Here is a 72,089-nt window from a genome sequence, read left to right as displayed (position 1 = left end):
CCATTCTAACTGTAGTGAGGTGGTATCTCAATGTTGTTTTGTTTTGCATTTCTTTTATGGCTAGGGATGTTGAGCATTTCTTCAAGTGTCTATTGGCCATGCTTCTTTCTTCTTCAGAGAAATTTCTCTTTAAATCTTTATCACACTTATTTATTGGGCAGTTGTCTCTTTGAGGATTTGTTGTTGGGGAATTTAATTTTTCGAGTTCCAAGTATGTTTTAGATATGAGACCCTTGTCAGTTGTATGGCTAGTGAAGATCTTCTCCCAATCAGTGGGCTTTCTATTGATCTTGCTAGCTATGTTCTTGGCCATGCAGAAGCTCTGCAACTTCATGCAATCCCATTTGTCCAACCTTTCTTTGATTTGTTGTGTTTCCGGGTCTCTATTCAGAAAATTTCGGCCTGAGCCAAGGAGACCTAGGGTTTCTCCTATTCCATCCTGTTGTGTTTTCAGAGTGTCTGCTTTGACTTCGAGGACTTTGATCCATTTGGAGTTGATTCTTGTGCAGGGTGATATATAAGGATCTAGCTTTAGTTTTCTACAAGTAGTTAACCAATTTTGCCAGCACCATTTACTACAGAGGCTGTCTTTCTTCCATTCTATTGTTTTAGCTCCCTTATCGAAGATTAGATGGCTATAGGTTTGTAGGTTTCTTTCTGGGTTTTCAATTCTATTCCATTGGTCCTGAGGTCTGTTCTTATGCCAATACCAAGCTGTTTTGATTACTATGGCTTTATAGTAGAGTTTGAAATTTGGTATTGATATTCCTCCAGCAGTGTTCTTTCTGTTGAGGAGCGTTTTTGCTATTCGGGGACTTTTATTGTTCCATATGAATGTTTGGATTGCCTCTTCTAGTTCCTTGAAGAATAAGGTTGGAATTTTGATAGGTATCGCGTTGAATTTGTAGATAGCCTTGGCAAGTATTGCCATTTTCATGATGTTAATCTTTCCAATCCAGGAGCATGGGAGGTTTTGCCATTTTCTAAGTTCTGTGTTGATTTCCTTCTTCAAGATTTTAAAGTTTTCATCATAGAGGTCCTTCACTTCTTTGGTTAAGTTAATTCCTAGGTATTTTATTTTTTTGTGGGGCTATTACAAATGGGGTTGCTTTCCTAATTTCAGTCACACTTTTCTCATTGTTGGCCTACAGAAAAGCCATTGATTTTGGGGGGTTAATTTTATACCCTGCTACTTTGCCAAAGTTTTGAATTATCTTGAAAAATTTGGGAGTGGAGTTATGGGATTCTTTAAATACAAGATCATGTCATTTGCAAAGAGTGAGAGTTTTATTTCTTCTTTCCCTATTTGGATCCCCTTTATGTCTGCATCTTGTCTTATTGCTGTAGCTAGGCATTCTAATACTAGATTGAAGAGAAGTGGAGAGAGTGGATATCCTTGTCTTGTTCCTGAGTTAAGAGGAAATGGCTTTAGTTTTTCACCATTAAGTATAATGCTGGCTGTAGGTTTGTCATATACAAGGCTTTTAAATTTCTTTGATCTTGACATTTAAGATTCACTTTAAAAAGAAATTCAACAGGTGACAGTGTTTTCTCCTTACTTTTCCAAAGAAATGATTATTTCATCATTATAGTGTATAGCACAATATAACCAGAAAGCATTTGTTAAGAAAAAATATTCCCATTCTTTGTTTTGCTTGTCTGTATTTAAAGCTGCATACTACATCCTACCCACCCTATTGTTTGCCTTCTCATATGAAACATTTCAGTAAATGTGTCCGCCAGCAAAGTTTTACAAAATAGCATTCTTTCATTCATTGTGCTTTCCAAAATATATCTCACAAATGCCAACAACAAAACACAACTTAAAACATCTGTGGATTTTTCTATTTATGGTGCAAAGTAATCACTTTCCATAGTCCTTAGAACCAGCACTTCACAGACATTAAGTGCTCTTTCATTTCCATGCTTTAGAACAGCAGCATGTAACAATGGTGTACATGTTAATTTGTTCACCAAATCTGGTTTGTTTATCGCAAGGACTGTCTTCATGGAAGTGGTAATAGATGAGTTGTGCAATTACGTAATGTAAAAGGGCTCTGAGTTGGGGATAAAGAGTACCCATTTAAGTGACTAAATATTTAAATTAAATCCTATAATGTATACTCCTTCAATTTTCTGGCTAAAATGTTCTACATTCTAGGATTTTTAAAGCAATATTTTATGTTGTTTCCTTGGTGACAACGAAATTAGAAGACTTAAAAATTTCCTATACCATGGCCATCTGAAATGAGATGGATGTACTTAGGTTAACATAAAGAAATATTGGGACAGCATTAATGTTTGAACCTTGGATGGGATTTGATTGGGAATTGTGAAAGACTTTCATAGTATGAGAAGAAAAACAAAAGACCATACTAATACTTTTATCTGCCACATTGTTTTATTAGTTTATTCAAACACACACCTAGAAACACACAGATACACATTATGAAGACCCAGTCAGTCTGCAAGAAAGTATTTTAATGGGAATTCCATAAAATATTTAGTCTGCTGAAATCTGATTAAAATTTATAGAAATTTCTAATGGCTTCCACCCCTGGACAAGTTATTATCATTGGTGAAGATGTTGCCATTTGATTTTAGAATGCCCCCGAAAGAGCTATGTGTTAAAGAAAAATGACATTCCAATTCCTCCCAGACTGTGGAGCATACCTGAATAGTTCTTCTGGAGATTAAGTTCTTCAGAGTGAAACCCATGAGAAAAAGACTCTCATCTTCTTTCTTCTTTTATCTTTTAATCATTCTAGGTAAAAAACATTTCTCTTTGACATACTCCTCTCCTTGACATTGTCTTGGCACTGGCCCGCAAAGCAATAAAACCAGCTGAACATACACTGAAACATTCAGTCTTGTAAATCTGAGTAAGCCTTTCTGCTTAATAAATGGAAAATATCACTTATTATGGTAGGTTATAAAGCTCACCCAACGTTCTAGTCTTTCTAACAATGTAGAGTATATTAAAATGTGCTTCATTAAAAATATCTAACTCCATTTTGTATATTGTGTTTTTATTTCTGTTGATCCTAGCGCTTACAATCATGACCTAACTGTAAAACTGTTTGCAATAAATAATCACATTACTTTTATGATTCTATAATTTAACTTGTTTTCCTACAAATTTATAGAATAGTGTAGCTCTGGAAAAATCAATAAATATTGCATTTTGATATAGGATTACCTATCACTGCAAGTGTTGTCAAAATTTATCTACACTGAAATGATTGCCATTGATATCTTTCTCAAGATTACAAATGTTTATACTTTCAGCTGACCTTTTACAAACTCATACCCCAAACATAATTTTTAGTTTGTTCATGCAATCATAGGAACATAAATATATGACACAAAATGTTAATTAACTTTATCTGCTGTCATTAATGGAGTATAGCTAATAGAATCAAGTATATACCCTCAGGGAAATAAAATACTTCCTTCTAAATCCAGACTTGCAGGCAGACAGAGAGAAACCCACACCCACACACATGCACACATACTCACACACACACACACACACACACATACTTACCACTCTGACTCAGGTTAGATTCCAGATATTGGGTATCAGACAATGATCTTTTAATCAAACTTTCTTGTCCAGACAAAATACATTCATAATTCCACACATACAAAAACACCAGATCATTCAAAATCGTGAGAATATTTAACAGAACCACCCCGCTCTGGGCCATCTACTCCCTGATTTCATTCATTCATGTCAATGCATTTTTCATTAAAAATCTTTTTGTATCTCTCTGATTAGCAGATAATATGTTATCATATAAGAGAAAATGTAGGTAAAATTACATATGAAAATTGCATATGATATAATGACACTCCTGAGGATAAAATATGCCTGTTTTTCAGTTTGGTTGCCAAAATGGAAATATTAGACCTTTTGAATATTTAACTTTAAATCTGAACCTTCAAATTTCACTAGGATTTGAATTGTGTTACTTACAATATTAATGTAAAATAAAAGCATTACTAAATAGAAAGAAAATTAAAAGTTTATCACACCTTAATCCCTGAATTGACTTTATTATAAAAACAATTACATTTATATAACATGATAAACATCCTGAAACAAACTATGAGGTATGGAAACAGAAGACTCCGTTTTTTGTTTAGTGTATGTTGTTGTTATTTATAGTTTGTGATGATTCTGTCTTCTTTACCTTATGCATGATATATTCATTCTACATCTTCAGGAAGGTGGGGGTGGGCACAGAGCTTTAGGGAAAGGGTGAAAAAATGAAGCAGTGGAGTTCCTTGAATATTGATGAAAGTGAACTATTTAACACATGGGTGGGGAAAGAAGGTAGGGAATGGGAAAATATGAGGGAACTGAAGACATTTCATAAAAGGAAATGTACTCATTACCTGACTCATATAATTGTAATCCATCTATAAATCAACTTAACAACAGAGTAAATTTATTTTAAAAAGTCGAACAAAACATTTTCTTAGAATCGTATGAGTATGTTTTGTTCACTGGTTTGAGCTGGTTGAGTCTATCTCTGAAAATAGCTACATTTACATTATTGGGCGAATTTCTGAGCTACTAGTAGTTAGAAGTCAATTATGATTGTATGTTTTTCTGAGACTCTAATTCATTTATTTCTTTAATCTAATTTGTATGTTTTCTATCTACCAGTTTTTGAATTGGCTTATTCCTGTTTTTCAAGGACCTAGTGGTGAATTATTAGTGTTGATTTAAGATTGTTCTAATTTGTTGATGTATATACTCAAAGCTATAAATTTTCCTGAGTATTGCCTGTGTTCTTGTGTCCCAGAGGAGGTAATATTTTGTCTGTTCACTTCCAGTTATTTCTGTTTTTCTGTTTATGTTACTTTGAAATAGTGATTTCAATCTTGTATGAAGAGACAGTAATAATATGAAATGTATATTATTACATTGAACGAAAGAGCAGACATTTTAACCTTTTTTCAAGTAAATTAATATTAAGCAAAGCTTATTAAAATAATTACTTATTTATTTTTTAGAGGATGAGTATAGTACTATATCTTGGAGGAAAGATATTAGACTCATCACAGCTGATGCCTTATATTGAATTTACATGCTAAACTTTCTTTTTCAGAAGACTAAAGCTTCAATTCTTTCATATTAGTATTAGAAAATCATAATCTCTGCATATTGATTTGTTATCCTCTGCTATTTTCAATTCCATTCTTCCTCCATTATATATCAAGGGCTTTGAATGACTAATTCCTTAAAATACCTATATTTCCTATATTGTGATGTATATCTCAATGATATAAATATTAATTTATCTCTCAGTCTCATCTTGAGCTGCATTCATATGAAATTTATGTAGTCTCAAGCAAGAAACCTGACTATTTACTCTTTTCTATGTTTTAATCAATAAATCCATTCTAATACTTTAATTGAAATATATATAAAGTTTTTAACATGAAGAAAACCCTCCCCCATTATACTTTAAAGTGAAACCTTGGGGACTATTTTATATATAAAAATACAAAAGTAGAGGCTGGGAAGGTGGCTCAGTGGTAGAGCGCTTGCCTTTCATGCATGAGGCCCTCGAATCAATTCCTCAGCACCACATAACCAGAAAAAAAAAGCCAGAAGTGGCACTATGGCTCAAGTGCTAGAGTGCTAGCCTTGAACTGAGGAGCTGAGGGACAGCGCCCAGGCCCAGATTTCAGACCCCATGACCGGAACCCTCCAAAAAAAGATTAAAAAAATAAAAAAGTGCAATACACATGTTTATATATGAATAATCTAATGATTAAATCAACTAGACACAAGAACTACCATACCACATCAAGTCTCAATTTACTTAAAAGCACCAAAATATTAGTGTTCATGAATATCACTCATTGTTAAAAAATGACGAGTCAAAACAAAGTTTATATTATATTTGAAATTTGAAAAATGAAAATTACACTCAGATTTGCTGTCAATATCTTGTTTCCATGTATACATTTTTTTCAGCATATAGAGAAACAAAAAATAAGGGTTTGTCACATACAATGAAAAATATAAAAGTAGACTGCCTTTCTTTAAGATGATAAGTACATGCAAATCGTGTGATTTATTCAAATATACTATGAAAATTCATAAGAGGATTTATGATCAGAACTGATAGGTCAGCAAAATAACTGGAAAACTGTAAATGTTAATTGTGCTTTCAATATAGGAAGACAAGTTTTCAATTCATGAGCCTATAGAAGAAGACTTTGTATCTGTAACACAATCCACTTTTAACTGCTAAAAGCACTTGCTTAAGCTCTAATTAGAAAGGGAAAAATTAACTAACATCTTACATGATTGTTTTGACTATTAATTTGTATATTGAAGGTCAAAGGGAGGAATTGGAGATTAATATAATCTTTTTCCTCTCTTCTGATTATTACACTGCAATAGCTGTGAATTCAGGAGTCTCATGCAATGTACTCACAGCTGAATTACTAATATGCTTAAAAATATGGAACATATGATAAGGAAATAGATCAGCCAGCAAGCACAAAAACTCGTGATAAGATCAAACTTTTGAGCAGGGTTGCCACATAATTTAGGAATGCAATTCCTTCATATGAACTTCAAATTTTGTGGCTTTCCTTGTGGGTTTAAAAGGTAAGAAAGCACTGTAGAAACAAGAATTTCTGTTCAGCCAAGTTGAACATCCACATGTTGCAAATTTTCATTCCATAAAAACTCTTCGTTAGAGTACTTTCATTTAATATACTTCAGCACATCATCCTTCCCGGTTGGAGACAGGAAAAAAGATAATTTTGTTTGAATATTATCTTACATAAATTAGTGTGTACAGGGATGATTTGTTTAATTACAGATGTTTGTAATAAATGTAAATAGGGATCATGTCACAACTAAAAAATATAAACAAAATCACATAACAAGACTAGAAGTCACAGAATTTTGTGCATGAAAACATACATTAGATTAGTTGCAGAATTTCTATTTTGAGAAAAACTTTATATTAAAGTATAATGCACTTTACGAAGAGTTGAAACATTTTATTGAAAAATATATTCTTAGAGATATTTTTGCTTCATAATTTTAAGAAGAAAAATGTTCCCAAAGTAATTACTCCTTTATTGTTTTCCTGTTTCCATGTGATTAACCTCCAATTTAGAAATCCAGATATATGATTTAATTTAACCAAAAATATTTATTGAATATAAAAATCTCTACTCTCTACATTCTTCACACTAAGATCACCAAATATGTTGAATCTTAAATAATTAGTCTCTTTTTGACCTATGTTAATACTATTTACAATGTGAGTGAAATGTTTAAAAATAGTATTTATTTTAGCTTAGTTGCTCTGAAAAGACAATAAATGATACTATCAAAGCCTAAAAATTATTAGATTTAAAATTTAGAATTCAGGAAATGATTTTGACCACTCTGGTTACTGGAGCCTTCACTACAACCTCATGAGACAATTTATATTGGTGAAGTAAAAATCTAAGGTAAGATATTTATGAATAAAAAATCATGTCATTCTGAATATGTCGAGCTACATATAAAACAGAAAATTTAGCTTTTAAATATCTGAATATGCTAGTACATTTAATTGCAGGGCAAGTACTTCTTCTGAAAGGAGATAAAATTGCATTTATTCTGAAATGTAAACCTAAGTATTCATTTGAATAAAAGACAATGTTTAAAATATCACTCAGTCAAGAGAAGGTGTACTGTTAGATGTTTTTCATGCCAATTATGTTCTCTAAACTTACTACAAATATTAGATTAGTAAACCTAATTCATTCCTTTGTAGGGATACAGAAATTCAGTTTCCTAAAACGCATGACTATAACTATTTCTCAAACAATTACTAAGTAACTGTTTTATATTTTTTGTCATGGAATCTTATTTGATATATTTTTATTCATTAAGTTAAATAATTGGCCAATAATAATATAAATTATGCATGAACAAAGTTTATCTAACGTAAGTATTTCACAAGACATGTCATGGCTCTCTTAAAGAACACTAGAAGGCAGTGTAATTTTTATTAATTTTTAGTTATTTTGTTAATGGATATTAATTGTCAAACGTGGCAATTCCATAATATATTTAAAGTATTTGATTATACTCCCTCTATTTCCTTTTCATTACTGGTACATCCAAAGACCTTGTTTTTCACATAAAATTACATCTTTATATATGCGCATATAAACTAATTTGGAAAAGTTAAGCTAAACTGCAGCTTAACTCAAGATGTACAGTGGAGAGTTCCGGGAAGATGGCGGAGGAGAAGCTGGAATCTGAACAAGCTCTCGCATAGAAAGCAGTTTTAGAGTTCCAGTGAACAGTCCTAAGCCAGAGAATCACACCAAGTGTGCCATCACAGGACAGAGAGTTAGACAAGAGAGGGGAAGCCAAGACAAGGAGACACATCTGACCGCCTGCCAGCAGCCGCGGCGGCGGCGGCAGGGTCGCAGCGGCTACCGCAGCCGCGGCCATACCTGAGCGCTCACACAGAGAGTCCGGGACGAAGGAGCCAGACGCAGGGGGCGAGAGGATTCTACTCAACACCAGCAACAACCGACAAGGAGCGGACAACTTCATCCTGCACTTTGCAGACCAGAGACGACCCAGGATCCAAGACTCGGCGTGAGTAGCCCCACTTCCTCACTCCTTCTCAGGGAGCAGAGGAGGGAAGGCCACCCCTCCCCCCCCAGCACCGGTGATCTCCATCTTGGATACCGACAAAGCTCAGAGGAGCTGCTAGCTCCAACTCAGGCCTTGGAATAAAACGAGTCATTTAACAGGTCACAAGAACTTAACGGCGAAGTGACCTGCCAGACTCAGCTCCATCCAGGGAAAAGTCACCCAGCTCAGGCACCAGCCATTGGAGTGGCTTTCCTCACTGGGTAACCAGAGCCAGAGGCTGCCCCTCCCTCTAGCAGCCACCACAATCAATTGAAAAACAGAAACCCTGAGAATGGCTCCAGGGTGGGCTCTGTGAATTTTTCACAAAATAGCCCCAGGGAAAAGCTACTGTTTGTTGAAAGGCCTCGACTTTACCAGAACCTAGCCTCATCACCCCTCTTTTGTGATTCTCAAAGCAGATCACCCTCCCATTAAACTAACCTGGGAGGGGGATCTCAAAATCTTGGGTAAAGCAGAGCATTTTTCTGCCTGTTCGAACAAACTGACTTAAGAAACCAATCAAGCCACAGGACCTCAAGCTGACCAGAGACTCCAACAAGAGGCTGGTAACAGACAAAAGGGAGATACAGGATTCTTCCCACCCCTCCCAAAAAAAAAAAAATCAAAAAAAAAAAATCAAAGAACTTTTTTTTTTCTTCTTTTCTTTTTTTTTTTTTTCTTTTTTTTTTGGTACCTTATATATATAAAATTTTTTTTTCCTTTTCTAAAACTTTTATTAATCTTTAATTTTTGCCTTTTTTGAAAAAATAATTGTTTTCCAGTAACTTTTTTTTCCTCTTATAATTTTTATTTTAGGAATACGCGAATGTACGTTTTCCTTTCTTTTCTTGTCTTCTCTCTTTTTATTTCTTTCTTTCTTAATTATCTTTTTGTTTTTTGTCTAGCTCTACTGAACTTCTGATCTTTTTTTTTCTCCCTTTCTTATCCTTTTCACCTTTTCCTTTCTTTTGTTCTTCTGTATGTGCCTTAACTCTTGTCCTGCACATCCTGATAAACCCATAGTTAACTAGTAGACCCTATCCCCCATTGTGTACACACTTAATCCACAAATTTATTACTCAATCCAAAACCTCTGAGACTTAAATTCCTTAATAGCAGTACTACCTCTTTATACCTATATAATATTTTAAGCATTTCTTAAGTTTTTCACATCTCCTCTATCTCCCTCCTGTTTTCTCATTATATTCACATTCCTCTCTAAATAGATGGTCTTTCAATCTCCATAACTATATTAATTTTTACGTTTCTAATTTTTTTTCTGGTCTCTTTTCATTTCCCTTTACCTTTCTTCTTTTTCTCTCCCTCTCTACTTGCATCCTACCCAACCTATTTCCTGCAGTGAGATTAGGACATAGTTAACTCTCCCTGTGCCTCCCCACACCAATCTATTCCTAATTTTTACCCACATCTCTCCCTAACCCTAAAAATTTCTGGTTTCCCAAATTCTTCTCTGCGGTTCGAAGCCCATTAACATATAGTTGTTTGATGTTGAATAGATGTATCTGTTGAACTAGATTGTATCTGTAGACTATTGACTGTATAAATGCAAACGTTGGTTGATGGTTGCCTTAAGATAGTGTTCTAGCACAAAACTGGTGCTATTTTCATCTCAAATGGGCAGAGTAAGCCGAAAAAACACAAGAAAAATGGCAAATCCAGGTATCTCAATTCCCAATCTTGATAATCAGGGGTCAGATCAGATAATGAACAATCCAGAGGAGAGTTCCCAAATAGCTCTACAAACACTGGTGGCAAATATGATAAATGAGAAGTTAGACAACTTACAAAGGACTCTGTATGAGCGTGATAGGGAGAGAGAGGAGGCATCCCAAAAGTTTATGCAGGAATATCATAAGCGTGAGGAAGCTACTCAAAAAATGATACAGGATTTGCGTGAACAACTTGAGAATACTCAAAGAGAAAGGGAGGAATGGCGTGAGCAGGCTGAGAACACTCAAAGAGAACTGCAGGAATCCCAGGAACGGGAGGAAAGAGAACTGCAGGAATCCCACAAACGGGAGGAAGCTAATCAAAGAGTAATTCAGGAATTGAGAGACCAGGTAGAGAACACACAAAGATCAGTAAGGGCATTCATGGAATCCATTAACAAAGAGCTGAAGGAAGTCAGGGAGACCACAAAGGGAATGCTGAATGGAACCCAACAGAAGGAATGGGAGTCCAAAGAAATCATAACCAATCAACTAAGTGATTTGAGAACAAACACTGAACACCAAATTAAGGAAGTAAAGAAATTCATACAAGACCTAAAACAGAGCTTCAACAAAAAACTTGAAGCCATCAAAGCTGACCAATTAGAAGGAAAAGAGATAAAAAACAAAGTAGAGAGTCTTGACAGCAGGTTAGACCATGCAGAAGATCGAATCTCAGGGATTGAAGACAGCCTAGATATTATAGAGAAAGAACATACAACCATCCAAGACAAGTCCAAGAAGTATGATAGATCTATTCAACACCTAGAAGACACCATCAGAAGGCCTAATCTAAGGATAATGGGTGTAGAGGAGCACCTAGAAACAGAAGTTAATGGTCTAGGAAATTTGTTTAACAGGATCCTAGCAGAGAACTTCCCAAACATACAAAAAGATAGGCCTATTCAGATACAAGAAGCTTTTAGAACCCCAAATAGACCAGACCAGAATAGGACATCCCACCGTCACATTATAATCCACACAGGATCAACTCAGACCAAGGAAAAGATCCTTAAAGCTGTCAAGGAGAAAAGGTTAATCACCTATAAAGGGAAACCAATTAGAATCACCTCAGATTTCTCAGCAGAGACAATCAAAGCAAGAAGAGCCTGGAATGATGTATGCCATGCCCTAAAAACAAACAACTATCAACCAAGAATACTGTACCCAGCTAAACTCTCCTTCATAACTGAAGGCCAAATAAAAACCTTCCATAGCAAAGAAAAATTGAAACAATACATCTCCACCAAACCAGCCCTACAAAAGATTCTTAAAGATGTCCTACACATAGAAAACCAACAAGACCGCAACAAAGGCCAAGAAACTGCACCCAAACTGAGAATCCAAGAACCATAGGAAGAACCTAGTTTTCGCAGCCCCCAAGCAGGTGGATAACATGGCAGGAACTCCCAAACACCTCTCAGTCCTATCTCTTAATGTTAACGGACTGAACTCTCCAATTAAGCGACATAGACTGTCTAGTTGGATTAAAAAACAAGACCCTTCTATCTGCTGCCTGCAGGAGTCACATCTTGCCCGTAAAAACAAACACATTTTCAATGTTAAAGGCTGGAACAAAATCTACCAAGCAAACGGCCCCCATAAACAGGCGGGAGTTGCAATCTTAATATCAGATAAAATAGACTTCAAATTAAAATTCGTGAGAAGAGATAAAGAAGGTCGCTACATACTAATTAAAGGATCTCTCCTTCAGGAGGATATTACAATTCTAAATATCTATTCGCCAAACAATGGAGCACCCAAATTTATCAAAGAAACACTACTTTCCCTCAAATCCCATATAGATCCAAAGACATTAATTGTTGGGGATTTTAACACACCACTCTCCCCACTAGATAGATCAACTCGGCAAAAACTCAACAGAGAAACCGCAGATCTAAACAGCTGCATAGATCAACTAGACTTAACAGACATCTACCGAACATTTCACCCAGCAGCATCAGAATACACGTTTTTCTCAGCAGCACATGGAACGTTTTCTAAAATAGACCACATTTTAGGCCACAAAGCAAACTTGTCTAAATTCAGAAACATTGAAGTTATACCTTGCATTCTCTCTGACCACAAGGGAATAAAATTAGAACTCAACACCAAAAGCCACCAAAGAAAGTCCAGTATCACATGGAGGCTGAACAACACACTGCTGAATCAAGAGTGGGTCATGGAAGAGATTAGAAAGGAAATTCAAATGTTCATGCTATTCAACAAAAATGAACACACAAATTACCAGCTCCTCTGGGACACAGCAAAGGCAGTACTCAGAGGCAAGTTTATAGCTCTGAGCTCCCATATCAACAAATTGGAGAAATCTGAAACTAGCAATTTAATGACACATCTAAACCTCCTTGAAAAAGAGCAGCAAGATAAACCCCAATCCAGTAGACGGAAAGAAATAATCAAAATTAAATCAGAATTAAATGAATTAGAATCCAAAAAAACTATAGAAAGAATCAACAAAACAAAGAGTTGGTTCTTTGAAAAACTTAACAAAATTGACAGACCCTTAGCAAATCTTATCAGAAAAAGAAGAGAACACACCCAAATTAATAAACTCAGAGATGAAAATGGAAACATCACCACGGAAACAACCAAGATTCAGAACATTATAAGGGAATACTTCTCAAAACTTTATGCTAATAAGTTTGAGAACTTGACAGAAATGGACCTTTTCCTAGCAAATATTGACATGCCAAAACTAAACCAAGATGAGTTAAACCAGCTTAACAGGCCCATATCAAGCATTGAAATAGAAACAGCAATAAGAGACCTCCCAGCTAAGAAAAGTCCAGGACCAGATGGTTTTACAGCGGAATTTTACAAGGCCTTCAAAGCAGAGCTCACACCAATACTCCTCCAACTCTTCAATGAAATTGAAAGAGAAAGCTCACTACCGAACACATTCTATGAAGCCATCATAACCCTCATCCCAAAACCAGGCAGGGACTCATCAAAGAAAGAGAACTATAGACCCATTTCTTTGATGAACATTGATGCAAAACTTCTCAACAAAATTTTGGCCAATCGACTTCAACAATTCATCCAAAAAATCATACACCACGATCAAACAGGATTCATTTCAGGGATGCAAAGCTGGTTCAATATACGCAAATCAATTAATATTATTCATCACATCAACAGGAGCAAGAATAAGAACCACATGGTTATCTCAATAGATGCAGAAAAAGCATTCGACAAGATCCAACACCCCTTTATGATGAAGGTTTTGGAAAAATTAGGAATCCATGGAACATTCCTCAATACGATAAAGGCTGTATATGACAAACCTACAGCCAGCATTATACTCAATGGTGAAAAACTAAAGCCATTTCCTCTTAACTCAGGAACAAAACAAGGATGCCCACTCTCTCCACTTCTCTTCAATCTAGTATTAGAATGCCTAGCTACAGCAATAAGACAAGATGCAGACATAAAGGGGATCCAAATAGGGAAAGAAGAAATAAAACTCTCCCTCTTTGCAGATGACATGATCTTGTATTTAAAGAATCCCATAGACTCCACTCCCAAATTACTCAAGCTGATTCAAAACTTTGGCAAAGTAGCAGGTTATAAAATTAACCCCCAAAAATCAATGGCTTTTCTGTATGCCAACAATGAGAAAAGTGTGGCTGAAATTAGGAAAGCAACTCCATTTGTAATAGCCCCACAAAAAATAAAATACCTAGGAATTAACTTAACTAAAGAAGTGAAGGACCTCTATGATGAAAACTTTAAAATCTTGAAAAAGGAAATCAACACAGAACTTAAAAAATGGCAAAACCTCCCATGCTCCTGGATTGGAAAGATTAACATCGTGAAAATGGCAATACTTCCCAAGGCTATCTACAAATTCAACGCAATACCTATCAAAATTCCACCCTCATTCTTCAAGGAAATAGAAGAGGCAATCCAAAAATTCATATGGAACAATAAAAGACCCCGAATAGCAAAAACGCTCCTGAATGGAAAGAACACTGCTGGAGGAATATCAATACCAAACTTCAAACTCTACTATAAAGCCATAGTAATCAAAACAGCTTGGTATTGGCATAAGAACAGACCTCAGGACCAATGGAATAGAATTGAAAACCCAGAAATGAACCCACAGACCTATAGCCATCTTATCTTCGATAAGGGAGCTAAAACAATAGAATGGAAGAAAGACAACCTCTTCAGTAAATGGTGCTGGCAAAATTGGTTAACTACATGTAGAAAACTTAAGCTAGATCCTTATATATCACCCTGCACCAGAATCAACTCCAAATGGATCAAAGACCTTGAACTCAAAGCAGACACTCTGAAAACATTACAGGATGGAATAGGAGAAACCCTAGGTCTCCTTGGCTCAGGCCGAAATTTTCTGAATAGAGACCCGGAAACACAACAAATCAAAGAAAGGTTGGACAAATGGGATAGCATAAAGTTGCAGAGCTTCTGCAGGGCAAATGACATAGCTAGCAAGATCAATAGAAAGCCCACGGATTGGGAGAAGATCTTTACTAGCCATACAACGGACAAGGGTCTCATATCTAAAATATACTTGGAACTCAAAAAATTAAACCCCCCAACAACAAATCCTCAAAGAAACAACTGCCCAATAAATAAGTGGGAGAAAGACTTAAAGAGAAACTTCTCTGAAGAAGAAAGAAGGATGGCCAATAGACACATGAAGAAATGTTCAACATCCCTAGCCATAAAAGAAATGCAAATCAAAACAACATTGAGATATCACCTCACTCCAGTGAGAACGGCAAAAATCAAGAACTCTAACAACAACAGATGCTGGAGGGGATGTGGACAGAAAGGAACCTTAATTCATTGTTGGTGGGAATGTAAACTTGTTCAACCACTTTGGAAAGCAGTATGGAGGTTCCTCAAAAGACTCCACATAGAGCTCCCCTATGACCCAGCAATCCCACTTTTGGGCATTTACCCTAATGTTTACAAACAAGACCACACTAAAGCTACCAGCACAACTATGTTTATTGCAGCATTATTTACCATAGCTAAGATATGGAACCAACCCAGATGCCCCTCAGTAGATGAATGGATCAAGAAAATGTGGTATATATACACAATGGAATTCTATGCCTCCATCAGAAAGAATGACATTGCCCCATTTGTTAGGAAATGGAAAAACTTGGAAAAAATTATATTAAGTGAAGTAAGCCAGGCCCAAAGAAACGTAGGTCCCATGGTTTCCCTTATTTGTAATATCTAGTATATGTATGAGTCAAGCGGAAAAGGTCAGATAATGTGATGTCAGGAAAATGAACCCTTAGATGTGTATTTTAATGTTTTTTTCTTTCATGCATGTGTTTCTAACACATTTATAAGATTATCTCTCTGTTGCTTTGTATGTCCCTCCCCCACAGTATAACCCTTGCTTTCACTATATTTGATGTCAGTATAACTTGTGGAGGAGATGGGGAAAAACCAGTTGTTTAAGGATACAGGTGGACCTGTTGCAACAATGAGAAGTACAAGTTGTCATGTCCAAAACGAACTTTACAATGTTGGTGGGGGGGGGGGGGCTGGGGGGAGGGAGGAAGGAGAAGGATTGGGATTAGGGGGGGAGGGGGGAGGCTGGGAAGCGATGTGAAGGATAAACAAAGGAGGAGGCTGCAATGCTTGGTAAGAAATGTACACATTATCCTGCCCATGTAACTGTAACTCCTCTGTACAGTATGTTCACAAATAAAATTAAATTAAATTAAAAAAAAAAAAAAAAAAAAAAAAAAGATGTACAGTGGATTAATAGGATGAATAAAAATTGAATACTTTTTTAACTTTTGAATTGAGCTATCATTACTATTATGGTTTTATGGTTAGGGTTAGGATCCCAGAAAGAATTAGAATTAGGATTAGAGAAATAGAAAATTTAGGTTCAACATAGGATGAACCATTTCAACAATGATACTCACAAGACACTATGTTGAAAATGAAGTTTTCCTTAATGCTAACACTAATCCCAGCTGGAACTGAGACCTAACTTTGACCCTAATTATAGTCCAATTCTAATGTTTAAGAAAAAGACTCTAGTTTTTAATCATTCTAAAGAATACTCCAGTTTGCACTCTGGAAATGAGTACAGTTTGCCATAATTCCCAAAAAGTTCCTGATTCTAACTCTGAAGTTATCTTGTTCCCTAACATGAACCAGTTTCAGCGTTTTGTAATTCCCTTTACCCTCCCCAGATTAGACATGTATATACAAGATGCAGGGTATCAAAATCGAGTACAGTGACAACAGGGGATATTCCATAGGAGAAAGAACATACTAAGGAAACAACAACAAAAATGAATAAAATGACATTGTACATTTACAAAAGTAACAATAGAGACCGAACTTCCAAACATGCCCCTTATTACCAAGCTAGTTATTGCAATTCATGTCCTTATCATTTTTGGAACTTCACTAAAATTTTTTGTAGCCTTCCATGTGGACTTATATGTTCAATTTTTCCTAAATCTATCTACTCATAAGATACCAGTCAGAGGGGCTGGGAAGGTGGCTCAGTGGTAGAGTGCTTGCCTTGCATGCATAAGGCCCTGGGTTTGATTCCTCAGCACCACATAAGCAGAAAAAGCCGGAAGTGGAGCTGTGACTCTAGTGGTAGAGTGCTATCCTTGAGCTGAAGAGCCAAGGGACAGTGCCCAGGCCCAGAGTTCAGGCCTCACGACCAAAAAAAAAAAAAAAAAAAAAAAAAGATACCAGCCAGCTCTCTTCTGAATCCAAAAAGGCAGCCTTCTACATATTGGTTCCAAATCACTTGCATTTTTTCTTTGTACTAAGAATACTGTTTCCAGCCCAGTGCTGGTGGCTCATTTTATAATTGTAGCTACTCAGGAAGCTGAAATGAGGATCATGGTTCAAAGCCAGCCCGGGCAGAAAAAGTCCATCAGACTCTTATCTCCAATAAACCACCAGAAATAAAGAAGTGGCTTAAGTGGTAGAGATCTAGCCTTGAGCTGAATAGATGAGGGACAGCGCCCAGGCCCAGAGTTCAGGGCCCACGACCACCACCAGCAACAACAACAACAATAAAGAGAATACTTACTCAAAAGGCAAGAGCTTTAAGCAGTCTTAAAGATAGGCTCAAGTCTAACATTTTAGTCTTATGTTAGATACCAAGGGCCTTCTATTCTAATGAGCCATGAGACCTCAGAATGTTGACCAAATTTCTTAGTTTATTATTACTATAACTATTAATATATGTATGTATTTTCTATCTTTTATTTCACCACAAAATCTCTATTTATCCTTTATGACATACTTGAATACCAATGCCTTTGGAAGATATTTATTAATTGGTGTATATTAATTGTACAAAGAAATGTTATTGAAATATTTTACACACTCACATATTGATCAAGGGCTTGATTAACTCATTTTTATCTTTCTCCATTCCCATTGCCCCTGATATTTCGTCTGTTTTCTGTGAATTTTTTGTTCCATCTCCACATATCGTCAAAATGTATTAAAGTGTTGTTGACTCACCTTTATTGAAAATTATGCAATGCTGAATATAAAAGCAAAAATCTAAGTAAATGGAAATATATACTTTTTATGGATTGGAGGATACAATTGAGCAAAGATATTAATTGTCCCCACCACCCTTTTTTTGGGTCATACATGGGGCTTGAAATCTGGTCCTTTGCACTGTTCCTCAGTTCTTCAGCTCAAAGTGAGTGCTCTACCCTTTGAGGAACTGTGCCACTTCTGGTTTTCTGGTGGTTAATTGGCGATAAGGGACTCACAGACATTCATGTTGCAGATGCCTTGAATCGCAATCCTCAGATCTCAGCCTCCTATCCAGCTAGTATAATAAGCGTGAGCTAACAGTGCCAGCTTCACAGTTTTATTTATGTTTATGAAAATTTCTAAAAACACCTGACCATCACTCTTTGACTCATTGACAAAGGAAAATAAACTGGAATATATTTCTCTGTCTAATATTAAAGCTATGTTAGTGTAAAATTGTTATATTTGTAGAGGAAAGATAACACAGCTCAATGTGTCTGTAGGACACCAGATTAGAGCCACTTAATTGTTATCAAAGAATATGTAATAAGAGTGTAAAACCAAACAATTGTGGAGTGACGTTAGATAGGTTAGACAATATTGGCGAGAATTAAAAAATGAACATTGACTTAAAATAACAATTTATTCAAATATTAACTTAAAGCAGGATTTGACGGTGGCATATAAAACAAAAAGAGTGATGTAAATGTATAACAAAGGAAGATGCCTTGACAATTTTGGAGATGAAACATACATAAATTTGGCATTAAAATTGTAGGAAAGGAAAACTCGATATAGTAGAACTCAAAAATGTATAAAATAATTTAGTCTGTGAAAGCTCACATGCACGTAGTGTATAGAAGTTGGGAGCAGGGGACTCATGTATCTGAACCTAACTACTTGGTAGGCTGTGATGTGAGTATTGCTGTTTGACGGCAGCCCACAAAATAAAATCCCTGAAAATCTTATCTCTGTTTAATCAGCAAAAAAGCCAGAAATGAGGCATGACTGAAATGGTAAATTGTTAACAAATTGAAACTAATCTCAGGTACCCTGTGTTCATGTCCCAGGACCATACATACACGTATAAAGCTAATAATAATACTACTAACAGTGATGATAATGATATGATTGATGATAATGATGATGATGATGATTGTAGGGCACATGGGCGGCAAAGATGGTGCTGAGAGGGAGTTGAGTGGGCAGAGCCCAATTTGCTTTCGTTCAGTGCATAACCAGCCTGTGGAAGCTTAGGTTCATGATAGGGTGTGACCTTGACAGAGATTGGTTCCTCTTCCTCCCTTGCCATGCCACCTGCTCTTTTTTGATTTAAAAGGGCTGCTCTGTGTTAATAAACGAGTTTCTTCCTGCTTGACTTGACTCGCTGATTGGTCTGATTGTTTCCTGGGCTGAGGGAGGCTGGGTAACGGGCGAGCTGCCGCACTTACATTTCCTCAGACCCCGGCCGTCTTTTGTAGGACCGATGAAGACCCAACATATGATAATAATGATGATGATAATGATGATGCAGATAATGTTGATGACGTGTACCCATAGTCAAGAATAAAATATTTGCAAATCCTGTACCTGAAGAATGCCTCAAATTATACTCTACATAGAATTATCAAAAACTAATGTTAAAAAGAACATCAATTAGAAACTAGCAAAATACATCTTGTGAAAAATAAGCCCAAGAAAGGCATCATTAGTCATCAAATAAATGCACATTAAAACAAAAATGGCATCATAAAACATGTATGAGAATTACTGCACATAATACAATATTGCCCATACTAAATGCTATCAAGAAACAGAGAAACTGGATGCTGGCAGGAATCTCAAATGGGAAAGCCACTTCTGAAAACATTTTGACAGGTTCCTAGAATATGAAATATGCAACCACCTAGAGTATAGCACAGGAATTGAGCTCTTCAGGCTTTGTCTCATAAAAATAAACTAACATTCACCCAAAGGTCAAAACACAGAGGATTATAGCAGCATTATTTCCTCTAGTTAAAGAAATGGAAATCAATTCAAGCTTTCTTCAGGTGAATGGGAAACGAATTGTGCTACATTCTCTAATAACAGAACCAAAGGGCTAATTGAGTGAATACAATACAATATTAAGGCATAAAACAACAGGGAATAATCTACCATAGATTTGAGGGCAATCCTAAAAGCTTATTTATTGCATAATCTAGAAGTCGGAGAAAAAAAAATGTTTTGGTTTCCAGGATGAAACAGGTTTGGGATGGGACCAAGAGAAGTAGTGGGTTTAATTATAAAAGGGAAGCATGAGACAGACTTATTTTTGGTAAAGAAACGTGTCTGTAAGTATTCATATAGAGTTGATAAAATTATATTGAACTTAATGTGTGCACCAAATCATTAAAACAAATATAGTCTGCATAATACTTGTGAAATATTAATGTCCTACTTTTAGTCTCATACTATAAATATTTAAAGAAACTGAGAATACCTATTCAAGGGATTTCTTTATGTTCTTCTTATAACATCAAAAAGATCCATACTAACCTCAATTGAATTTAATGATATCTAGAAAACAGAAGTCAATATTGAATGTTTACAATTAAAAATAGTATGGGTCCAAGTTTTAATTGAACTACGCCATGCTAATTAGAAGGCAGAGATTTAGAAGACTGATATCCTGGGCCAGTTTTGATCAAAAAAAGTCGTGAGAAAGTACAAAAAAGAAAGCAAGATATAGGGTAATTTCCCTGTTATCTCTCGTTTGTGGAAGCCATAGGTAAGAGATTATTGCTCAAGGGAGGCTTGGCCAAAAAGGAATACCTCATCTGAAAAATAATCTAAAGTGGTCAGAGCCTTAGCAACTTCAAGCACCAGTAGTGCCAAAGGAAAGAAGAAAAGAAGAAATCAGGAAAGGAAAAGAAAGGAGAGAAATGGAAAATTATTTCCTCTTCATTCTTGTAGTATCATGTCATTGGATACAAGAATTGAGGTTATTTTGTTTACTGTTTTAGGATTTAGGCCTGTCTAATATGAAAGCATTTATTTCAAGTAATTATTTTATTATTACTATTTATTAACTTATTATTAGGTCTTCTTGGAGATTGAACCTATGGCTTTGTATATATTAGTCTAGTCCTACAAATGAGCTTTACCCCAGCTCTCTTGTATAGTTTTGGTAATTGTTTATGAGTTCTTCAATTGATAGCTACTCTACTTTTCATCTTATCTTTTCTCTCTCATATTTTTCTCTATATATTATAGTTTATGTGCTCAAAATTTTCCTCAATTTTATCTTATAAACTTAGAATTTTGCTTTTCAGTTTACAGAGAAGTCAATTTCCTCAGGAATGTGATAATGCCATTCTTTCCAATAGAAGCACAGATTTCCATTAATAGAACAGAATTTAAGACTCAGAAATGAATCCACTCCTATAGGCACATAATCTTTGATAAGGGAGCCAGAAACACAGGATGGAAGAAAGACAAATTCTTCAAAAACTTGCGCTGATGGAATTGTGTGTACAAAGAAACCTGAAGTTAGATCCTTATATATACTCCTGTACCATAATCGATTCCAAATAGATTGAAGACCCTAATGTAATTCCAGATACCTTAGAATTTTACAGGAAGAGTTTGAGGAAACACGAGGGCTCCTTGGGACAGGTCAAAACTTCCAAAGTAAGGTTGGATAAATGGGATTACATCTAACCGAATCAATCATTTGTCAGACTCAAAAGACATGAAGAAAAGAGAGATATTGTAGCACAGATTTATTAGGGAGCAAACCTACACATGAGAGCCTCAGCCAATGATAAACCTTTAATCCCTTTTTGAACTAGGATATTTATAGTGAGTTTAGATGAATATAAGAGTTTCCTGGTTGGGATTAGTAAGAAAACAACTAATACTAAGACAGGGATAGCATGTGAAAAGAGTTGTAGCTGGAGAAAGGGAGAGATTAACGCCATGGTGTCTAGTTCAAAGCCTTGGCTTGGTGTCAGCTTTGTAAGGTATAGGTGCACAAAGGAAAGTGGGTACAACAAGACTGGTTATTAACAAAAGCCTCACATAAGCCTGAAGCCTCAAAATAAGGACCCCAGTCTGTGTGTACCAAACAGTATCTAATATGAGGTTTTATTTAAATTAGCAAGCACAATTTTAGATTTTTACAGAGTGGGATGGTGCATAGTCAGTCACAGGCAATGTCTGTTATGTCAGGTAATCCAATCTACTCTTTCACGTGTTACCCAGTATCGAGGTTTCAACAAAAATGAGTACAATGTGATTTTACCAATGAGACTGTGACTTTTCCCTCTCCTGAATCAAAATTCTGTCAAATGATTTCTGTCTTCCAGCTCTTTATGCAATATTTCTCATGATCTTTTCTACTATTTTGTCTTCATAATTGATGTTCATAGTACTTTTTATTGTTGTCTTGTGTGTCTATGGCATTTTTAGGGCTTGAACTCTATGTTTAATTGTCTTCCTTGTACTTTTTGCTCATGGCTGAACACACTCTATCCTTTGAGCCATGTCCTCATCTTCTTCTTCTTGCTGGACAATTGGAGATAAATTTTCACATTTTTGTCTGTTTAGACTGACATTGAACCAAATTTCTTCAGGTTTTAGCCTCCTGAGTTTCTAGGATTCTACACATGACCCACTAACACCAAGCTTTGTTTTACTGTTATTTTAGTTATGTGGTAGAAGAAAGTGCAAGCATATTTGTGTTAAATGTGCAATTTTCAAATACAAGTTGAAATCAACTTGATATAATGTAACAGTTATCAACTTTAACAGTTAAATCAATGAATAGTTCACATTCCCACAGAAATATAATTGAAAACAAAAGGCATAATTGTTTTCCTAAAACAAGTAATGGAACCATGAACTTCTCTCACCATACAATTCATGTTTTCTATGAGTTTAATTAGCAGACTTCTAATACTAAAAGTAAATATATTAATTGTATACCATAAGGACCAAAGTGATTATAGTTAAGAATAGATATTTCATCACAGCCAAAAGATAACTTTTCGAGCAGTCTCACTAAAAAGAAATGTTACATACAGAAACTAATGGATATGATATAGCTTGATCATTACACAACCTGTAAATGAATGGGATTACCACTCCATACTTCATAAATGTGTAAAAAATAATTATGTAGCTAGGTGCCAGTGGTTCATGCTTGTACTCCTAGTTACTAAGGAGTCTGATGGCTGAGAATCATGGTTCAAAGCCAGCCTAGGGAGTATAGTCCATGAGACTTTTTTTTTTTTAATTTTGGTTTATCGTCGGGCTTGAACTCTGGGCCTGGGCACTGTCCCTACACTCTACAGCTCAAGGTGAGCATTCTACCACTTGAGCCACAGGACCACTTCTGGTTTTCTGGTGGTTTTATTGGAGACAAGAGTCACACAGAATTTCCTGCCCCAGCTGGCTTTGAACTGCAATCCTCAGATCTCAGCCTCCATAGCAGCTAGGATTACAGCCGTGAGCCACTGGCGCCGGCTCTTTGAGATTATCTTCAATGAGTCACCAGAAAACTGGCAGTGGCTCAAGTGGTAGAGCACTAGCATTGAGGTCAAGAGCTGAGAGACAACGTCCAGGCCCAGATTTCAAGCCCCACGACCGACAAAATTTAAAAATAAACTGTTAAAAATAAACAAATATTTTGGCATAAATGTTAAAATATAATTCTAAAAATTTTTGAATCCTCACTAGATATAATAGATATAATAATAAATGAGGAGAAGTGTTTTCTGGTTTTGGTAACCATTGAATCAATTGTGTAAGTCACACATTTTTCAATCAATTCATATTTATGTATTTATATGCCATAAGTATAATTAACTGATAAGTGATAGGCAGTGCTGTTTTAGGAATCTCCCTAGGCTTTCTAACATTAACCTTCCTACCCTAAAATCAATATGCCCTCCAATCTTGTCAGAGATTTCATTGACAGTAAAGTTACTCATCTCATTGGAGCAGAAAAGTATAAGCCATAATTATTGTTTGGAATAACTGTCACATTTACATACATTTCACTTAGCTTAAGAACCATGCCAGTAATAGCAAAATGTCTTCTGAGCTTTTCAGTCTCTTAAGAGATGAAAATCTTTAATTATGTATCTATTTTTTTTCTGCCTAACATCCTATATCTTAGGAAGATATTTTTGTGTAACACTGTATTCCTGATTGGAAGACTGGAACAAAGGCAATAATGAAAATAGCCAAGGAAAATACTTGGAAACAATTTAAAAAGCAATGGCAGACACTCCTGTTTTCATTGGTTTCAATGAGAATATACATTAAACTATGTTTTTGTTATTTAAAGTGCAATAATTAAACTTTAATTAGCAGTGAAAAAGGGAATAGAAAACTGTGTTTGAAGACAGCTTGACTTTGAAAAATTCAACAAAAGCATAATGGATTTTTCTTGTTTTTCTATATAGTTGCCAAAATAATAGAGAGCAACACCCAAAGGCAGGAAAACACCTAAGCCAAAGCAGTAAACTTTTGTCTATAAAATAGTTGTGAGTGACTCAAAATCAGGCTTGCAAGGAAGAAAAGTGTATTTGCTTTAGTGTGAAAAATAAAAAATATAAAAATCCTTTATTAATGTTTTACATATAATGACTAGGACTTCTCATTTTGGAGAAGAGAAAGGTATGAAAAAGTTCAAAATTGTTTGACTATTCCCCAACAGCATTGTTATTTATCACCTATGGCAACGGAAGTAGCCTTGGTTACTCTTAGTATCATGCTTGTTTATATTTAGAAGCATTATTTGTTGATGTGTTATAGCTGCAAAACCTTAAGTAGGAATAGAGTAATTTCCTGAGAGAGGAAAGTTGCTGTGTAAACAAACCTAAAATATCAAATACATAGCATAGTGGAAACTATTTTCCAGCTTTATCACAATCTATAGGTACAGATTTTGTTTCCCATTGTTCCAGGGGAACCATTTTTTTATCTTCTTTTACACCATCTAGTGATCCTATAAAATCCTATAACATCCTGGGATTGCTGTAACTTTACTGGATTCTCTAATTTCTGTTGGAGAGTTAGGAAAGATAGAAAATTATGTTTCTGTTACTGTTTTACCTTATTTTTTATTACTTTAGAAACTGTAACTCAAAATGACATAAATTATCTTTATAATATTAGGAGACAGATTTCATGTCCATATTCTAACCCTAGCCTTCTACATAACTTTGGTACTTAGTGATCCCCAAATGTGAAAAGAAATATAGGGAGCATCTTACTTAAATATTGTTGATAATTTCAAGACTTCCTTTATGTAAGACCCTTTGAAGTATGTACAGCATACATGTGTACAAAGCCAGTGACAACAGGAAAATATCACTAAGTTTCCCCAAAAGGATCTATGAAGTCAATAGTTATCTTCCCAAGCAGTTGAAAAAATGCTTCCAAAATGATTCAGTGCACCTACATTTGTGGAGTTATTTAAGTTATGGATTCGTTGTTAGACATATTCTTTTCTTTTAAAAATTGTCAAATATTAGCTTTATAATAAACTTCGTCTAGTATTCCTTGGTTCAAAACAAAAATATTGGTACAGTTGATGTCACATGACTTTTTTACTTTCTCAGTTCAAAGCCAACCCACACAGGAAAGTCTGTCACATTCTTATCTGTAACTAAACACCAAAAACGCCAGAAGTGGTTTTTGCTAAAGCAGTAGAGCACTAGCTTTGGGGGAAGTAGGCCAGGGAAGACATTTGTTCAGGGACATAGGTCAGCCTCTGAGTTCAAGCTCCAGAACAAGAACAAACTACACAAACCCACAAGCAAAAAAAAAAAAAAAAAAGCACATATTTCTTAGGGACCATCCTGAAAGCACTGGTTTGAGAACAGGCTCCATTGGCTGATCATACTTAGTGGATCCGGCTTTTCTGGAATACTAATTGCGCTGGAGAATTTAGGACAAGACTAAAGGAATTAATAAATAACTTCTGCAACAACAGAATCATCTCAGTAGTGAAATATCCATGCATAAGACAATTTAAAACCTCCAAGTCTTTGTTTCCTTGTAATAGAACACTTTAAAACAACGTTATTTCCTTTTATTCTATGCTGGCCTTCAAATGGCTTATTGTTTCCTTTTGTAATACTTTCAAGAAGAAGTTTCCAGACAATTTTTTTTTTTTTTGTCGGTCGTGGGGCTTGAACTCTGGGCCTGGGCTCTGTCCCTCAGCTCTTCAGCTCAGGCGAGTGCTATACCACTTGAGCTACAGCGCTACTTCCGGTTTTCTGGTGGTTTATTGGAGATAAGAGTCTCACGGTCTTTCCTGCCCGAGGTGGCTTTGAACCGCGATCCTCAGATCTCAGCCTCCTGAGTAGCGAGGATTACAGGCGTGAGCCAACAGCGCCCGGCTTCCAGATAATTTTTATATGAATAACGAACACACTCGAAAAAAGTCAGGGACAGAGTTTCCTTCAAGCCTTGGATTCTTTTTATTTTCTAACAATGAATATATATATATATATATATATATATATATATATACACAATAGTGAAAATGCTGTACAGAGGGGTTACAATTACATGGACAAGATAATGAGTACATTTTTTATCAAGCAATGTAGCCTACTCCTTGGTTTCCCCTTCCCATCCCTTCCCATTCTCACCTCTCCCCCCCCATCCAATCCTCCTCCCCTCACCAAAAAAGTTGTAAAGTTCGTTTTCAACATAACGAATTGTATATCTCATTTTTGCAATGGGTCCACCTGTATCCCTATTTAAATGATTTGTTTTTTTTTTCCCTTCCCCTCCAGAAATTATAGCTATATCAAATACAGTGAAAGCAGGGGTTATTGTTATGCCATGGGAAGGGACATACAAAGCAATAAGGAAATCATCTTATAAACGTGTTAGAAACAATCACATGAAAGAAAAATAACATTCCAATACATAACTCAGGGTTCATTTCCATAACATCAAATTATCTGACCTATTCTGTTTGACTCAGACATATACTAATTATTGCAAACAAGGAAAAACGTGGGACCTATGTTTCTTTGGGCGTGGCTTACTTCATTTAATATAATTTATTCCAAGTCTTTCCAATTCCTAACAAATGGGGCAATGTCATTATTTCTGATGGAGGCATAGGATTCCATTGTGTATATATATCACATTTTCTTGATCCATTCATCTACTGAGGGGCATCGGGGTTCGTTCCATACCTTAGCTATGGTAAATAAGACTGCAATAAACATAGTCGTGCTGGTACATCTAGTGTTGCCTTGTTTGTAAACATTTGGGTAAATGCCCAAAATTGGGATTGCTGGGTCTTAGGGGAACTCTATGTGGAGTCATTTGAGGAACCTCCATACTGCTTTCCAAAGTGGTTGAACAAGTTTACACTCCCACCAACAATGCAGTAAGGTTTCCTCTGTCCACATCCCCTCCAGCCTCTGTTGTTATTAGAGTTCTTGATTATAGCCATTCTAACTGGGGTGAGGTGATATCTCAATATTGTTTTGATTTGCATTTCTTTAATGTCTAGGGAGGTTGAGCATTTCTTCATATGTCTTTTGGAAATCCTTCTTTCTTCTTCAGAGAAGTTTCTCTTTAAGTCTTTATCCCAGTTATTTATTGGACAGTTGTTTCTTTGAAGATTTGTTTGGGGGGATTTAATTTTTTGAGTTCCAGGTATATTTTAGATATGAGACCCTTGTCCATTCTATGGCTAATGAAGATCTTCTCCCAATCTGTGGGATTTCAACTGATCTTTCTAGCTATGTCCTTTGCCATGCAGAAGCTCTGCAATTTCATGCAATCCCATTTGTCCAACCATTCTTTGATTTGCTGTGTTTCTGGGTGTCTATTAAGAAAATTTCGGCCTGTGCCAAAGAGATGTAGTGTTTCTCCTATTCCATCACGTAAAGTTTTCAGGGTGTATGCTTCCATTCCGAGGTCTCTGACCCATTTGCAGTTGATTCTAGTACAGGGTGATATATAAGGATATTGCTTAAGTTTTCTACAAGTATTTAACCAATTTTGACAGCACCATTTACTGAAGAGGGTGTCTTTCTTCTATTCTATATTTTTAGCTCCCTTATCGAAGATTAGATGACTATAGGTCTGTAGGTTCATTTCTGGGTTTTCAATTCTATAACATTGGTCCTGAGGTCTGTTCTCGTGCCAGTCCCAAACTCTTTTGATTACTATGGCTTTGTAGTTGAATTCAAATTCGGTTTTCATATTCCTCCAGCACTGTTCTTTCTGATAAGGATCGTTTCAACTATTCAGGGTCTTTTATTATTCCATATGAATTTTTGGATTGGCTTTTCTATATCCTTGAAGAATGAGGTTCGAATATTGATAGGTATGGCATTGAATTTGTAGATAGCCTTGGGAAGTATTGCCATTTTTACATATTGATCCTTCCAATCGTGGAGCATGGGAGGTTTTTCCACTTTCTAATTTCTGTTTTGATTTCCTTTTTCATATTTTTAAGTCTTCAACATAGAGGTCCTTCACTTCTTTGGTTAAGTTAATTCCTAGGTATTTTATTTTTTGTGGGGCTATACCGAATGGAGTTGCTTTCCTAATTTGAGCCAAACCCTTCTCATTGTTGGCATACAGAAAAGCCATTGATTTTGAGTTCTCTTTCCTTGATGAGTCCCTGCCTGGTTTTGGGATGAGGTTTATGATGGCTTCAAAGAATGAGTTCGGTTGTGAACTTTCTGTTATTTCATTGATGATTTGGAGGAGTATTGGTGTGAGCTCTGCTTTGAAGGCCTTGTAGAATTCCGCTGTAAAACCATCTGGTCCTGGGCTTTTCTTAGATGGGAGGTCTCTTATTGCTGTTTCTATTTCAATGCTTGATATGGGCCCCTTTAGAAGCTTTAACTTATATTGGTTTAGTTTCTGCATCTCAGTATTTGCTAGGAAAAGTTCCATTTCTGCCCAGTTCTCAAACTTATTAGCATAAAATTGTGACAAGTATTCCCTTATATTGTTCTGAATCTTGGTTGTTTCTGTGGTGATGTTTCCATTCTCATCTCTGAGTTTATTTATTTGGGTGTGTTCTCTTCTTTTTCTGTTAAGATTTGCTAAGGGTCTGTCAATTTTGTTAATTTTTTCAAAGAACCAACTTTTTGTTTTGTAATTCTTTCTATGTTTTTTTTTGGATTCTAATTCATTTAATTCTGATTTAATTTTAATTATTTCTTTCCATCTACTCTTTTGAGGTTTATCTTGCTGCTCTTTTTCAAGGAAGCTCAGATGTCTAATTAAATTGTTGGTTTCAGATCTCTCCAATTTGTTGATGTAGGAAATCAGAGCTATAAACTTGTCTCTGAGTATTGACTTTGCTGTGTCCCAGTGGAGCTGATAATTTGTGTGTTCATTTTTGTTGAATATCATGAATATTTGAATTTGTTTCTAATCTCTTCCATGACCCACTCATGATTCAGCAGTGTATTCTTCCACCTCCATGTGATAAAGGAATTTCTTTGCTGACTTTTGTTGTTGAATTCTAATTTTATTCCCTTGTGGTCTGAGAGAATGCAATGTAAAACTTCAATGTTTTTGAATTTGGACAATGGATTCTTTTCTTGTATAGTAAAAAGGAACACACAAATTAACTTTCACTTTGTCCTTTCTCTGTGTTCAATTTCTCCTTTGGGATCAGTTTCCACCTGTAGTAACACTTCCTTCTACTTACTTCCAGTAACAATCTATGGCACTGCTCCAGGTAAAATGAATGTTTTCAGGCTTCATTGAACTAACACAAAGACATCTTTGGACACGAGGTAAGGTGCCTCTCAGAGACAACTTAGTAAATACAAAATATAAAATTAAAATGGCTTATAAAAACATTATTCACGTACATATGGCCATATAAGATAATGTTAAGTCAAATGAACCCCAAGATAGGGACACAACTTGTTTTTTTTCTTTATTGCAATTGTTTTTAATGTATCTCAAATGTACTAAGTGATTTTTTCATTTCTCCTCCATGTTCTTCCCCCATGATATAACTCCTGTTTGAACTGGTTATGATGTTGGTGCCTTGCATCTTGCATGTACATTTTTCTAGTGTGGGGAGGGGAAGGGAAACAACAAAATTCTGAAACAAAGATTCAGGATGACCTATTTTAACAATGATATGAACAAGACACTATGTAGAAAATGAACTTTACAACGTGGGGAGTGGAAGGGGAATTGAGTAGATGGGGAGTGAACAGATACCACAGGAAAAACAAAAGAGAATGTAACAATAGGAAGTGTACTCATTACCTTATTTATGTAACTCTAAGCACTCTGTACACTATTTTTACTATAAAAAAAGAAACCTTTACCTAGGAGTACATTAAGTTCAAATTTCATAAGTGCTCTTAAATTAAATTTAACTGGGAGAAGATTCTCAGAAAAGTTTATTTGTCTGTGTGTGTGTTTTGCATTATTTCCCAAGTGTACACAAGTTAACAGTAGAAGAAACAATAGGAATAATAAGAGAAAGAAAAGTTCTGTGTTTAAGTATAATGGTTTAATATACTATAGAAGATTCTGCAAATAAGACAACATTGAACCAATAAAGCCAAGGCCATTATGTAGATCTATGGGAGTGACACAGAGAAATAATTAATACTAAGAGGAACATGAATGATGAGGCCACTGTCTTTCAAATTCTATCTCTAAATCATGTTTCTTATCACGCAAATTTGTAAAATGTACAATGGAAGAATAATTCTGGTTCCAAAGCAAGTTAGATATAAGAGCATGGACTTAACTGGAAAAAAAAAACCATGGTGAGAAAGTGGGAATTATACTAGCAAAGAACTGGTGGCCAAGATCTCATTTCTTTTTCTTTCTTTTATCTTTTATCTTTTTTTTTTTTGATGGTTGTGGCAGAGTTTGAACTCGGCCTGGTCAATATCTCTCCACTATTCAGCTCAAGGCTAGTGTTCTACCTCTTGGGCCACAGCGCCACTTCCAGTTTTCTGGTGGTTAATTGGAGATAAGTGCCTCAGAACCTTTCTTTCCTACTCATAATGGATTTGAACCGCAACCCTCAGATCTCAGCCACCTGAGTAGCTAGAATTATAGGCATGAGCTCAAGTGATGGAATACTAGTCATGAGCAAGATTTCTGAATAAGGTTGCCGAGGCTTTTGCATACACACATACAAACATACATATACACACAGAGGCACATACATGTACAAACCCACCTGCACAAATGAAACAACTCTCAGAATGTGGAGAAATGTTAGAAAACAATTGAAAATATATCCATAGTAAGACGAGATCAAGTGATAATTTTTAATATTAGAAAGTCCTCAAGTGAAATTTCTTCAAAGAAGTTTGAGAATATTACATACCTAGGGACCAGAGATAATAAGAAAGTCAATTAATCATTATTAAAGGGATTGGATCCATGGAAGAATGAATCAGAGACCCCTGCAAGTGCATCTGAAAATGATCATATCCTGTGTCAAATGATAGAACATCTTTGAAAATAGTACATAAACAGTTTGAGCAGTCAGTCTAATGGATAAGATCATAGGAGAAGTTCAGAATTGCTAGTCTGTACCTATATTAAATAAACCACCAAACTATGGCAGGGCAATTTGATACAAGCCTGTAATTCTAGCACTCAGACTAAGACAGGAGATTAGAGATTGGGATTACATAGTGATACCTTCCCTGGGCCAGGTAGTATAATTTTGTCTCAATGAAACAAGCCAAACAACAAGAAAGGAATACACAGTTGGAAGTTTGGGCTAATTTTGTCATTATGTTTTGAGAAGGCAAGTTTCTTATTGAAATGCAACTCATATATAATCCTCAGTTGTGTTTTAAATGCTCTCTTCATTATACAAGATTCCTCGATGGAAAATGGCTCATGATTCCCAATCACAAATTTGAAAAAGTAAGCATCATTCTGTTGGATTTCAAAGAAATAATAAAAGATTACAAAATTTTAAGCCTAGAAAACTACAAAGTTCATCTAATGTAGGACTTTATAGACCTTGCTAAGTTAGAATTTAGATTTAAAATAAATATTTTGGTTTTGTTTGTAATTTCATATTCTATAGGATACTACAAAATTCTTTTTAAGTAGAGGTTTTAATTGACAAATTCACAAATGAATCTGGCATTTTATTTGCCTAAAATATTCTTTGAAGCGAAGTATAATTAGAACTTAGTTAATTCATAATTCCAACAGTTCATGTATAAATTGATAGTGTGAATAATCTAGACAGAGTTGCCAACAAATGGATGATATTAATTTATAAATTTAGAACAAGCAATTTTTTGAGGCTTGGGTGTAACATGGTATGAAGAGAGTAATTGTGTGAGGTCTTAGGTCTTCTATCTATTCATAATAGAGGAAGAAATTTCCTTAATTACATGCCTCTGTATACAATGAGAAAAATGCTAGGGTTGGAGTTGGTTTTTATTTTTTGGTTTGTCCTCAGGGTTGAACTCTGGGCCTGCCACTCACTTTGAGCTGGTTTGTGCTCAAGGCTCATGCTCTACCTCTTCAACCTCACTGCCACTTGAGTCTGGCTTTTCCTGAGAAATTTATTGGAGATAAGAATCTAAGGAATCTTCCTGACTGCGTGGGCTTTGAACCATAATCTTCTGATCTCATTCTCCTGAATATCTATGATAGATAAAAAAGATAATAATATTTGCAAGCGTTCTGATTTCTTGAAATCAGAAAAATGTTGCAGCAAAGTTTAGTGTAGTGTACATTCCACAATAGGAAGGGCATCATATTAGCACAAGTGTAGTATTTTTTCACAACAGTGATAAGCTATTCATGATGTGAATTAAGGGAATTTTAAGGTGCACCTTACAAATTGGCAACTGTTGGGCTAGGAAGACTTTAAGGCATAAAAGCTTGGGATTGATGGTCACCGAAATAATTGCTTACTCTGATGAACAAATGTTTACTCCTGAGGAATTAATTATTACACATACTTTGTAGTTATATCCTTCACCAGAATATGGCTATTTTTTTTCTGTTGATTTCTCAATATGTAACACCCCATTAGAAACTGCAGCTATTGCAGAATTAAATAACATGCAAACAGGTACTGTTTTGAATATCTCTGATATGAAATGCTCAGAATTTGAAAATGAGTAGTTAGTATTTGTAAGAAATTTGAAAAACACATATATACTGTCCTTTGAACAGTTATTCAGTTTTAAAAGTTAGAAGTTTCCAGAGAATTAAACTGTTTTCTGTTTTACTATAAGACAATACTGAAATTATAATTTTTTGGAAAATTATAGCAGGTATATTGTGAAAATATTGTATATTTGGATAACATTCATGTTGATGAACCTCTGATAAAAAAGGTGTAATTAATTCAAATTAGATGCCAAATAGTGTTCATTTTTAAAAAGGTAATGCACATAGAATAATATTTACTATAGCAATACAGTGAAAGTATACTTTATGTAACTTATTTTTAGTTTAATTTTATTTTTAAGGTGATAAAAACAGGGGTTGCATTAATTTTAAGGTAGTGAATACCTAATATGTTGAAATTTTAACCACTACCTCGTTTTTCTCACACATTTCCTTTCTTGCTTTGTCAAATTAAGATAAATGCATGTGCAATACACACAGTATTGAAATCAAATACAGCAGGGGATAAACTATAGGGGAAAACAGAAAAGAAAAAAAGAAATCACATAGTACATGAAAAAAAAAACAACCACAAAGAAAAACCTCTATTTCCATATCTAGGTGTTCATTTTGCTCAACATGATCTTGTATGGTCCTATATACAAAGCTTTTGAGCCATTCTGCTCATCTGAAAAACCCAGAGGAGAGTTCCCAAATAGCTCTACAAACACTGATGGCAAACATGATAAATGAAAAGTTTGAAAACATATAAAGGACTCTGTATGAGCGTGATAGGGAGAGAGAGGAGGCAATCCAAAAGTTTATACAGTAATAACATAAGCGTGAGGAAGCTACTCAAAAACTGATACAGGATTTGTATGAGCAGCTCAATTGAGAATACTCAAAGAGAAAGGCAGGAATGGCGTGAGCAGGCTGAGAACACTCAAAGAGAACTACAGGAATCACACAAACGGGAGGAATTTAATCAAAGAGGATTACAGGAATTGAGAGAGCAGGAGGAGAATACAAAAAGATCACTAAAGGCATTCATGGAATCAATTAACAAAAAGCTGAAGGAAGTCAGGGAGACCACAAAGGGAATGCTGAATGGAACCCAACAGAAGGAATGGGAGTCCAAGGAAACCATAACCAATCAACTAAGGGATTTGAGAATAAACACTAAACACCAAATTAAGGAAGTAAAGAAGTTCATACAAGATCTGAAACAAAGCTTCAACAAAGAATTTGAAGCCATCAAAGCTGACCAATTAGAAGGAAAATAGATAAAACACAAAGTAGAAAATCTAGACAGCAGGTTAGACCATGCAGAAGATCGAATCTCAGGGATTGACGACAGCCTAGATATTACAGAGAAAGAACATACAACCATCCAAGACAAGTCAAAGAAATATGATAGATCTATCCAAAACTTGGAAGACACCATCAGAAGGCCTAATCTAAGGATAATGGGTGTAGAGGAGCACCTAGAAACAGAAGTTAATGGTCTAGGAAATTTGTTTAACAGGATCCTAGCAGAGAACTTCCCAAACATGCAAAAAGATAGGCCTATTCAGTTACAAGAAGCTTTTAGAACTCGAAATAGACCAGACCAAAATAGGATATCCCACCGTCACATTATAATCCACACAGCATCAACTCAGATCAAGGAAAAGATCCTGAAAGCTGTCAAGGAGAAAAGATTCATCACCTATAAAGGGAAAACAATTAGAATCAACTCAGATATCTCAGCAGAGACAATCAAAGCAAGAAGAGCCTGGAATGATGTATGCCAAGCACCCAAAACAAACAACTACCAACCAAAAATACTGTACCCAGCTGAACTCTGTTCATAACTGAAGGCCAAATAAAAACCTTCCATAGCAAAGAAAAAATGAAACAATACATCTCCACCAAACCAGCCCTCCAAAAGATTCTTAAAGATGTCTTACACATAGTAAACCAACAAGACCACAACAAAGGCCAAGAAACTTCACCCACACTGAGATTCCAAGAACCATAGGAAAAACCCAGTTTTCGCAACCCCCAAGAAGGTGGATAACATGGCAGGAACACCCAAATACCTCTCCTTCCTATGTCTTAATTAACGGACTTAACTCACCAATGAAGCGACATAGACGGTCAAGTTGGATTAAAAAACAAGATCTTTCTATCTGCTGCCTTGAGGAGTCACATCTTGCCTGTAAAAACAAACACATTTTCAATGTTAAAGGCTGGAACAAAAACTACCAAGCAAACGGCCCCCATAAACAGGCAGGAGTTGCAATCCTAATATCAGATAAAATAGATTTCAAATTAAAATTGGTGAGAAGAGATAAAGAAGGTCGCTACATACTAATTAAGGGATCTCTCCTTCAGAAGGATATTACAATTCGAAATATCTATTCGCCAAACAATGGAGCACCCAGATTTATCCAAGAAACACTACTTTCCCTCAAATCCCACATAGATCCAAAGACATTAATTGTTGGGGATTTTAACACACCACTCTCCCCACTAGATAGATCAATTTGGCAAAAACTCAACAGAGACACCGCAGATTTAAACAGCTGCATAGATCAACTAGATTTAACAGACATCTACCGAATATTTCTCCCAGCAGCATCAGAATACACGTTTTTCTCAGCAGCACATGGAACATTTTCTAAAATAGACCACATTTTAGGCCACAATGCAAACTTGTCCAAATTCAGAAGCATTGAACTTATACCTTGCATTCTCTCTGACCACAAGGGAATAAAATTAGAAGTCAACACCAAAAGCCACCAAAGAAAGTCCGGTATCACATGGAGGCTGAACAACACACTGCTGAATCACGAGTGGTCATGGAAGAAATTAGAAAGGAAATTCAAATGTTCATGCTATTCAACAAATCTGAGCACACAAATTACCAGCTCCTCTGGGACACAACAAAGGCAGTATTCAGAGGCAAGTTTATAGCTCTGAGCTCCCACATCAACAAATTGGAGAGATATGAAACCAACAATTTAATGAAACATCCAAACCTCCTTGAAAAAGAGCAGCAAGATAAACCCCAATCCAGTAGACGGAAAGAAATAATTAAAATTAAATCAGAATTAAATGAATTAGAATCCAAAAAAACTATAGAAAGAATCAACAAAACAAAAAGTTGGTTCTTCGAAAAATTTAACAAATTTGACAGACCCTTAGCAAATCTTATCAGAAAAAGAAGAGAACACACCCAAATAAATACACTCAGAGATGAGAATGGAAACCACCATGGAAAAAAACAAGATTCAGAACATTTTAAGGGAATATTTCTCAAAAACTTATGCTAATAAGTTTGAGAACTTGGCGGAAACGGACCATTCCCTAGCAAATATTGACATGCCAAAACTAAATCAAGATGAGGTAAACCATCTTAACAGGCCTATATTAAGCACTGAAATAGAAACAGCAATAAGAGACCTCCCAGCTAAGAACAGTCCAGGACCAGATGGTTTTACAGCAGAATTCTACAAGGCCTTCAATGCAGAGCTCTCACCAATACTCCTCCAATTCTTACATGAAACTGAAAGAGAAAGTTCACTACCGAACACATTCTATGAAGCCATCATAACCCTCATCCCAAAACCAGGCAGGGACTCATCAAAGAAAGAGAACTATAGGCCCATTTCTTTGATGAACATTGATGCAAAACTTCTCAACAAAATTTTAGCCAAAAGACTTTAACAATTTATACAAAAAATCATATACCATGATCAGACATGATTCATTTCAGGGATGCAAAGCTGCTTCAATATATGCAAATCAATTAATATTATTCATCACATCAAAAGGAGCAAGGATAAGAACCATATGGTTATCTCAATAGATGCAGAAAATGCATTCAACAAAATCCAACACCCCTTTATGATGAAGGTTTTAGAAAAATTAGGAATCCATGGAACATTCCTCAATACAATAAAGGCTGTATATGACAAACCTTCAGCCAGCATTATATTTAATGGTGAAAAACTAAAGCCTTTTCCTCTTAACTCAGGAACAAGACAAGGATGTCCACTCTCTCCACTTCTCTTCAATCTAGTATTAGAATGCTTAGCTACAGCAATAAGACAACAGGCAAACATAAAGGGGATCCAAATAGGGAAAGAAGAAATAAATCTCTCCCTTTTGGCAGAACACGTGATCTTGTATTTAAAGAATCCCATATACTCCACTCCCAAATTACTCAAGCTGATTCAAAATTTAGGCAAAGTAGCAGGGTATAAAATTAACCCCCCAAATCAACGGCTTTTCTGTATGCCAACAATGAGAAAATTGTGGCTGAAATTAGGAAAGCAACTCCATTTGTAATAACCCAACAAAAAATAAAATATCTAGGAATAAATTTAACCCAAGAAGTGAAGGAACTCTATTATGAAAACTTTAAAATCTTGAAAAAGGAAATTAAAACAGAAATTAGAAAATGGCAAAACCTCCCATGATCCTGGATTGGAAAGATTAACATCGTGAAAATGGCAATAATTCCCAAGGCTCTCTACAAATTCAATGCGATACCTATCAAAATTCCGACCTCATTCTTCAAGGAAATAGAAGAGGCAATCCAAAAATTCATATGGAACAATAAAAGACCCTAAATAGCAAAAACGCTCCTCAACAGAAAGAACACTGCTGGAGGAATATCAATACCAAATTTCAAACTCTACTATAAAGCCATAGTAATCAAAACAGCTTAGTTTGGCATAAGAACAGACCTCAGGACCAACGGAATAGAATTGAAAACCCAGAAATGAACCTACAGACCTATAGCAATCTAATCTTCGATAAGGGAGCTAAAACAAGAGAATGGAAGAAAAACAGCCTCTTCAGTAAATGGTGATGGCAAAATTGGTTAACTGCTTGTAAAAAACTAAAGCTAGATCCTTATATATCACCCTGCACACGCATCAACTCCAAATGGATCAAAGTCCTCGAAGTCAAAGCAGACACTCTGAAAACACTACAGGATGGAATAAGAGAAACCCTAAGTCTCTTTGGCTCAGGCCAAAATTTTCTGAATAGAGACCTGGAAACACAACAAATCAGAGAAAGGTTGGACAAATGGGATTGCATGAAGTTGCAGAGCTTCTGCATGACAAAGGACATAGCTAGCAAGATCAATAGAAAGCCCACGGATTGGGAGAAGATCTTCACTAGCCATAAAACAGACAAGGGTCTCATATCGAAAATATACTTGGAACTCAAAAAATTAAATCCCCCAACAACAAATCCTCAAAGAAACAACTGCCCAATTAATAAGTGTGATAAAGACTTAAAGAGAAATTTCTCTGAAGAAGAAAGAAGGATGGCCAATAGACACATGAGGAAATGCTCAACATTCCTAGCCATAAAAGAAATGCAAATCAAAACAACATTGAGATACCACCTCACTCCAGTTAGAATGACAAAAATCAAGAACTGTAACAACAACAGATGCTGGAGGGGATGTGGACAGAAGGGAACCTTACTTCATTGTTGAAGGGAATGTAAACTTTTTCAACCACTTTGGAAAGCAGAGTGGAGGTTCCTCAAAAAAACTTCATATAGAGCTCCCCTATGACTCAGCAATCCGACTTTTTGGCATTTACCCAAATGTTTACAAACAGGACGACACTAAAGCTACCAGCATAATTATGTTTATTGCAGCATTATTTACCATAGCTAAGATATGGAACCAACCCTCAGTAGATGAATGGATCAAGAAAATGTTGTATATATATATATACACAATGGAATTCTATTCCTCCATCAGAAAGAATGACATTGCCCCATTTGTTAGGAAATGGAAAACGTTGGAAAAAATTATATTAAGTGAAGTAAGCCAGGACCAAAGAAACACAGGTCGCATGGTTTCCCTTATTTGCAATATCTAGTATATGTGTGAGTCAAGCGGAAAAGGTCAGATAATGTGATGTTAGGAAAATGAGCCCTTAGATATGTATTTTAATGTTTTTTTCTTTCAGGCATTTGTTTCTAATGCATTTATAAGATTATCTCTTTGTTGCTTTGTATGTCCCTCTCCCACAGTATAACACCTGCTTTCACTATATTTGTGGTCAGTATAACTTGTGGAGGAGATGGGGAAAAACAAGTCGTTTAAGGATACAGGTGGACCTGTTGCAACAATGAGAAGTACAAGTTGTCACGTTGAAAACGAGCTTTACTACCTTAATGCCGGGGGGGGGGGGGGGTCCGTTGGGGGAGGGGGGAGGATTGGGTGGGGAAGGAGGCTGAGAAGGGCTGTGACGGGTAAACAAAGAAGGAAGCTGCAATGCTTGATAAGAAATGTACGCATTATCCTGCCCATGTAATTGTAACCCCTCTGTACAGTGTGTTCACAAAAAAATAAAATAAAATATAAAAAAATAAAAAATTAAAGCATTTCAAAAAAAAGTAAAAGAAACCGCAGATCTAAACTACTGCATAGATCAACTAGATTTAACAGACTTCTACCGTATATATCACCCAGCAGCATCAGAACACACGTTTTTCTCAGCAGCACATGCAACATTTTCCAAAATAGACCACATTTTAGATGACAAAACAAACTTTTCCAAATTCAGAAGCATTGAATTATACCTTGCATTCTCTCACACAACAAGAGAATAAAATTAGAACTCAACACCAAAAGCCACCGTAGAACATCCTGTACCACATGAAGGCTGAAAAACACACTGTGGAATGACCAGTGCATCATAAAATACATTGGAAAGGAAATCAAGTGATATTCAGCAAAGATGAACACACAAATTACCACCTACTCTGGGACACAGCAAAGGCAGTACTCAGAGACAAGTTTATAGCCCTGAGTTGCAACACAAACAACTTCTAGAGATCTGAAACCAACAATTTAATGAGACATCTGAGCCTCCTTGAATAAGAGCAACAAGATAATCCCCATCGATAAAATTAACAAAATTGACAGAACTTTAGCAAATCTTAGAAAAAGAAGAGAACACATCCAAATAAATAAACTCAGAGATGAGAATGGAAACATCACCAGAGAAACAACCAAGATTCAGAACATTATAAGGGAATACTTCTAGAAACTTTATGCTAATAAGTTTAAGAACTTGGCAGAAATGGACCTTTTCCTAGCAAATATTGACATGCCGAAACTAAACCAAGATGAGTTAAACCATCTTAACAGGCCCATATCCAACATTGAAGTAGAAACAGCAGTAACAGTCCTCCCATCTAACAAAAGCCCCGATCCCAATGGATTTACAGTGGAATTCTACAAGGCCTTCAAAGAAGAGCTCTGACCAACACTCCTCCAAATTCTCAACGAAATTGAAAGAGAAAGTTCACGACCAGACTCATTCTATGAAGCCATCATAACCCTCATCCCCAAACCAGGCAGGGAGTCATCAAGGAAAGAGAACTATAGACCCATTTCTTGGATGATCATTAATGCAAGAATTCTCAACACACTTTTGGCCAATCGACTTCAGCAATTCATCCAAAAAATCATACACCACTATCAAACAGGATTCATTTCAGGATTCATTTCATGCAAAGTTGGTTCAATAAATGCAAATCAATTAATATAATTCATCACATCAACAAGAGCAAGAACAACAATAACATGGTTATCTCAAAAGATGCAGAAAAAGGATTTGACACGATCCAACACCCCTTTACGTTGCAGATTCTGCAACAATTAGGAATCCAGGAAACATTCCTCAGTACAACAAAGGCTCTATATGACAAACCTTCAGCCAGCATTATACTTAATGGTGAAAAGCTAAAGCCATTTCCTCTTAACTCAGGAACGAGACAAGGATGTCCACTCTCTACACTTCTCTTCAATTTAGAATTAAAATGCCTAATTTAACCATAAAACAACATGCAAACATTAGAGGGATCCAAATAGTGAAAGAAGAAGGAAAATTTTCCCTCTTTGCAGATGACATGATCTTGTATTTAAAGAATCCCACGGACTCCACTCTCAAATTACTCAAGCTGATCCAAAATATTGGTAAAGTAACAGGGTATAAAATTAACCTTCAAAAATCAATGGCCTTTCTGTATGCCAACAAGGAGAAAATCGTGTTGAAACCCGGAAAACAATTCTATTTGTAATAGCCCCACAAAAAATAAATTACCTAGAAATTAACATACTCAAAGAAGTGGAGGATCTCTATGATGAAAACTTTAAAAACTTGAAAAAGGAAATCAAAACAGAACTTAGGAAGTGGAAAAAACTCCCATGCTCCTGTATTGGAAGGATCAAAATCATGAAAATGGCAACACTTCCCAAGGCTAGCTACAAATTCAATGTGATACCTATCAATATTCCAACCTCATTCTTCAAGGAAATAGAAAAGGCAATCCAAAAATTCATATGGAACAATAAAAGACCCTGAGTAGCAAAAATGATCCTTAACAGAATGAACAGTGCTGGAGGAATATCAATACCAAATTTAAAACATGACTACAAAACCATTGTAATCAAACCAGCTTGGTACTGGCACAAGAACAGACCTCAGGACCAATGAAATATAATTGAAAACCCAGAAATGAACCCACAGACTTATAATCATCTAATATTTGATAAGGGAGCTAAAAGAATAGAATGGAAGAAAGACAGCCTTTTCAGTAAATGGTGCTGGCAAAATTGATTAATCACTTGTAGAAAATCAAAATAGATCCATACATATCATCCTGCAACAGAATCAAATTCAAATGTATCAAGGAACTCGAGGTCAAAACAGACACTCTGAAATCATTACAGGTCTGAAATCATACTAGGTCTCCTTGGCATAGGCCAAAACTTTCTCAAAAGAGACGCAGAAACACAACAAATCAAAGAAAATTTTGAAAAATGGGATTGCATGAAATGGCACAGTTACTGCAAGGCAAAGGATATGGCTATCAAGATCAATAGAAAGCCTACTTATTGGGAGAAGATAATCACTAGCCATACAATGGACAAGGTTCTCATATGTAAACTATACCTAGAACACAAAACATTAAATCCCCCAACAACAAATCCTCAGAGAAACAACTGCTCAATAAGTAAGTGGGCTACATTGCTACAATTAGATGTACAAGTCGTTATGTCGCAAACGAACTTTACAACTTTTGTGGGGGGGGGCTAGGGAGGATTTTGGGGGCGGGTGGAGGATAGGAAAGGATGGGAAGGGGAAACAAAGGAGGAGGCTAAAATGTTTGATAAGAAATGTACTCATTATTTTGCCCATGTAATTGTAACTCCTCTGTACTTTATTTACAAAATAAAAATAAATAAATAAATAAGTGGGCTAAAGACTTACAGAAAAACTTCTGTTAAGAAGAAAGTAGGATTGCCAATAGACACATGAAGAAATGCCCCACCTCCCCGGCTATAAGAGAAATGCAAATCAAAACAACATGGAGATACCACCTCACCCCAGTTAGAATGGCCATAGACAAGATCAATAATAACAGATGCTGGAGTGGATGTGGCCAGAAGGGAACCTTACTTCATTGTTATTGGGAGTGTAAACTTGTTCAAACACTTTGGAAAGTTGTATGGAGGTTCCTCAAAAAACTCCTAGAGCTCTCGTATGACCCAGAAATCCCACTTTTTGGCATTAACACAAATGATCACAAACAAGACCATACTAAATCTTCCAGCACAACTATGTTTATTGCAGCATTATTTACCATAGCTACGATATGGAACCAACCCAGATGCCCTTGAGTAGATGAATGGATCAAGAAAATGTGGTAAATAAAAACAAAGGAATTCTTTGCCTCCATCAGAAAGAATAACAATGCTCCATTTGTTAGGAAATGGAAAGACTTAGAAAAAATTATATTAAGTGAAGTAATCCAGCCCCAAAGAAACATAGGTCCCATGTTTCCCTTGTTCAAGTACCACTTCTTGTTTTCACACACCCAGTCTATGTGTGAGGGTACTTTCTCCCTGTTAAGCAATAGGGTAATACTCACAATCTGAAGGGGAAATTTCCACAGTTTAACCCTATGCCCACATTAGAGGGTGTATAATTTAAAGTATTTTGAGTCAAACAGTAATACTAGAATTGAAATGCTCCTTAGGGACATTTTCTTGGAGCTCATTAGTTTATCCAGGAGAAATATAAATATCCCTAAATTTTGGAGCTAATTAGTAAATATCCTAATTAACACTACATCCTAGATGTTGTGTTATTACAAGTCAACATTGTATTATTGTTACATCAGAATCTTTCCCTACTTGCCAATGTGTAAGAGAAAATGAAAGTAAGGCATTAAACAAAATGCCTTATCTTTTCAGGAATTTAATCCTAGTGGTGAGGGTAATGTCTGAACTCTTCCATTCAATAAAAGCTTGAAGTTTATAAGAGCACTTCCTACATATAAAAATTTGTGGCAGGTTGATTGACAGGGTTATTTCATCATGGAGATATCACCAAAACACTGTTCTTATTGAAATTGTCTATATCTTTTTAGTTTTCAAATCCAAATTGCATATTTCCTTCAATATCTCTGTAACAGTTTTGACCTTTTCTTCCTGCAAATTCTTTCCTTTCTTTACTTCTGTAAACCTGTGTTTATTACTTTCTTGTTTCCTTATTTATCTCATTCTTCCAATCTTGTCCACACTGGTATATACATTGTTCAGAATTGTGTCAGAACTTTCCTTTTCCTCTTCCCTTTAATAATGCCCCCGATTTTATTATTCTTTTTCATATTCATGGTCATGGATATTTTGATAATGTCTAAACAAACCTATCTTTGCATCTGTTTAATATAAACTTTAGAAATATCAGAGTTTTTTTCTCCTAAATCCAACATTTCCACCTGTAATCCCTATCACCAAGATTAACACTAACACATTTGCCTGGCCAGAGATGTAGAACACTTTAGATTTCTTCTTACCTTTCTGCTCCCACCCATTAGAAAAGATGAATGATCAAGATTTTCTGAATTTCTGTCACTAATATGATTTCTATGTACTCCTTTTTATGCCCCTGCCACCAGCCTGTTTCATGTAATCATCACTGGTCACCTAGACATAAACAACCTTTTACAAAGTATGTTTTTCCCCATAGTCTTTTCATATTGGACCTTTCCATCACCAAATTGCTTCTGCTTGTAAGCACACAGAGTGAAGAGCTCAGACACAAATTCTAGTATCATTATTTACTCGTTACATTGACTACTGGCCTTACATTTCTCATCTGTAAATGGATGTAATCTACCAAAAATACTGAAGAATATATTTTTTGACTTCTAGAGCAAAAAAAAAAAAAAAGAAAATGAAGAGTCCTTACATTTTCCCCCTTAGCTTACAAATAAGGAAAGAGTCAAATTCAGTTTGTTGGTATAAATATCAAAAATTGTTTCATGCAGAAATAAAAATAAATTTTCCTCCTGGATCTAAGGACCGTGTCCTTTTAAGGTAACTCCAGATATGTAAATGGTATTATGTAAATCGTGTCATGTGTTTACAGCTATATTGAAGAATATGTCATTGGAAAGCATTGGTTATTGAATAGTGTCTTTATGAGAATGGTATTTGAACTAACCACACTAAGTTGAAAACTACATCTTAGTCCATCAAAATTTTTCTTATTGCTTTATTTGTTGCCAAGTGTTCTTAATACATTTACACGTAGATTTTCTCCAGTTAACTGGATGAAAACTAAAACTGATCATGGATTTCTACCTAATGAGTGAAGCATGCTTGAGGCATGTGTTGTTAACTTCTAGGGATATATAACTAAGCCAATGGCTATGTGGGTAGTGAATGGCTTTCTCCTAAATTCCCAAGGCTAGAACAAACAAGATCATTTGTAACAGAAAGCACTCAGCTTATTGTATTTTATCTATGTGGGATAATCAACATGTGCAAACAAACGATTTTAATTATAAGAAAAATATAGTACCAAGAAAAGTGAGTATATTTAGAGAGACTGAAAGAATGAAATTAGGGTTTTTACTCTCTCACCTGTTTATGTGATTGTATTTCTTGATATTGAAACTCTCCTCTTGTTATTCTTATTGTATTAATCCAATGCTTTTTAGTACTATGTATTCAATGTGGGAAATCTGGCTTAAAAGATGTCTAAAAATTTTTCCTTTTCAATCAAAACCTTGTCATTATCAGGCTACACTGTGGTCATCATCTTCTTCATAAAAATTATTATGAGAATCATAAGTGCTAACTATTGAACGTATGATACTTGTCTATGATTTTGCAATATTTATATTTTGGTTAATAATTTTAATGTTACCACTGTGCATGCATCCATGTTAAAATTTTGAATAAATTAAGAAACAAAAAAATCTAAGCCAGGATGTGGAGGGTAAAGAAAGGAGGAGGCTGCAATACTTGATAAGAAATGTACTCATTATGTTGCCCATGTAATTGTAACCCCTCTGTACAGTATGTTCACAAAAAATTAAAATTAAAATTAAAAATAAATGAAAAAAATAACTAAGCCATATCAGGTAGCTTAACTATGTGCTTATAACAAATTACTGACTAGATTTTTGAGGTATTGCAAATTCCTAACCAGTATGAATTATCTTCCTCTCTCCCTGTCATTACACACAAATATTTAAGAGTTTGAACAGAATTTTTTCAAGTAATATACTATAAACGTTATTACATTATCATGTGTATATCTAAAATTCCCTTGAAATTAATAAACTCTACTCTCTATTGAAATATTAGTTATTTTACACTAGGAAACTTTTGGAAAAATAGACTGCTTATCTTTGAAATGAAAAATAGTTGAATAAAAGTTTCAGAGGGAGTTCCAGGAGGAGAAGGTGGAGATGGTGGAGGAGAAGCTGGAGGCTAAACAAGCTCTCACATAGAAAGCAGTTTTTGTTCCAGTGAACAGTCCTAAGCCAGAGAATCACACCAAGTGTACCATCACAGGAGAGAGAGTTAGGCCAAAGAGGGAAAATACAGGCAAGGAGACAGATCCGAGCACTTGGCAGCTACCGCAGCTGCAGTGGCAGTTGCAGCGACAGTGGCGGCAGCCACGGTGGCGGCGGCCATTGCCGCCAACCTGCAACCCGCCATACCGGGACGAAGGCACCAGAGGCAGAGGTGGCAGGTGAGCGGATTCTACTCAACACCAGCAAGAACTGACAAGGAGCAGGTATCTTCATCCTGCAGTTCGCAGACCAGAGACGACACAGGAACCAAGTTTGTGGCATGAGCAGAAGCCTGACATCCTCACACCTTCTCAGGGATCAGAGGAGGGAAGGCCACACCTCCCCTCCCCACTACCAGAGATCTCAATCTTTGTTACTGACAAAGGCCTGGCTGAGCAGATAGCTCCAACTCAGGCATTGGAAGAAAACAAGAGTAATTTAGCAGGTCACAGGAACCTAACCTTACCTGCTAGGCTCAGCTCTACCCAGGGAAAAGTCACCCAGCACAGGCCACAAGCCCCAGGAGTGTATTTCTTCACTGGGTACACAGAGACAGAGGTTGCCCCTCCCTATAGCAGCCTAGAAAATCAATTGAAATACAGTAAACATAAACCCTGAAAAACGCTCCAGGCTGGGATCTGTGAATGACTCAGAAGCTTGTCCCTCAGGGAAAAGCTACTGTTTGCGGAAAGGCCTCAACTCTACCCAGAACCTAGCCTCATCACAGCATCTCTAAACTAGAGGAAACAGCCATCTCCCTCTTTTGTGATACTCAAAGCAGATCTATCTCCCATAGAACTAGCCTGGGAGGAGGATCAAAAACTCCTGGGTAAGCAGAGCATTTTTCTGCCTACTCATATTAACCGACTTAAGAAACCAACCAAGCCAGAGCAAAATCAAACACCACAAGCAGACCAGAGACTCCAACTAGAGACAGGCTAAGGACACAAGGGAGATACAGGATCTTCCCTTCCCCCACAAAAAATCAAAGAACTTTTTTGTACCTTTTATTAAAAATTTTTTTCTAAAACTTTTTAAAAATTTTTAATATTGAACTTTTTTGAAAAAAATTGTTTTCTGTTAACTTTTTTCTTCCTCTTATACTTTTTATTTTAAGAGTATAAGTGTGTACTTTTTTTCTCTTTTTCTTTTTTTTCTTTCTTTTCTTTTTTATTTCTTTTTTCTTTAGTGCTACTTACCTTTTTATCCTTTTTTCTTCCTTCTCATTCTTTTCACCTTTTCTTCTCTTTATTCTTCTTTGCATGACTTAATTGCTCTTCTGTTCATCCTCAGATATACCCGTGGTCGATTATTAGATCTTGTTCCCCATTGTGTACACACTTAATCCAGAAATGTATTACTCAATTCAAAACCTTTTAGACTTATATTCCTTAATAGTAGTACTACCTCTTTATATCTATATAATATTTTAAGCATTTTTTAAGTTTCCCATATCTCCTTTTTATCCCTACCCTTATCTTATCCTATGCACATTCTTCTCTGAATATTACATTTTTGGATTGGCATAATTTTTGTTTTTATTGTTTCACTATATAATTTTTAATATTTTTTTTCTATTTGTCTCTTTTTATATCATTCTCTTCTTTTCTTTTCTCTCTCTTTACTATCATTCTATCCAACTATTTCTCACTTTGAGATTAGGACTTAGTTAAGTTTACTCACCCTATGCCTTTCCATAGCCTTCTATCCCTATTTTTACCCACATCTCTCCCTAAACCTAATAATTTCTGGTTTGCCAAATTCTTCTTTGCGGTTCATAACCAATTAATACATAGTTGTTTGATGATCAATATATATATATATCTTTTGAACTAGAGTGTATCTGCAGACTTTGACTGAGCAACTACAAACTTTGGTTGATGCTTAACTTAAGATAGTGATCTAGCACAAAAGTGGTGTTACTTTCATCCCAAATGGGCAGGAGAAGCAGGAAAAACACTAGAAAAACGGCAAATCCGGGTATCTCAACTCCCAATCATGACAATCACTGGACAGAACAGATAATGAATAATCCAGAGGAGAGCTCCCTAAAAGCTCTACAAACACTTCTGGTAAACATGGTAAATGAATCTACTGAAAACCTGCAAAGGACTCTGTATGAGCATGATAAGGAGAGAGAGGAGGCAAAAGAAAGGCCAATACAGGAATATCATGAGCATGAGGAAGCTACTCAAAGATTGATACAGGAATTGCATGAGCAGCTTGAGAGCACTCAAACAGAAATAAAGGAATGGTGTGAGCAGGCTGAGATCAGTCAAAGCGAGCTATAAGAATAGTATGGAACGGAGGAAGCTAATCAAAGAATAATAGAGGAATTGAGAGAGTAGGATAAGAATACACAAAGATCATTAAAGGCATTCGTGGAATCCATAAATGGAGAACTGAAAGAAATCAGGGAGTCCACAAAGGGAATGCTGAATGGAACCCAGCAGAAAGAATGGGAGTCCAAGTAAACCATAACCAATCAACTATGTGATTTGAGAATAAACACTGAACACCAAATTAAGGAAATAAAGAAGTCCATAAAAGATCTGAAACAAAGCTCCAAAAAAGAACTTGAAGCCATCAAAGCTGACCAACTAGAAAGAAAAAAAAAACACAAACAACAAAAAGCAAAGTAGAAAGTCTTAATAGTAGGTTAGAACATGCAGAAGATTGAATCTCGAGGATTGAAGACAGCATGGATGTTATAGAGAAAAAAAACATAACCATCCAAGACAAATCCAAGAAATATGATAGATCTATTCAACATTTGGAAGACACCATCAGAAGGCCTAATCTGAGGATAATGGGTATAGAGGAAGACTTAAAAACAGTTGTTAATGGTCTAAGAAATTTGTTTAACAGGATCCTAGCAGAGAACTTCCCAAACATGAAAAAAGATAGGCCTATTCAGATACAATAAGTTTTAGGACTCCAAATAGACCAGACCAGAATAGGACATCCCACTGTCACATTATAATCCACACTGGATCCATTCAGACCAAGGAAAATATCCTTAAAGCTGTCAAGGAGAAAAGATGAATCACCTATGAAGGGAAACCAATTAGAATCTCCTCAGATTTCTCAGCAAAGGCAATCAAAGCAAGAAGAGCCTGGAATGATGTATGCCATGCACTACAGACAAACAACTATCAACCAAGAATACTGTACCCAGCTTTACTCTCCTTCATAACCGAAGGTAAACCAAAAACCTTCCATACCAAAGAACAACTGAAATAATATACTCCATCAAAGCAGCCCTACAAAAGATTCTTAATGATTTCCTACACAGAGAAAACCAACAAGACCACAATAAAGGCCAAGAATCCACACCCAAACTGAGAATCCAAGAACCATAGGAAGAACCCAGTTGCTACAGCCCCAAAGAAAGTGCACAAAATGGCAGAAACTCCCAAATACCTCTCACTCCTATCTGTCAACATTAACGGACTTAACTCTCCAATTAAGCAACATAGACTGCCCAGTTGGATTAAAAAGCAATATCTGTCTATCTGTTCCCTTCAGGAGTCACATTTTGCCCATAAAAACACGCACATTTTCAACATGAAAGGCTCGAACCAAATCTACCAAGCAAACGGCCCCCATAAACTGGCGGGAGGTGCAATCCTAGTATAAGATAAAATTGACTTCAAATTAAAATTAGTAAGAAGTGATAAAGAAGGATGCTACATACTAATAATTAAGGGATCTCTGCTCGATGAGAATATTACAATTGTAAATGCCTATTAAACAAAAAATGGACATCCAAATTTATCCAAGAAACACTACTTTACCTCTTTTCCCACATAGATCCAAAGACATTAATTGTTGTGGAATTTAACACACCACTTTTCCCACTAGATAGATGAACTCGAGAAATCGCATATCTAAACAACTGCATAGATCAACTAGATTTAACAAACATCTATTGAATATTTCACCCAGCAACATAAGAATACACGTTTTTCTCAGCAACACATGGAACATTTTCCAAAGTAGTCCACATTTTAGTCCACAAAGCAAACTTGTCCAAATTCAAAAACATTGAACTTATACCTTGCATTCTCTCAGACCACAAGGGAATAAAATTAGAAATCAACACCAAAAGCCACCAAAGAAAGTCCTGTAACACATGGAGGCTGAACAACACACTGCTGAATCACGAGTGGTCATGGAAGAGATTAGAAAGGAAATTCAAATGTTCATGATATTCAACAAAAATGAACACACAAATTACCAGCTCCTCTGGGACACAGCAAAGGCAGTACTCAGGGGCAAGTTTATAGCTCTGAGTTCCTACATCAACAAATTGGAAAGATCTGAAACCAACAGTTTAATAAGGCATCTGAGCCTCCTTAAATAAGAGCAGCAATATAAACCCCAATCCAGTAGAAGAAAAGAAATAATTAAAATTAAATCAGAATTAAATAAATTAGAATCCAAAAAAACTATAGAAAGAATCAACAAAAGAAAGAGTTGTTTCTTCTAAAAATTAACAAAATTGACAGTCCCTTAGCAAACCTTATCAGAAAAAGAAGAGAACAACCTAAATAAATAAACTCAGAGATTAGAATAGCAACATCACCAGAGAAACAACCAAGATTCAGAACTTTATAAGGGAATACTTCGCAAAACTTTGTACCAATAAATTTGAGAACTTGGCAGAAATGGACCTTTTCCTAGCAAAATATTGAGATGCCGAAACTAAACCAAGATGAGTTCAATCATTTTAACAGCCCCATATCAAGTATTGAAGTAGAAACAGAAATTAGAGTCCTCCCATCTAAGAAAAGCCCAGCACCAAATGGTTTTACAGCAGAATTCTACAAGGCATTCAAAGCAGAGCTCACACAAATACTCCTCCAACTCTTCAATGAAATTGAAAAAGAAAGTTCACTACCGAACTCATTCTATGAAGCCATCATAACCTGTCAGGTCTTCATTCGTTCCTCGAATGACGGATGGGGGCCAAGGAAAGCTGAGGTGGCCGCTCACCCGTTACCCAGCCTCCCTTAGCCTGTGAGATAATCAGACCCAGCGGGTAGTCAAGTTAAGCAAGAAAGCTCATTTATTAACACAGAGCAGGCCCTTTTTAAAAGCAAAAAATGCAGGTGGTGGCGTGGCAGTGGAGGAGAAGGAACCAATCACTGTCAAGGTCATACCCTATCATGCACCTAAGCTTCCACGGGCTGGTTACACACTGAAAATAAACCAAATTGGGCTCTGCCCACTCAACTTCCTCTCAGTGCCATCTTTGGTGCCCATGTGCTCTACAGATTCCCCCTTTTTTGCTTTAATGGCAGACCCACCTCCCAATGAGTTATAATTTTCCCTCCTCTGTAAACGTTATTTTAACAGGATTACATTGGTAAGAATAGCATTGGCCACTCTGGGGGTTCGAGGCAAGTCTGGGGGGCCTGATTCGCCAGACAAGGATAGATAGGGCCCTCATGCATGATCCAAGAGTCTGTTCCAGTTACCTCACATCCCCCCCTAGCACAGTAATAAACATCAGCCCCACCACAGTTAGAAATGTCCAATGCAGTTCAATTAGTTCCTGGGCATATATAAAAGTCAGTATCTTGTAAGGTCATTTTCTTCAGAACATGGGAGAAGCCTGGGTATTGGGAGTTCTACACATGGGGCACAGTGCATCCTCGTGGGCCCCCATACTTAGGCCATTCTACTAAAGTCCAGAAAAACATGGAAAATATAAAACTAACTGCAGATGTAGCAAAGTAATCCTAGGCATCTGGTGTCTTTTAAGTAAGCCAGTTTCTTGTATGTGCCTTTAAGCGAGCACAGGGGTCAAGAGGACCTTTGAGCTTTACTCTCAGCTCCCAATGGCTCCCAACTTCTCCCCCTTCTTTGTTTAAAGAAGTGAACCTGTCTGTCTTAGGTTGGGTGGATTGCCTTGTCTGCCTTACCCGTCATCAGGAACTTCTTCAGGGCGAAGCTGAAGGCCCTGTCTTTGGTTGTGACACCCCTTCTTACCCGTCTCTGGCTGCGATTCTTCTCAAGGGAAATTCATTCTATTGGAGCTTGATCTTATGTAACTGGCTGGCTAAGCTCATAAGAGTTTTGCAGTGCACGTGTAATGCAAGGAAGGCATAGGAAAACCATCAGCAAAAGCATTACCAGGACAAGCAAAGTCATTAGAAGTCCTTTAAGATTAGTCAAGAATGGGATAGCCGTCTTTGCCACTTCAGAGTCCAGAGGTGGGGCTGGTTCTAATCCAGCTATTTGCCTGTGGGGTTGAAAAAGATCTAAACTGGAAGCATAACAAAAGGTGATTGTTTAACAATAAGTATGGATTGAATAATGCTGTTATACAAACAATTAGTAAAAGGACAATTAAAGCAGGTAACATTAAAATAACTAGCTCCTACAGAAATATTAAACGGTCCGTACATAATGACATAGGGTGGTGATCAAAATGAAAGTCAGGCCACCAGGTCGAAGGGACAGCTTCTCTTGTGGTGCTACTGATGATTTCTACATTGCCAGCGCTGATCACTGCCCAAGTCACCCCTGAGGTTGATGCAGATTCGGTAAGGCCATTGCCAGGACTGGGAGGGTCAGGACAGCCAACAGCTGGAATATCGCCATCAGCAATTGTTAGAGAACACAAGAGCTTCTCAAGGGCTGGTTGCCCTTGGGGATGGTTAATGGTTATCTTTCCGGCTTTCCTCTTTTAAACACAAGCCTCGGCCACCATAGCCATTTTTCTTGTTGGTAAGTTTATCTTTGTACATCCTCCTGTATAGAGTAAATGGGTAAGAACTTTAGGTTCCTGGCAGGTATCCAAATGGGCGCTGTCTCCCCTATTGGAAAAAACGCATCCAAATCCTCTGCCCATATTAACTAGGGGGTCAGGTCCTCTCCATTGTTGTGTCAGAGGGTCATTTCACCTGACTTTTACTTGGGGCTTAGAGTTTAGTTGTCCCCAGTGCTTGTGAAATCTGGATTCAGTTGCCCTTTTTGAGAAATTTAAAATGTTAATGGTAAACAAAGCTATGGAACTGCAAAAATTTGCCTGATGGCTTTCTGTAATTGTAATAACTTATTGGGGCATCCTGTCTTTTAGTAGGACAAATAAGGGCAAAAGACGATCTTTAGGGACAGAAACCCATGACAACATCCAATTGATTTCCCCTTTGGATTAAGGTTAGAAAGGCTGGAATAACCAGAAAAGGCTTAAGTAGGGTGGCATGAGCCAGCATTTTAAAAGGAGGTACCTTTTGAATTTTATTGAGGGCTATGGTAAAGCCCCCCTTTTTTAATATGGCAAGAACCTGGGCCAGAAGACCCTCCAGGTGTCCGGGGTCTTGTTGCCCCAGAATTATATCACCCATGTAGGCATAAGCAATGGAGGTATCTAAACCCAGCACAGGCACTAAAATTGTGGCCAAGTATTATTGGCAAAAGGCCGGGCTATTGGCCATTCCCTGTGGCAACACCATCCATTCAAACCTCTGAGCAGGCTGCGAAAATTAAGACAAGGGATGGAGAAAGAAAACTTCTCGTAGTCATCTGGATGTAGGGGATATAAAAAAAATCTTTAATATCAATCAAAACTAAGGTATATTCTGAAGGTATAGTGGGAGTCCAGGGCATGCCTCTTAGGGGTTTTTCTACTAGCTCCATCCTTTCATTTACCTAACATAGATCTTGGAGCATATGCCAAGCCTCAGAGGCTTTTTGAATAACAAATATGGGTGTGTTCACAGTAGGGCTTATGTGCCCAAGGTTTATCTGTTCCTCTGCCAGAAGGTATAGGGCTACAAGTTTAGGTTTGGTTAATGGCCGATGCTCCACCCAAATAGGGATTCTGGTGTAAAACAAACTTGGATTGACAATCCTTTTTCCAATCATATCCCTCCCTGCCCCTGGAGCAGGGTGTAGGGGATGGTTTGCAACCCCCCCCACCCCCACCCCGGGCCGCCTTGACAGGGATTGTTGTAAACAGTCCCTCTTAAAGTGCCCCTCCTTCCCGCATTTAAAACAAATCCCTCTCTCTGATGGTCTTGGGGTTCCTGGGTCCTGGGCTCCAGCACCTGGGTAATAGCCTCAGACATTGCAGATGTCTGAGCCTGTAAAGCTAAAGCTAATGATTGGGACTGTTGCTGTTGTGTTCCCACATTCTGCGAGGCCACCACCCATCTGCTCAAGGAACTCTCTCTCAATCCCGTGCAGGCCATGTGATGATCTTCATTCATTCCTTCCCAGACCAGCAGCTTTATGAACTGATCTCAGAAGTTCCCTGCTGGCAGCTTCCGGTGAATGCTCTGTTGGACTCAGTCTACAAACTTAGCTTGAGGCTCACAAGGTTTTTGTTTCACTCCTGCTATGGGGGACTCAGTAGGCACATCATCCAGTTTGTACCATGCGGCAAGTCCTGCCTGCCTCACCTGTTCACGGTACGGGCCAGGTATTTCGGCCTGTTTGATTCCAGTGGAGTACCCTTTCCCTGTTCCTGTTAACATGGCATAAGTAATAGGTATCTCGGGTTGAGCCTGCCATATATTCTTTGCTTGCACACTGCATTCCTCCTTAAAGAAAGCACATCATTTAACAAACTGAGAACTGGTAAACAGCTTTGGCTACATCCAGACAGTCCTTAGGGACACATGGGAGATAAGCAATATCCTGTAAAAAGTTCTGGGTCCAAGGAGAGTTTGGGCCATGCTCCACCACCACCTTGTGGAGCTCTTTAGCTTCCCATGGATACCATTCCCACGGCCTGTTAGATCCTGGTGCCAGATTGACCAGATACACTTGGGGAAGCGAATCCTTTGGCCTAGGGTCCAGGCTCTCAACTGGCCCTTCCCTTCCAGGGTAGGCCTCCGAGTACGTTACTTCCCAAGGCCTTGGCCCCTACACAGAAGGTTGGTAGGGATCTGGGTCTTGCAGGGACCTCTTGAAGGTCGAGTATGATGCCGTACCTCCTCCCCAATCGGGGGAATAGGGAGGGGGCCTAGGACTGTCAGGAGCACCTGAGTCAGAGGGAGTAACTTTCACCCTTATTTTGACTTCCACTGTGCATGTTTCAGTGTGTTCTGCATCAAATTTGACCCATTCTTTTTCCTTCTCAATTCCCTAGTCCTCCTTGACTCCTTCTAGGCCTAATGTTGCCTCCTCCACCTTCTTTTGTGAGATAACATTACACATACTAAGAGTTTCACTTACCCTGGAAGACCATTTAGTTTCAGCCGGTATCTTTTCCTTTCAAGCCCAAATTTGGGTGCCAGATGTCCGGTCTTCCTCCATCCCACAATAGATGGACATGGTCTGGGGAAAGATAATGCAGATGCTCGCATGTTCCTCAGCCTCCCTTAGCCTGGGAGACATTCAGAACCACCGGGGAGTCAAGTCAAGCAGGAAAACTCACTTATTAACCCAGAGCAAGCCCTTTTTAAAGCAAAAAAAGAGCAGCAAGTGGCATGGCAGTGGGGGAGAAGGAACCAATTACTGTCAAGGTCACACCCTATCATGCACCTATACTTCCTCCAACTGGTTACACACTGAACGTAAAGCAAATTGGGCTCTGCCCATTCCACTCACTCTCAGCACCATCTTTGCTGCCCATGTGCTTTACAATAACCCTCATACAAAAAGCAGGCAGGGACTCATCAAAGAAAGAGAACTGGAGATCCATTTCTTTCTTTTTTACTTTTGTTCTTTTTGCAAACCCATTTCTTTGGTGAATATTGATGCAAAATTTCTCAACAAAATTTTGGCCAATCGACTTCAACAATTCATCCAAAACATCATACACCACGTTCAAACAGGATTCATTTCAGGGATGCAAAACTGGTTCAATATAGGCCAAACAATGAATATAATTCATCCATCAACAGGAGCAAGGATAAGAACCACATGGGTATTTCAAGAGATGCAGATAAAGCATTGGACAAGATCAAACACCCCTATATGATGAAGGTTCTGGAAAAATTAGGAATCCATGGAACATTCCTCAATATAATAAAGGCTGTATAGACAATCCTGCAGCAAGCATTATACTTAATGGTGGAAAACTAAAGCCATTTCCTCTTAACTCAGGAAGGAGACAAGGTTATCCATTGTCTCCAGTGCTCTCCTATCTAGTATTAGAATGCCTAGCTACAGCAATAAGACAAAATGCAAACATAAAGGGGATCCAGATAGGGAAAGAAGAAGTAAAACTCCCCTCTTTGCAGATGACATGATCTTGTATTTAAAGAACCCCACAAACTCCACTCCCAAATTACTCAAGCTGATTCAAAACTTTGGCAAAGTAGCAGGGTATAAAATTAACCATCAAAAGTCAATGGCTTTTCTATATGACAACAATGAGAAAAGGGTGGCTTAAATTAGGAATGCAACTCCATTTGTAATAGCTCCACAAAAAAATAAGATACCTAGAATTAACTTAACCAAAGAAGTGAAGGACCTTTATGATGAAAACTTTAAAAACCTGAAAAAGGAAATCAAAACAGAACTTAGAAAGTGGCAAATACTCCCATACACCTGGATTGGAAAGATCAAAATCCTGAAAATGGCAACACTTCCCAAGGCTATCTACAAATTAAATGTAATACTTATCCATATTCCATCCTTATTCTTTAAGGAAATAGAAGAGGCAATCCAAAAATTCATATGGAACAAAAAAAGACCCCGAATAGCTATAACAATCCTCAACAGAAATAACAGTGCTGGAGGAATATCAATACAAAATTTCAAACTCTAGTACAAATCCATAGTAATCAAAACAGATTGGTATTGACACAAGAACAGACCTCAGGACCAATGGAATAGAATTGAAAATCCAGAAATGAACCTACAGACCTATTGCCATCTAATTTTTGATAAGGGAGCTAAAAACATAGAATGGAAGAAAGACAGCCTCTTCAGTAAATGGTGCTGGCAAAATTGGTTAACTAATTGCAGAAAATTAAGCGAGATCCTTATGTATCACCCTGCACCAGAATCAATTCCAAATGGATCAAAGACCTCGGAGTCAAACAGACACCCTGACAACATTACAGGATGGAATAGGAGAAACCGTAGGACTCCTTGGCAGAGGCCAAAATTTTCTTAATAGAGAACCAGAAACACAAGAAATAAAAGAAAGGCTGGACAAATGGGATGGCATGAAATTGCAGAGCTACTGCACGGCAAAGGACATAGCTAGCAAGATCAACTGAAAGCCCACAGATTGGGAGATCTTCACTAGCCTTACAACAGACAAGGGTCTCATATCTAAAATATACCTGGAATTCAAAATATTAAATACACCAACAACCAATCTTCAAAGAAACAACTGCCCAATAAATAAGTGGGCTAAAGACTTAAAGAGAATCTTTTGTGAAATGGAAAGAAGGATGGCCAATAGACACATGAAGAAATGTTCAACCTCCCTCTCCATAAAAGTAATGCAAATCAAAACAACATTGAGATACCACCTCACCTCAGTTAAAATGGCTATAATCAAGAACTCTAATAACCACAGATGCTAGAGGGGATGTAGACAGAAGGGAACCTTACTGCATTGTAGGTGGTAATGTAGGTTTGTTCACCCACTTTGGAAAGCAGTATGGAGGTTCCTCAAAACACTCCACATAGAGCTCCCCTATGAGCCAGCAATCGCATTTTTGGGCAATTACCCAAATGATCACAAACAAGGCCACACTAAAGCTCCTAGCACGACTATGTTTATTGCGACCTTATTTACCATAGCTAAGGTATGGAACCAACCCAGATGCCCCTCAGTAGATGAATGGATCCAGAAAATGTGGTACATGTACACAATGGAATTCTATGCCTCCATCAGGAAGAATGACATTGCCCCATTTGTTAGGAAATGAAAAGCGTTGGGAAATTTATATTAAGTGAAGTAAGCCAGGCACAAAGAAACTTAGGTCCCATGGTTTGCCTTATTTGCAATAACTAGTATATGTCTGAGTCAAGCAGAAAAAGTCAAATAAGTTGATGTTAGGGAAAGTTACCCTAAGTTATATATTCAAATGCTTTTTCTCTTTCAGGTGATTGTTTCTAACACATTTATAAGATTATTTTCTTTGTTGGTATGTATGTCCCTCCCCCATGGTATAACCCCTGCTTTCTCTGTATTTTAGGTTGGTACAATTTATGGGAGAGAAGCAAAAAAACAAATAGTTTAAATAGGGATACAGGTGGATCCATTGCAACAATAAGATATACCAGACGTTATGTGCAAAAACGAACTTCACGCCTTTGGCGGGTGGGAGGAGGATTGAGAGGTGGGTAGGGGGTGGATGGGAAGCAATGGAAAGGGGAAACAAAGAAGAGGCAACAATGCTTGATAAAAAATGTATTTGTTATCTTGCCCATGTAATTGTAACTCCTCTGTATGGTATTTTCACAGTAAGAAAAAAATCAAAAATAAAATAAAATAAATTAATGCTTGAAGACCTTAAAAAAAGAAATTGTAACTCTTCTGCAGGTATTTCCACAATAAAAAAAATTATTAATAAAATTTAAAGAAAACGAAAAAGAAAACGATTAAGAAAATTATTCCAAGGCTGGGAAGGTGGCTCAGTGGTAGAGTGCTTGCGTTGCGTGCATTAGGCCCTGGGTTCAATTCCTCAGCACCCCATAAGCAAAAAGTAAAAAGCCGGAAGAGGCACTGTGGCTAAAATTGTGGTGTGTTAGCCTTGAGCTGAAGAGTTGAGGGACACCACCCTGGCCCAGAGTTCAGATTCCACCACCGGACCCCCTCAAGGCTGGTTTGCTCTAAGACTATATTTCTTTTCTTGTTCTAGTTTTCATATGTTCATAGAAATTAAAATTCCAAAAATTCAATGGATGTTGGCATTCAGGAACATCTTCATAGACACTGATATTGGAGGCCCATAAGTGGAATTGTTTTATTTCATTTATTTTCCCAAATAAATCACCATGACTGTGTATTTTGTTTCTTTTCACTCTTATTGACTCTTATGTTGAGAATACTTTTTTCCTAGCAAAGTAGAGAAAAACAATTTGATTGAGCAAGTAACGTATGGCTTTCATAAAATGCAGATGCATATATTTGTGTCTTCTGTCATTTCTAAAATTTCTTCCAGAAAAAGTTACTAATTACTCATGAGATACCTTATTTCAAGGTATTCCAGTTATCACATACACTTTTTGAGTTATCTCTGTATAAACCCAAAATAAACAGAAATCACATCTTCATTTCAAAAACTGTAGTTTACAAAGTGTTTTTAGACAACTCCGAAAATATTTCTAGGTATTCTGCATTTTGTGTGAAGTATTTTTAACAATAGTTTTTTTGCTAACATGTAATTCACATGCAATATATTATCTCCTTTTATTGTATACATTTTAGTGGTTTGGAAGTGAATTGTACAATCATGAGTTTTTCCAGCCTAATTTTCACAAACTTGCATTTCTTCAAATAGAAAATCTGTAAATTTTAGAACAGACATTAAAATAGATATAAAATTTAGTTACAGATATTTGTCCAGCATACATCCTCTATAGTGTGTCTTTTCAAAATTTGTTTTTGTGGATTATTTCTTGGGTCTAACATATACCGTTCCAGTGTACTGTCAATGAACTATATTACCTGTGCAAACAAGTTTTTACTTCTCTATACATTCATAGAAGTATAATGCATGGATCCTATACAATTCTCTTTGACCTTTTGAAGACTTGAAAACTTGCTTGCTGAAATGATTGCAGTATTATACAAATCGATCTGCTATGTAGAGTATAGCAGTTTCTCCACAAATGCATTAATATATTTTTTGTAATCGTCTTATATAATGGTCACATTAGTCACTTTTCTTTTTCTTTTTTCTTAGATACTAAAGAGGAGCTTATTTCCTAAACTTCTCCTATTGACTATTAATTTACGTATGTTCGTTAAAGAAATATCCTAATCAGAAATAATTTATATAGAATTAGAAGATATAAAAATACTTAAGACTCAGTATCATTGTAGCATTAACATTGTAACATTACCAAACATATGCCCTCTATCTGTTGCATATATTTTCACTTCTGTTATACTGTCCTTTTTTGAAATATGAAAGGTTATCAGTTGATGTTATTTAGTTTATTCTTGCTTGTCTTTAGTCACTAATGAGCCTCCTGAGCATCTAGGATTACAGGCATGACCAATTGGTGCATATTTGTCTTTCAATATTTTAAGTGTTTTCCTCTTTCTTTTGAATTCAAATATTGTCCTTTCAGGAATTTTGCAAATTCTCAGACTCTTGTTCTCCAACTGTCAAGACGATAAGCATCTGTTTGATGGGTAATTGTCTTTTTTATTGTGTTTGATATATTTTTCATGATTTCTATGTTTTTATCCTTCTTAATTATTGCATATGATGATTAGAATATTTAATATATAGACTTCAGCTTTGCCTCTAAGGAGGTGGTAGAAGTCAGAATTACTGAGTGTAGGAGCACTGAGGCCTTAGCACCAGTGTCCGGCTATATTGTGTACCATCTCTTGTCCTCTGGAGAGTACATGGGCCAGAATTGAGTAAGCTATTCTGAATGTAAGTCTAAGAAGATATACAAAGATATTTATAGGTATATATTTATTTATAAACATATATTTATAGCCTAAAAAGATACATTCATTTATAAATTTATTTATAAATGATTTAAGGAAGTGGTGCTGTAGCTTAAGTGGTAGAGTGCTTACCTTGAGCTGAAGAGCTGAGAGACACAGCGCTCAAGCACAGAGATCAAGTCCCATGACTGACAAAAAAAGAATGTTTTAAAAGATTCTTATAGAGACAGCATTTTGAACTTTATACATAAAAATGGCAAAAAAATTTAGTTGGACTTTGTTCCTATGAGGAAATTTTTCTATGAGGAAATTTTAAAAATAGGCTTTAAATTATATAGTAATATATTTTAAATGCTAACTAAACCAAAAATTAAAATATAATCAGCAAAGTTTTCCCTAGATGACAGTCCCCTCACATTCAATATAGCAACTATTTACGTACTGTTACATATATGTCGGTAATAGATATAACCTTGACGTGATGTAAAGTATAACTTACTTTGTATGACATATTATGCTATTTTCTATATGGGCCTGGAGCCTATGCTGATTTTAGTACACTCAATCAGTTCTGGAAGCCACCCTATAAATACCAAGATGACCATTATATGCTTTTACCCAGACAAATATAGCTACAATAAAGCTTAAATTATAAATTAGGTACAGTAAGACAATAATAACAGTAACTAATAAAATAGAAGAATTGTAACAATATACTGTAAAAAAAGTAATGTGAAATAGGTGTGGAAGTGCACACCTGTAATCCCAGAAATCAAAGTCGAGACAGGAAAATAATGAGAGATTTACAGTGAGATCTTACATCCGCAAAACCAAAAAAGATATTATGTGAATGTGATCTCTTTCAAAATATGAGATTTTTTCCTTTTAATCTTTTCAGAGCACAGTTGAGCACAGGTACCTAACTAGAGAAGGGGAAATTACAGTGAAGGGGACTACTGTATAATTAAGTGTTTTGTGAAGAGAAAAATGTATCCTATTTAAAGGTTCTCTTCTGAGAAGAAAACCCATGAACCATTCTTTTGCCTTTTTCTGAAACTAAGACATTTCTCCCCTCCCACCCAACCACCTTCCCACCTAGGTTGTGGAAAGGACAAGTCCTTTCAAACTAGCTTAGCTGTGCCATCGAGGCTTTCCATGGAATTACAAACATGTTTTATTCTTGAACAATCAAGTTTCCTGTAGCCTGTTTCACTCCTATTTTGCTCCCTGATGCCCAGAAAACCCTCCTTTGAACACATATTCGGTATTTTCAGGTGAGTAAGATGAATGACTTCCTTAGAAGAAAATATGAATTTGAAGATTGAAATTGAGAAGGGAAATCAAACTCTTCCACCTTGTTTTTAAATTAAGGATCAGATAAAAATGATATGTGCTTACATGCTGAGAGTAAGCAACTATTTTGGGGGGGGTGGGGAGGTCCGGTCGTGGGGCCGGAACTCGTGGCCTAGGCGTTGTCTCTTAGCTCTTCAACTCAAGGCTAGTGCTCTCCCACTTGAGCCACAGTGCCACTTCCGGCTTTTTTCTTTTTTGCTTATGTGGTGCTGAGGAATCGAATCCAGGGCCTCAGGCATGCAAGGCAAGCGCTCTACCACTGAGCCTCCTTCCCAGCCCGAGTAAGCAAATTTTGCAGCCTGTGCTAATGAATTTAATCTTGATGCTGATGTGAAATGTCTGCCATGTGTCCTGAACCTAAATTCCTTATATTCTGAGAATACCACTTCTTCAGAAATTCTGATTTGTGCTGTGAATATTTACTTCCTGTAAAATATAGTTGCTTGGATATTTTGATTTTGTGAAGGCTGGGTGAATTTGATGTTCTTTCAGTTAAATTGTAAGCATGTAAAAATGAATTGAACCTGATTAAATGAAGTTCTTTCTGTCCATTTTCTGTGGTACAGATTTTTCTGATTTAGGAAATCTATATTTTAAGTCATTCTGGATGCCTAACTAGGTCTGTGTATGTGGATGAGTCAATAAGAAATGCAGAATTCGCCACATTGATTTTGGAGCAAAGACTCACAGCTGGTAACTGGGCAATGATTCAGAAGACAGCTGAGGTTGAAGCCATGAACCCTCCTGCCTGTGTTCAGCTCCCAATCTCTTCTAAAACGCCCTCACTTCCCATGCGTTAGTTTCTTTTTCTTTCCAAAAGGTTTCTGGAACTTCATCTTATTCTGGCCTCTTAATATACCAACATGAGGTGAGTGAAAGCAAGCAAGGGAGATGTGTCAGAGGTATTTTTTCCGAGTCAGTTGTGGGGCCTGAACTCTGGGCCTGTCCACTGTCCCTCAGCTCTTCAGCTCAAGGCTAACACTTTACCACTTGAGCCACAGCGCCACTTCTGCCTTTTTCTGCTTATGTGGTGCTGAGGAATTGAACCTAGGGCTTCATGCATGTAAAACAATCACTTTACCACTGAGCAACCTTCCCAACCCCAGCAGAACTATTTTATCTCAGGATCCATCACACTTAGGAGCTTCTGGCTGAAAAAAATCCCAGAAAGACAAAAGTGAGGAAACACCTAAGAGAAAATGTAATATAAGAAGCTGCAATGCTTATCCCTATAAACAATTTCTTGGATAAGGAGACTCAGGAACTGGTGTGTCCTGAGGAGAAGGTGGTAGAAAAGAAAATATTCAGAAGAATGAGTAGGGGTGTGAGGGAGTGGAGAGAAAGAGCCCTAGATTACCTAGAACTGGGACCTGAGTGTGAGCTTAATTTTACTGTGGGAAACCAACCACAATGACACAATAGTTTACAACTTTGATTACTCTCTCTCATGCTACCAAGCCTTTTCCAGGTCCACTGCCACTCAGCATGGTGTCCATTCTGGGATTCACTGACTGCTGGGGGTTCCCAGGGGAAGAAAAGAGTGGAAACCACAGGACTAAAGCTCAGTAAGGACACATCATCATTTCTCACATGTCATTTTCAAAGTAAGTTATTCAACAAAGCCTGGTATCAATGGGGATGGGAATACATATTGTGAGCATTATAATAATATCTATTATTATTGTCATAATAATCTAACATCTATTATTTTCACCAAAGGGAAAGGGATGGCATTTCTGCTTTTTCATGAGTATGGGACAGGGCATTCTGTAGAATGTTCTTCAATTGGGGGCTCTCTGAATCTTTTCTCCTAAGATTGTGGCTATGAGGTTTCAAGGAGGAGAATTACAGTGCAAAAGTATGTTCTCAAGCTGGGCACTGGGGCTCACACTTATATTCTGAGCCTGAGATCTGAGGATTATGATTCAAAGTCAGCCTGGGCAGGAAAATCCATGAGACTCATCTACAATTAACCAAAAAGTGCCAGAATTAGAGCTGTGGCTCAACTGTTAGAGCACTAGATTTGATGGAGTGTGGGTGAGGGAAAGCTCTGGGACAGAATCTTGGCCCTGAGTTCAAACCCAGGATTGAGGGATGGAGGGGAAATATACTCTCAGTGCATGAAATCAAGGGTGTATGTCAACATCATTATTGATGATAACTTTGGGGTAGAGTTGATCAGTTTTATTCAGGAAATGATTTGCTCCACTCTTCACTGTTCTGTATTCTTTAAAAAAAAAACAGCTATGTGCAATCTATACCTAAGAAGTGTGGATTGCACTGATGCATTTGTTACAATTTTTTCTACTTAAGAAATTATACATAAGTAGTGTAAAAGGGTGTTTTTATTTTTTATTTTTTTATTTTGAGGAGTTTTAATTTAATATGTCATTTTGTGAGTACATCTTGGTCAATGTCACCAATTTGATCATTCTTCTCTATCTCTCCCAACCCACCCCCTCAATTTACCTGGTTACACTCTCACACAGTTACATTATGACTAGATTAGCCTACTGCACCAGTTAGTAAAGAATTTTCTTCATTGTACAGGCAAGGAAGATGAAGATGAGGACTACAACTGCAAGACAGCATAGCTATTAGTTGGCATCAAGATTATTTGACTTACAAAATCTTCACCAAACGAAAAACCAGCATGGCCAGGAAAACTAGAAGCATCGGTATTTGTGTGTGTGCTAGTTCTGGGGACTGTGTGCTGTCCCTGAGCTGCTTTGCTACCACTTGAGCCACAGTAACACTTCCATCTTTTTGGTAGTTAATTAGAGGTAAGAATCTCATGGACTTTCTATCCTGGGCTCGCTTTCAACCACAATCTTCAGATCTCAGTCTCCTGAGTAGCTAGGATTGCTGGTGTGAGCCACTGGCAGCTAGCAAAACATCTATTAGTTGTCCCACTTAAACATATGGAGCAGTAGGTCGAATGATACTGGTGAAATGCAAATAATGATTCCTCTATTTGTTCCTCTCTGGTGTTATGACTAGTGTGATACTGCTCACTCTGTTTTATATAACTGTGCAATCATTGTTCCATTTTGTTTAGTAAAGAGTTTTCAGGACAAGAGAACTGTAAGGGGAAAATATGGGATGAAAATTTTATCTATACTTTTTGTGGCCTGGCAATATCTTCTCAGAATGTTTGCAAGAGGAAATAAGACTCCATATTGACTGAATCAAGAAAAAGACGCACATGTGCCCCAGAAGCAGTGCCACAGAAAGACAAATGGGAAAACTCATCTAGGCTCAGAGCAAAGCAACAGGATAGGTTGTTCAGGTGCATGAAAATTTGTGAAGATTGTCTTTCTTACCATGGAGAGATCATTCAATGCTGGCATTTACAATATGTTCCAGGACTCATATCTGTTTAGGTCTGTTTCCTCTGAAGCATCTTTGATAATGACAGAAAGGAAAATGTAACAATGGCACCTGGTTATGTTTTCTGAAGGAGATTTCAGCTCTCTCCTAAAACAAGTTAGGATTGTAATGAATGACTTTTATTTCCTTAGATAATCCATATTTCATTGCTTGTTTCTATTAAGGTTATCAAATGAATAACTTTAAATTTGTAAGATATTATTATAACAAATATGGAATTATGATTTTTATGCTAATAAAAGGCACCCAGTTTCCATTTAGATAGAAAATATTTGGCTGGATTCCAACTAAAGTTTTACATATCAGCCTCCTGAGTACCTAGGATTGTAGGCATCAGTCACCTCTCCTGGCTGAGACAAATATTTTTGGTAAGGAAAATCACTATGCTATGGAACATGAGGCATGAAGAATGTAGTCTAAAAAGGAATATTTTGAAAGCATTAACAAACTGAATTTATCACAAACTTGCCTGCTTCTGTGAGGAGAAAAATGAGAAAGAAGTTCCAGAGGCATAGAATTGGTGACTAAAGAGAAGTTATTGAATATCTCTTTGTTAGCCGAGCTACTGAAGATTTCTTTTTAGAAAAATTCAGCTTGATGTAGTGGTACATGCTTATAATTCTAACTACTTATGAACTAGACACTGGAAGTTATAGAAGGTTTGCTGTTGGTATGGTAAAAATAGAATACTGGTACCTCAATATCTAAATCAAACTGGTGCCATATATTGATAAGAGAGACAGAAGTAGGACGATCACAGTTTGAGGCAGAAGTGGACCTTTGTTTATATGTGGATGGTAATTAAGTCATGGAGGCAGGCCTTCATGAATGAGATTTAAATAAAACCAAATAGATTTTACTTCTGATAGTTAATACAGTAAATTACGCAGAAAAAAAAATCCTGACTATGCTGGCATTGCAATCTTGGATCTCCAGGCTGCAGAATGTAGAAATAAATTTGTTGTTTAAAACCAATTCAGTCACGGGTAATTTGTCATCGGTAGGTCTAAAGGGCTAACAGTAAGCCATCTGAAATGGATTGTTTGTAGGTTTTTTGTTTTTGTATTTTTTTTGTGGGTCATGGGGCCTGAACTCTGCACCTGTGCACTGTCCCTCAGCTCTAAAACTGTAGACTAGCACTCTACCACTTGAGCTTCAGCCTCACTTCCAGCTTTTTCTGCTGAGGAATGGAACCGAGGAATCGAACCAAAGGCCTCATGCATGCAAGGCAAGCACTCTACTACTGAGCTACTTTCCTAGCCCCAGTTTCTCTATTTAATTTTTCCATCTTTCCAGAGACTAAGGCTCCATAGAGAAAAGTTTTAAAACTGCCCCATTGTCCAACTTTGTCTTCATAAATTTTGGAGTGTAAGGAATGACATCAAATACCTGAGAGACCTAAGACAGTACACTTCATCGTCTTCTGCCTTGCTCATCAGCACCTGGTGCACATTCACACTATGTAATCAAGTCAACTAATGGTAGTTATAACAAATTTAAAAATATATAGCCAGAAAACACTTTATGAACACTCTTGCCCTGTAATCTCATTGGCTCCCATGTCCAAAATAGGAAACAGAGGCTTAAAAAGAGGTAGGTAATTTACCAAAGGTTGCAAAGCTGGTATATTGGTACATTTAAACTCAGACTAATCTAGATCCATACATAGGCTAACATACCATGTGCATTTATTTCTCTGCAGAAATAAAGGCTCACAGACTTTGCTTCAAGTTCTAGACTCATATGTGCTACCATAATATCTCTATCCTGGGTGCTTTACTGGTTCCCCTAAGTCATCTCAGCTGTAGTTCATACATCTGTACCCACGCATATAAAATTGCTGAGACTTGGGCAACTGTACTTTTAAAATCACCCATGCAGTAATAATGTGAAATTAACAGTCTGAAATCCAGGGCTAGAGAATAAAACTTTATGATGGTGCCAGGCCCACCTTGCAAATCTTTCTTGGTCTCTTTCTTCCCTTCCTTTTTAGTGCTGGAGATTGAGCCCAGGGCCCTGTGCATATTAAGGAAGTACCATAATACCAAGCAATATGGTCATTTCAATCTCTCCAATTTCACTCTCCAATTCACTGCTACCTTGTTCCTGATACATTACGTTCCTTGATCATAATATTTGGAGATTACTGAACTTCATAAGATTTTCTTCATTTTACAAAATATTTGTTTTCTCCCATCCTATGTATCACGATACGTAGCAATAATGATTTTCTTGAACTCCCCAGGCAGAGTTCATGGCTTATCATCAGGTTCTATTTTATCATGTATATCATTATATTATTACATTTATAATGACAACTCACTTAATTAATTGTCTCTCTTCTTCAGTCTATTGGTAGACCCATGTCCAATCCTAGCTTTTATATAAACAGGAATAGAATTTTTCTTGTCTTATTTTCCTCTTTTTATCATGGTGCAAATTTTCCTGATCTTGTAGAACTGTTTTTATCCATGAATATTTTTTCAGGACATTTCTGCATATTGTGCATAATACAATTAAGAGATTTCCAGCCAAAGAAAACAACTCAGAATTCTAGAGGTTAATGACTGTACTCTGGGTTCTTGTGTGCTTGGCACTGGATTTGGCATCTCGGTGTTACAGCAATAAATAAATATGTATATTGAAAGTGGCTTTCTTTTTGGTTTCCCCTTTTGAGCCATATGAAGTATTTAAGGTGCATAGCAAGTTAACCATGGAAGTAAGAGCTGGTAATCTTTTTAAAAATATTTTTATTGTAAAGAAACTGTATAGAGGGTTACAGGGTTACAGTTTCAGTACAGTAATGAGTACATTTCCTGTCAAGCATTGTTACCCCCTCCTTTGTTTTCTCCCTACATTCCATTCCCTCCTTACTTCCCCAACTCCTCCTTCCCCCTACCCTGAAGTTGTGAAGTTCGATTTCAACATAGTGTATTGTACTTCTCATTGTTACAATTGGTCAACCTGTATCCTTGTTTCAGCATTTTGTTGTTTCCCTTCCCCTTCCCAAATTAGAAAAATGTATATACATGATGTAGATAACTGGAATCAAATACAGGGACAACAGAGGATATGTGAGCTGGTAATCTTTAACCTTGAAATTCCAAAACAAAAATAAACAATGAATGAAAAAATTTGTTCATAAGGGAACCCTCAGCCTTCCAATTAATACTCTGATTCTTCCATTAAAATGAAATATTGTTAGAATCAAGTTCTGATCCAGACTAAAATGCTAATACCCGTGGAAATGATGACATTGAGTTTGTATTAGTTAAATATGCTTTCTTATTAATGAAATACCATGGAAAATGTTTTTACAAAAACTGGATGATAGCAAGAGGGATTTTCGACAAAAGCATTGTAGTGGGTAAGGTGTGAAAAGTTACAAAACTGGAACAGCATGCTGGGAAAAAGAATAACTTCATGGGGAGGAGTAACATACTGTTTTAGATGAGCCAAGTTAATATGGATCATTATGTAAGAAGAAATTTTGTATTTGGTTCTTTCTAACAACCAGCAGATACTTACCTATTTATAAAAATAAATACTAGAATTAAAAATCCAAAAGAACTTTAATGATGCATTTAATATTTTGGAGACAACAAAGATTTTCAGTGATAGGGAGAGTTTAATTAATTATGGAATTTATAAGCACTGGACTCCCATGTAATCATTATAAGTGATGTTCTTAGAACAGTATGAAATTTCTAAGGATAGGAAATATATGAATGATATAATGCAATGAAAAGTCAACTTATAACGTAAGCTCACACCTGTAATCTTACCTACTCACAAGGATGAGATTTGAGTATCATGGTTCAAAACCAGCCCCCAGAGGAAAATCCATTTCACCACCAAAATGACAGAAATGGGCCTGTGGCTAGCGCTGAGGTAAAAAAAAAAGCAGAGAACAATGTGTAGTCCCTGGATTCAAGCTCCAGTTTGGGCAATAAACAAATGAATAATCAAACAAATATATGACCCCAAATTGTAGGAAAATATGCATATGTATATATGCATGTCAGAGGGGTCTAACCGTGTTGTTTTAGTGTTTACATTGTGGAGTTCCAGGATGGGAACATCACAAACATTTAATTAAAGGAAATCAAATGTTAATTATGTTGGAAATGACTTGTACAACTGGGGAGGGATTGAGAGAGTGAAGGAAAGAGGAAGAAAAATGAGGGAGAGGGTAACAAGTTAGATAAGAAATGTTATCACTACCTTACTTATGTAACTGTAACCCCTCTGTACATCACCTTGACGATAATATTAAAATAAAAAATAAAAACAAAACAAAAGCTTTTATTTATATCATTATATTTAAAAGTATACTTTAAAAGAATTATAGGCATGTTTTAAATTTCTAATGCATTGTCCCACTCTACTCGAGTATACTGGAATATGTGGAGAATTACTTACACATGAGTTCATGAGTGAGGACCCAAATAAGAATTCCACAAAGAAATGTCAACATGTACCAAAGGGTCCTATGCATAATACCTCCCTTCTACTGCAAATCACACAACCTCCAAAATCCATATAATTTAATCATTTAAAGACAAATGATGAACCAACGTATCTGTTTGTAGAAATACATACTTGCTACAAGGATGGAAAAGGGACTGAGACCCAAAGTGAATGATGCACAATTTTAAGGAAGATTCCTAGATAAAGGAATGTATGCCACACACTTCCAACTGTAAATCTGGGAAGGTCAATCATCTTTGTCATACTAATAAAAACCACAAAAAAGCTAACTGTGGGATTCAAAAAGATTGCATGAGAACAAGGGTTCATTGTGACAGCACAGGAACTTCAGTGCAAATTACTATGTTTCTATTTCCTTGTCTTATTCCCACCTCATTCTTGAATTCTGAAGGTGAGATTCTGGGGAGCCAGTTCCCTTTGGTCCAGTAATTAATGAAAGTGAACAGGTGATTGGAGATACAATTTCCTCACATAGTTCTTGGATTCTCATTTTTTATTAAGCTTATGGAGAAATAATGGGATTGCAAAACACAAGAAAGTTTTAACTTTTCCACTAATTTCTAAAATGCCTGCTGTAAGAACAACAAAATTAACGAAAGAAACAACTCAGAGACCATATAAAGGTATTTGGGGTGTATTGATACCAACAGAAATTGAAATGTCACATATAAATACCAAATTACATTTACAAAGCAAAAACCCTAATTCTTCACTGAGCTAATGTGATAATTACACATTTTTATTTTCCAACAAAATCACCATTGAAAATACCACAGTCAATTTCAATCACAGAAGCAAAGCTTCAAAGAACTGCTAAAATTTTTACCTATTCTTTCCTGGAGTTAAGAGGGTTGATTCTGCTGACATTGACTGTTTGATCCTCTTCCTCCTCACAAATAAGTGTGCCTGTGTAGAACAATTTATACCTATATCTTAACTTCATGGGTGTTTATCTTTCTGGTTGGATCTTCAGTCTGCTTACCACCTAGGGAGCATATATAGCTTATGAACATGGACCATGCCTTAACAAGCTAAAACATGGTCTAAAACAGTTCTAACAGAAACATATGTGATAATGGAAATATTCTATATATGCATTGTCTAACAGACTAGCTACTGGCTATCTGTAGCTAATAAATCTCAAATGTGAATAGTGTCTGAAAAATTAATTCTTCCAATTTCAGTTAAATGAATTTTTAAATAATAAGATTCATCTACTCACTGTTAACTGAACATCTCAGTTTCCAAATAAGGAAGCTGAAGTGCTCACAAAGGTGATGATAAAATATAATCCAAGTGAAGAAGTTTCCATTAGATACTAACTGAATGCCTTTGAATTTTCTGAGCTTTTCTGTCTTATAGAATTCAGCCATCACTCACCTAGATTGACAGCTGGGAGGAAAGGGATGGGAGAGAAACACAAGCTACTTGGGATACTGAGAATTGCTACTTGAAGATGAGGGTTATGCATGAAACTTTTCTATATTTAGTAGACAGCAAAGTGTGTGGAATCCTGAAGGTAGAAAAATAATGATTATATTTCAATCAAACAGGTGCTCTGTTTATCAAAATGGGAGAGAAGTCAGACAGGTGAATTCTATAAATATACAAACAATATAGAGAAAATTTGCTACATTCTATTCCATGATATGCCCTGGCATAAACTTTGGCACTCTGTACATACTCTGTAAATATTCACACACTAAAAAACAGAAATGTAATCCTTTATTACTGTTAAAATACATAGACTATCTTCATAATATATATTTGTGGGCCTATTTTTTTCCTTAATTTCTTCCACACCTACATTAAGAAATGGCTCTAAGATAAAAGATTCCAGATGTGTTAAATTTGAATTTCATCTATTTCTTTTGTTGAATTTTATTCTAGATAGGATTGAGGGCTTAGGGCTAGTAAAATAATAAGTATTCTCAGCAAATTGTCATGCCTCATTTTTAAGGGGAGCTATGTGTTTATTAGGAGAAATATGTATTGGTCTTGGTAGCTAGGAACATTCAAGAAACAAAAGAAAAAGAACAATTCCACGGCAGCCTCAAGTGTTTGCATATCTTCAAGTGAACACTAGCTGCTCTATATTCCATAGTATATTTGCAAGCTTTTTCTAAGATAATGTCATCCTCCAGGGTAAAGTTCAGGCATGCCTATTGCTCACTATAAAGATCGCAGTTGCTCAAACTCAGAACCCATTGTTTGTATAGGCTTCACATGGCTATATTTACTTCACTCAGTGGCACTGAGGGATGGGAGCAACACTTGAAATATATAAATATTCACATACACACATATCTTACTGGCTGTCACT

This window comes from Dipodomys spectabilis, unplaced genomic scaffold, assembly GCF_019054845.1.
Source record: "Dipodomys spectabilis isolate Male_0828 unplaced genomic scaffold, ASM1905484v1 ptg000143l, whole genome shotgun sequence".
NCBI lineage: Eukaryota > Metazoa > Chordata > Mammalia > Rodentia > Heteromyidae > Dipodomys > Dipodomys spectabilis.
The sequence above is the reverse complement of the archived record's forward strand: the minus strand, read 5'-3'. Positions refer to the sequence as shown.